We start from the raw sequence: 72089 nt of genomic DNA, 5'->3' as shown, positions 1-72089 counted from the left end.
TTAACAAAAAGGCATCATTTTAGGTTTTCAATTATGACAACTCTTTCAAGTGGACATAGATCATCACCAAGTGAGCAAATTATTACAGCCTATTGAGGGAAAATGTGCGTAACCACACTGAAAGCTACAATCAATATTTCTTATGTTGGTATATTGATTCCACAAAGCGCTGAGCATAAGGCCTCTGAAATTCCAAAGCAAGTTATGTGCATTTTTAAATGAGAGCCTGTGTCTAGTCCCATAGAGGTCAGTGACTGAAAATGGCAGAGAAAGGGGGCTGTGGGGGAATCTGGGCCTCAGGTTCTGGTGGCAACAGCCATTTGTCCTGCCTGCTTCACAAAAGGAAAACACCCTCTTGCCTCGATAACACTGAGGGAAGTGGCAGCTTCTCCCAGCCTTCCCACCAAGTCATCTTCCCAAAGCAAGTGACAACCTGCCATCGCAGGGAAGCGAGCGAGATGTCTGCCTGCGAGATGTCTGCCTGCAGCTATATCATTTTCAATTGTGAATTAATCAAATCTCAGAAGTTGAGCTTAGGTGTTACAGGCTTCTCTGGGGAGCTCAAATTTACCTGATAGAACTCAAAGAGTTTTAAACAGAATTACAGCTACAATTTAGCAAGGAAAAATGTGTATAGCTACACTTCTTATCGCTGGAGTGCTGTAAAATTGAAGCAAATTTCCAATCTGATTAACTCATACAGAATGATTCCTATTGAGTAATTATCTTCAATAAAGTTCTGTCAATACAATTCCTTGCTATTGTCATTTTATGTCAAATATAAATTAGACTGTATAATGAATTCAAGTACACCTAAACTCAAAGTTGGATGAAATCCTTCTATGATAATCAAGAGCAATAATCACACTGAGAAGATAAAAACAGAAGAACTTCACACAAGAACTGTAAAACTCGTCACTGTTTCTGAATTAAGACAGCATGATTGATTTGTCAAAATTGTCTGGAGTATACATCCCAGGTAAGCTCAGTTTAATGAAGCTTTCAGGAACGCTTGCTGGAAAGAAAGAGCTATTATTTTGGCTTCTGTAAAATAGCATAGCTTTAAAATAGATAAAATCATTCAGGTGAAGACATGACAGAGAAACATTGATCTAAGTACCAGTTTTCCTAATGTACTTAGGTAAGTAGTGTCTGGCCAGGAACATTGAAATGGCATAATGCCAGAGGGGTTAGTTTAACAGAATTTATATTTTCAAAGACAAAAAATCCATCAGTGCTTTGGATAGGACATCATCAGCTGGTGCGTGGCATAATACATCTGAGTGAGAATGTGTCACTTCAGCAGCTCCTGAGCACAGACCTGGTATTGGAAAAATAGGCCTAAGTTGGGCCAGAGGTCAAGTCACAGCACCACATCCAAAAGGGCAATGGAGTCATTTTTCCCAGAAGAATTTTTTTCTGCCCTGCTCAATAGCTTGTAGGGAATTGAAACCTAGCAGCAGCAAAAATAGATCTGTAAGCCCAGCCCAGGGAGGGTTGCCTCATGCCTGAACAAAGCAGGTTCCCACAGGAGCTGAGATGTGGTGTGGTTTGGAGGCCATGGACACGTCTACTTGCCTAACCGTTCCAGCACAGTGGGGATGGAGGTCCCATGCCCCATCCTCCTGCACAACTCTGCCATCCCATACTGTCCCCCAACCTAGCATGTGGCGTAGCACAGCAGCAAAAAAATATATTATTTTGACAATCTTTTCAGTTCTGAAAGTAGAGACTGCCCCTAAACAGCAACAGTAGTGCAACAACAACTTTTTGTTTCTTAACTGAAAACTAAGCTGAAGAACACTGCTGTTGTATATATAGTTAATAAATGCAAATCACGGGTGAAGGTGGGGAGAAAGGGGCACATTTTAAAGCTCTATAAAAACCCAGGATCAGATTTGATCATGCATCGCACTAAACAGAAAAAAAAAAAGCAGCAGTTCCAAGCAGCACTCTGCCAGGGTCCCAGAAACCAGCACCCAGCTCCAAAAATACAGGAGAAAAGCTACAGAGAGACCCCTTCCTGATGGTAAAAACCTTGCTTTGCTGGTTTGTTTTTTTCCCCCTTCTAAGTTACTGATACATCTTCTGTTTCAAATCCCTCCTCTAACTGGTGTTCTCCAGCAGCAATACATCTTGCATGCTCTCACCACATACAAAAACTCTGCATGGCACAGGAGGAGTGTCTGACTGGTAAATAAAGCTCTCACCTGTCCAAATGTGGACTCGTAGCAAAGCATTTGGAATGGAATTTTCAGTGCTCAGATCAGTTCTAAAAGCAAGATGGGTGCTGCAAGATGCTGAGAGATCTCACCTCCAAGCATTTCCTTCCTAGATTAGATCTATGTTCAGGCTGTGTTTGGGGATTGTTGAGGTGATGCCAACAAAACCCCTGAGGAACAGGCAAGTCTTTTGTGCAGATCTGCATGGATGCATGCTGTTAGGTTAGCCCCTTAATGTTTTGCAGCTGATATTACAATTTAATTATGCTGCAACTTGCAATTATCTTTCTTCCTGGCTGCTTTAAACCCTTGCTTTCTGGTTACTGTAAATCCCTGCTTTGCCTTAGCATTCCCCTTGGCTTCAGTTGCTCTATTATTAGCGACAGACTTACCAGTGCAGTAAATCAGCTCAGGCAGGGAGACCACAGCGTTACTCCTCTCCTTACCCTCTGTTTGACCAGAGACCAGCAGAAATCACACATTCAGGTGGCTGTTGAAGCTGGTTACCAGCCATGAACAGTATCACCCATACTGCACTATGTACTCCTGCTTTATGTCAAGATAAAACCTATCCCAGTCAAGACAAAAGCCATTATATTTTGAGATATTTCAACATTATGTGCTGCGAGATACCAGAGTGAATACTGATTAAGCCCTATTTTCTTGTTTGCATAAATACATAGAGCAGGGTAGTTGGAATTGCCATTTTGCCACTTCATGAATTTTCTGTCACACTGAGCATTACTTGCTAAATTTCTCCCCTCTCTCATATCAGACAGCAATTTGGGAAGACCCCAGTATCTGAAGCAGTTGAGTCACCATCTATGTGCATAAATACACAGACTTATTTATGTTTCTACAGACTGCAATATAAGGCAACACTATTTTTAACTGTAGGAGAATGAAACAAAGAGATTCCATTAACTTTTAGAGGGGTACAAAGAAGGCTGTGATTCCTGTTACCTTTTATCTGTTTTTATGAAACAGAAATGTATAGTTACTTTGATTGTAATTGAAAGATTTTAAGGAAAAAAAAAACTCTTGAAATTAATTTCCTTGATGTAAATTTTGGAGGTGGTTGAACAGAAGAGAAAAAATGCTAAATTATGTAACAAGGCCCAGTATGCTTTCTGAATAATATATAATCTGGTCAGCACTCTTTTCTGGAGGGGAAGCAGAAGTGATCTGGTAAAAGAAAAGAGTTCAGTATAATAAACAGAACTAGAGCAGTATGAGGTAAACTGAGTGCAATTGGGACATTTCCCTTTCTCAGAAGCGTAGCTTGAAGCAACCCGGTGACCTGGGAGCAGAGATCACAAGAGCACACAACATGGGAGGCTGGGCTCATGGGTACATCTTCATCACTCCTGTGGTCCAGCTGTAGGGCTGCACTGATATTGTGGTCTCTTGTGGACATTTCTCCATCAGCAGATCCCACCGTATCTCCTGCTCCTTCCTGTCCCTCAAAGCCTGACATGACCAATCTGCAGGCCGCCCGTGGCCCAGCCCAGCCTAGCCTGTCCTGCAGCTGCCCCCTGCCCTGCACCATCACGGTGGTGGCTCTGCCCCACCAAGTGGCCCAACCCAGCCCTGGGGTGTGCACCCATTGCTCACAACAACCACACATAAGTGTGTGATTGGCACTGCATGGACTGAAAATGGGACATGGGGAGGGTGCAGGGCAGAGCTGACACTCATGGTGGCAAATACTTGTATGCACTGGCTAAACACAGTATTTGGAGTGGCAAAAAGTACACAATCATGCTTTTTGTCTAGATACGGGAATATGAGAATAGGTTTCAAGACTGACAAAAATATATATATTTTTATATATCTTTAATTATATTTTCAGCTGTCATAAATACATTATTTGCAAATTTTCAAATAGAATGTGTGGAGTTGCAATCAGATTTTCAACTCAAACAAAAGTCTGACCATGTCTCTTCACCAGATTTTTATACGTCTTCTCTTACCAGAGAAATATCATTTGCTTCTTAATGATCCCTTATTCTGCCATCGCTTTTAGTGAGTGTGTATATTTCTGAGCAACTGTTTTCAAGGATGAAGTGTTGAAACAGTAAAATTACATCAAAAACCTCTGACAAACAATCTGAGAGCTCACTGAGAATTGGAAGCCACTTCCATCAAACCAAGCATTAATGCATTAGTTTCCCAAGAATAGAAGTCAAATATCCCAGTAGTTTTATGATTTTTTTTGTTTAATAAAAAAACCTAAAGATTAAAATAAGTTTTGTTACTTAAGTACATTAACCATTTTATATGTTTGATGGAGCTGCTTCAAAAGTAATGTTTCTTGCTTTATTATATTAGCTAGCAAAGTCAGAGGTCAATGTTGGTAGGATAGCAGTAGCAGATGAACCTACACACCAGTATTGCATTACATTTTGTTGCCAGGTGACAGATGGTAGCAGAGGGAAAGTCTGACAAAATGGCATCTAACTTGGAAGTGGGAACGAAGAAAAGGTGTGACATTTAATTCCTCCATACGAAAAAAATGGCAGCCACTGACACTCATCAACACTTGATGAATGTTTATGGAGACCCAACAGTGGATATGAGCATAATGAGGCAGTGGTAGTGCATTTCAGTAGTGGCGACAGCGGGTCACCTCTGCTAGTGCAGATTCTAACTAGCATAGCATGCAGTCTCTTGATCATTGTTGGTGAATATGCATAGCTCGTGGTGGTGACTATGCTGAATAGTAGTGCTTTGTAGCTTAGAATTTGCTCCTCTACTGAGTGTTATTGTGCTCTTTCTAACTGTTGTAGTTACCAGGGAAATAAATAGGAGGCATTATTTTTGATGCATCCTAAAATACATGCAACCCAAGACAATTTCTCTTCACTCAGTGTAGCCCAGGAATGCCAAAAGGTTGGACACTCATGCTGCAAGACTTGTAGAGCAGGGGAGTGGTGCTGCTCCCCATTTGCTCAGGGACTGTGAGTATTTCGTTACTGCCCTGGAAGCCTGCACTGACCCTGGAGACCTGAATAAGCACTGCCAAGAAACCAGTCACTGGATGAGGTGTGGTAGTGTGACTTCTGGCATCTTTCTGTCTTTCTCTGAAACCTGGATACTGAGACATCAACTGAGAAACTGAGAAACTACAAGTTCATTTTTTTCTCCAGGAAAATTGAACACACTTGTACAGTTTACCCTGGGCTGGTAATTGAATAACGGTCCTTGCCCCATGACGACCACTCTACCAGCTTTGTAGACAAAATAGAGAATCATAGAATCATTAAGGTTGGAAAAGATTTCTAAGATCATCTAATCCTACTACCAACCATCCCTGCCATGCTCACTAAACAATGTCCCTCACTGCCACATCCACACATCTCCTCAATACCAATGTCTCTCCCTGTGCAGCCTGTGCCAGTGCCTCACCACTCTTTTCGAGAAGAAATTTTTCTTAGTATCCAACTTGATTCTCTCCTAGCAAAATTTGAGACCCTTCACTGTTTCTGGGAAGAAGAGGATGACCTCCACCGCACTATAACCTTTTTTCAGAGAGTTGTAGAGAGTGATGAGGTAGTTGTAGATCATAGCTCCTTTCTGTCTATAACTCACCTCTGTTTTTCTTAACAAGGTGGGAGAGTGGAAGGCAGGATTGGGTTTAGGTGGTTCTCTGCATACAGCTGAATTATTTAAATGAGATGCAGCCCTCCTAGGACAGACCCAGCGCACGTGGCAGTCAGACAGCCTTCAAGTCAGAAGTCATCCACCTGACCGCAGTGCTTGGCAATCTGCAACGTGCTGCCCTGACCTGAGAGTTGCTGTTTCTCTGGAAAGCCGAGAGCATAAAGCAGGTTTTATTATCATTTACAACAGCTTATCAGGAAAGGAACCACCTCAGAAGTAACAAGAAAGTTGTCTTCTGAAGCTTGAGCAAAACTAGCCCATCCAGAAGATGAGCATATGAGGCTATTACAACACTGTCTGGCACTCCACAAGCAATGATCTCACCTGCTGTGTGTCATGAGAACAAGCATTTATTCTCTTCAGCCTCGGGGTCAGGTGCACAGATTACACTGGAGAGGCTGAAGGTCTGTGATCAATCACTGGCAGAGGCTCCTCACCCCCTCCAGGACCCTTCACAACATCAATACATGCAACGGGTGCCTGTCAAAAGTCCCCAGCTTCACCAACCACTATCTCACTTCCTCGCAGTTTGTGCTTGCAACATGGCAGAAAAGCAGAATTCTTGAAGCAATGGCTTTGCTTCACTGCTGAGATTCCCCTGGTGGGATTTCCCACTGGTCAGAGGTTGAGCATACCCTGTCCTGCATATTGGCAGAGGCCCGGACTGATCTACAATAAGGACACAATTAAGGATACTGAGTTTTTGCCATTTTAAGAAGAATAGAAAGGAAGATCCAGAGAACTACAGTAAACCTCACCCCTGTGCCTGGAAAGGCTGTGGAACAGATCCTCCTGGAAGCTATGCAAACACATGGACAAGAAAGGAAAGTGATCCATGGCAGTCAACATGACTTCACCAGGGACATATTACGTCCAACTAATCTGGTGGCCTTCTACAATGGAGTGACTGCATCAGCTAACACAGGAACACAGATTGAAGTTGTCCACCAGGAATTCTGCAAGGCCTTTGATACAGTCCCACAATATGCCTCTAAATTGGAGAGAGATGGATTTGAAGTGCGGGCTATTCAATGGGCTACCAAGTTCGTTGATGACACCAAGCTGAGTGATGCAGTTGACACAATAGAAGGAAAGGACACCAACCTAAAGGACCTGGACAGGATCAAAAAGCAGCAAGGTGAGAACCTGATGAGGTTCAGTAAGACCACGTGTGAATCATTGAACTTCTGTCAGGACAATCCCAGACATGAGAACAGACTGTGAGAAGAGCACATTAAGAACAATCCTGGGGATAAATACATGAGAGTCTTGATAGATGAGAAGCTGGACATAATCCAGCAGCAGTGTGCATGTGCAGCCTGGAGTGCTAACAGTTTTCTGGGCTACAGTAAAAGTGGAGTGGCCAGCAGGGAGAGGGAGGTGGTTGTCCCCTTCTCCTCTGCCCTCATGAGACCCCATCTGGAGCACTGCATCCATGCCTAGGGCTCCCAGCACAAAAAACACATGGAACTATTACAGTGAGTCCAGAGGATGGTCACAAAGACGATCAGAGAGCTGGAACACCTCTCCTGTGAAGACAGGCAGAGGGAATGCAACTTTTTATGTGATTGGATTCCAGTAGGACAAGGGGAAACAATTTTAAACTGAAAGAGGGGAGATTTAGATTAGATATTAGAAGGAAGTTTTTCCCTCAGAAGGTGGTGAGGCACTGGTACAGGCTGTTCAGAGAAGCTGTGGATGCTGCATACCTGGAAGCATTCAAGGCAGCCTGATCCGGTGAGTGGCAGCCCTGTCTATGGCATGGGGATGAAACTGAATGACCTTTAAGGCCCCTTCTAACAAAAACACTTCAGACCTTCTGTGCCATCGGTCTTGCAGCAAAGCACAATGCTAAAGCAGGACAGGATTTCCCAATAGCCACAATAGCATTTATTTGCTCAGATATTCCTGTACCAGACACGATCCTCCGCCACATGCTGCCAGAGGAGTAACTGTTTGTGGCTGGCCCCTTCAACTTCTCACACCGAGCAATGTGCTAAGTTGGTTATCATATCTTCCATGCCTTTTCAGGCTAATGAAGATGTGAATGTTTGAGCTGTGTCAACAACACACATTGTTGGACCTTGGAGAAAATGAAGACCTCTGGAATCACTGCAAGAGGAAAGCCATTTTTTGCCTCTTAATTAGTAATCCAACCAACCATATAATAGAGAGCAAAAAGATTGCAGAAAGGTAAAGGCAAGGTGCGTAAACTAGTGAAGGCAAAGTGCAACTGGACCAGCCTTCCTAGTGGGCCATTAGTATACATTAGTAAAGCAGTGGCTGAAACACTTGGGAAAAGATGAGACAAATGTAGCTGGTTTTTGGTTTTTTTTCCAAAGAGTTTTTAACAGTCCAATTGGCTTCCCATTTCTCCTCAAAGGCCAGCTTTGATCCTACTAAGCAGCAAGACTTTCTCTATGAGTTTGAAAGGATTAAGAGTACGTTTTCAGACTGATATTTTTGTTTATACTACTCAATTTTGAATTCTTCATTAAAAAGCCATTAAATCTTAAGGAATGCTTTGACTGCTTCACACAGGACGAGGCCTGTGCCAGTTAGCACTTCTCATCTCCACATACATACATTCAAAATAAAAAGATTTGCTCCTGAAAGATGCTTTGACATCTGCATACCCGAATACTGTTCCACACAATATGTTAGCCCACAGATATAGCCTTAGAGTCCTTCTTGCAGTAATTACACCGTCTTATGCTGTGGCCTATGTTTGGGCAGGGATCAGCAACAGGCTCAATGCTGGGGGCCATTCTAGTTTACCAATAGAAAGTAAAGCTTCTCCCTGCCAAATCTGTCATGCGCTCCAGGAAGGGAAGATTGTAAATGTTGGATGTAAACTGCAAATAAAAAACATAAATCCACAGCAGAAGGCGCTTTATTCAAACAGAGCATTAGTCACAGCCCTGCATTCCTTCATAGCCCCAGCGCTGCTATTTATAACACTGCAAGTGTCCGTGGAGATACAGAAAGCCCAGACAGCTCCAAGAGGAGCATTTTCCCACCTGTGAGAACAGAGGACCTGTTTGTGCCATGGTGACTTAGTGGCACACAGGACACCTCCAGCCCCTCTGCCTCCCTGGCCTGCAGAGTGCTCCTGCAAGAGAAACGCTGCAGACATGTGCTAAGCAGTGCTTTCACAAATCCAAATACTTCATCCACAACCTGTAGTTTTAGTTTAAGCACTATGAAATAACCCAGATTGTTCAGGGGGTTTCCATAAAAGGTTGGTTGTGAGAGAGCTTGTGAAACATGTCCAGAAAGCTTTCTGCTCTGCTTGGTGCACAGTCACCTTCTGTCCATATTTGTGATGACAGCTTGTAGGAATTTGCTCTTTTTTACCACATCACCTGCTCTTGCCAAGGGGTTCGTGTGGATACTGACACAAGCCTCAGCCTTTCATTCACAGCAGTAATATCCTAGGTGCTCATGGAATTTGTCAAGCAAATGGCTTTTAGCGCATAAGAACGCTCAAATAGAGCCTAAAAAAGTCTTCTAGCACTCTTCCTCTCAAATCATTCAATTATACCTCTGAACTCCTTCTTTCTAATGTGCCTAGAAGATATCCAGTGCTTAAGAATAAGCCTTATGTGGCTGCTGCAGAAAGTAAAGTTATGGTGGTTGCATGTCTATAACCACGTGACTCATCTTTTTCCCCTCCTGCAAACCAATGTCAGGACTTAGTTTTGCACACGGAGGTTTTGTTTTAAGGAGGAATTATATCTAAGGGAAAACAAAATTCCTGCTTTGCACAAAATGAAAAGTGGAATTTTGCAGATCTGTGTTCCTTGAGAGCATCTTTGTGGGCCAGTGCCTCATTGCCATGTTCCAAAGTCAGTCAGCAGATCCACCTGCCAACAAGGGACAGTGATCTGCAAAACTGAATCACCAGCTGCAGAAACCACAGCCACTAGTTCTCACCTCCTGGAGACAAAGAAGTGAAGAGTGATAGGCGAATATAACATTTCCCTGCCAGCACTGCTCTCAGCCACCAGAAGGCCATTTAACACAGGTCTAAGCAAGCGCTGTTTTCCTACAGTATTTCCTTTGAAGCCTAGTTAGCCACCTACCAAAACCTTAAGATGACCAGCATGCTCACAGGGGCACTGCACATCATAGTAAAGTTCTGCGCCTCATAGCAAAGCTAAGAGGTCTCACAATTAGCCCATAACAACGCCTGTGGTAGCAGACCCTATGAAATACTGCAATAAGAGGTAGCACTCATCCTGCTGAGCACCAGACCCTCCGCAGAGCAATCAAGAAACACAGTTTGGTGAGGAAACCTGTCCCTCAGGACAACTCAGCTCAGCAGCTGAAGAATGTGAAGCAGAGATGAGGTAATGTGAAGCTGTGTTTTCTGTGGCTTTCTTTGGCACAGACACTTCCTCCTACACAACACATTGGCATTTACCAGCTTCTCTGCTCTTGACCCACCCCAGTCCAAAGCTTATTATTCTGAGCACAAAGGGGATGTCTGATGTAAGGGCACTCCAACAGACAGACCTACTTCAGGTTCCCAAATCACAAAAGCTGGTGATGTCCATATGGACTTGTACCACAGGGCTGCTGGCTCCTCTGCCATAAGATTCAGTATTTCTAGTTGGAGCTGTTCCACTCTTTGCAAATAACTGAAAGTGAACAGATCTGTTTTGGTTGCTGTCATGAAGCTCCAGGCAGAATAGCACTAGAAAAGGGTTTTCACAAAAATACTCATGATCCACAGCACGTTGCACTGTGAGGAGAAGTTGTGAATTTCCTCCATGCTGAAAGAAGGAACTGAGGTGGAAATCCCAAACCATGGGCAACCCCTTTCAACCTAACCACAGAATGAAACAGAAAAACATCTATCAGAGGAACCAACACAGCCAGCACTGTGTCACATCAGGAGAGCTAGCCTGGAAATCCTAGAGGCTATTGTGAGGATTGAAGACAACTGAATGATGCAATAAAGACAACATTTCTACTCATTGTATTTGACTTCAGCTCAGCAAGGGTTTCTGGAAAATTCCTTTGCATTTGCAAAGGTTTCTGCAAAATTCCTTGTATGTTCTGAGCATGCATGTCTATCAGCACCCAGTGCCTTACGTGGGGGAAAGCTGTCTTAGATGTTTGAGGTCTGAACATTTTTTTTCAGGGCTGCAAGAGAAGGTTTGAGCAAGAAATCAGGCCATATAGAAATGGTGCTGGTGAGGGGAAGCAGAGGTTTAAGAGCCAGTCCTTCACACACTTGAACCTAATGAAAACTAGCTTCTTGTGGATCTGTGTCTTGTGATTGATTTCAAGCTTCCAGGGAAGCTTTTTAGTTGGGACATCTGTAAACTCTCTCTCTAATGCGGGTACTCAAGCAGTTAGCAACAGACATGATGATGTTGCAGACTTGGCCTGAACTGGGGCACATATTTTGCCTTTTACATTTTGAGGCTCTAATTTTCATGACAGAATGGATTTACCAATATCTCAGACCTTTTTTCCTCCTTTGAAAGACTCTAAAATAACCATAGGATTCTGTCACTGAGGGGTCCAATCCAGACAGTAAACACTTTTGCATAAGACTTGTTTCCTTAGGAAAGCCTTGCCAGAAAGAAAGAAATTTCAAGTAGCCTCTTTTCAAGCCTCTTATTTCTTTAATCCTAGCAAGCCTGTTTACCAGGAGGACTGGAAAATGTTCCAAGCACAGAAGTAAGATGGGTTGTATTGGAAAGGTCCTATACAAGGCCTCTCTCTCAATGTATGGGTGCCCAGTGTTCTACAGCAGTGAAGAAATCAACCTGCTGCCTAGCAAAACCTTCCCTCGTTTGACTGCTTTTTTTGGTGAAAATGTCATGAAAATTCTGTTGACTATTTTCACAGCCTGGTTGAAAAACAGACATTTGTACAGAAATGAGCAGCCTGCTCTGAGATATGCTCTTCCCAGGAAAAAAATTTAAAAAGTGTTGGTTGGCAGTGTTCATCACTGCTTATGGCTGGGGTGAGTAAAAGCTCCTCATTTACAGGCTGGTGCTGCTGCAAAACAGAGGTAGATGGCCAGGCAACAGAGAAGATTTTATTCCATACTTATCACACAATACCCAGAAAATGTGATTCTCTTTTCTCTATAACACTCAGTGTGATTTGCCACAGAAGCACCTATGAGAGGGGGATCACGTTGACTTTCCTGTGGATCACCATCACAGGGTTGTACAATCTAGCTGACATCTGTTACACCATCCAAGGCCATCCCCCTGAGGAGAGTGAGAGCACCCCCACTTCATGGGCAGTGCTGCAAAGAAGAGGCATTGCTGGGAGTTCAGCATAGCCCAAGCTGGCAGCTTGCACCAGCATCCATCCCCAGGTCTGAGAGCAATAACATCTGGGAGGAGGAGGACACGTTAGTGACATGTCTCTCATCATGTGTAGCAGTAACCACAGCAGCCCTTGTGTCAGGGAACTGTATCACAGATATAACTGTGTGAAGCTTCTCCTGTGTACTTGGGACTATACAGCCTTGTAGAGTGCTTTTTCCCTTGGCCAAACCTAGCCCATCATTCCAGCCAGCATCCAGCTTTGCTGTAAGAAGCAACATGTGGCTTGAAAAGCTCATCTAACACCCCATATGTAAGTAATAGGTGCAGTGCAAGCTGCATCATGTTTAACTGAAGGAAAGTAATGGTTTCTATAGATTTATTGCTGACTATGTGCACACTAACATGAAAATACATTTTTGAAAGTCTAAATGCAGTACATGTTTTCTGAATCTGTGTTCTTAAATTGATAAAACACATCTGCTCTGAAGAGCTATTATGGCTTATCACAGAAACTTGAATCTAATTTACTGCCAGCAAAAAGCTTTCTCAAAGCCTCTCTTTCTGTCTCAGAAGCTGTACCATACAACATGATAATTCACATTAAAAATACATTTAAACACTGCTGAAAAGACAACTTGTCCTGAATAAAAGGCAACATCCATTCGGGACAAAGGCCAGTGTAAAATGTAGCTGAGATTGGAAATACAAACTTCGGTGGAGTGCCAAAATCTTGCCTGTGAGTCTTAAATACCCCAAGTGGCCTAGAGCCTGCTGAAGACCATTGCTCCTTGCATTGCCTCCCTTCTGTGCTCTCTAAGCTACCAGATGTTTGAGAAGCCCAGACCTGCCACTTTTCATAAACCCACTCTGCCTTCTCCATGGCTTTGGTACCCACCAGAGACAGGCAAGATCCGCTGTTGTCCTGATTCCTCAGAAGTAAAGGAAAAAAGAAGCAGAGAGCAATACAAATACTAAATATATGCTATCAAACACTGGTAGCAAGCTAAAGATATGTACACTGGTGGATGGTCAGTCCACAGATTCTCTTCTATAAATGCAAAACTTTAATTACCCAGGAATCTCCATAGCAGCAGCATAGGAACAATTTTAAGCATCTTTGTTCGACAGACAGGCAAACCCTGTAGTTTTGGCAATACTTAAGCTTCATTGGGATAACTAGTTCATCCAATTGCCTAGGTAGAAACAAGAGCAATACCAATCCAGCCTACTCAAAGCACTCATTGCCAGACACCCAGCAAAAGTTGGGGATACCTACATTAAAGGTTTTTGAAATGCCAGGTGCAGAGCATACTAGCAAAGACACTGATTCTGGTTGCTATCTGCCATCACAAAAGGGCCCAACATCAACAAATCAAAGGTGCTATGCAGTTAACAGCCTTGTTCACTGCACAGAAGTAAAAAGAACAATAATTGGATTTCATCCCTTTTTCTTGCATTACAGTTGCTTAAATGAAAGATTCTGCTTCAAATTTTTCTTTAGCCATTTTCTTTGTTTTTTTCTCTTATGCTTCCAAATAATAGACATTCAGTTGGGAAATACAGGAGGAAAAAAAAAAAAAAAAGAAAGGTTGTTGAAGGGCAATTGATCTGACAGGTGAAAAACTCCACATTTCATTTCCAGAGAAATGAAACAGAGACAGAGCAGCTTCCTCTGGCAGCTTGAGAAAAAAAAAAAATACATATCCCCCCTTCTGTAAAATACAGGCATCATCGTAAGATTGTTTCATAACAAGAACAATCACAGGGATGATTGGGCCTTTGAATTCCATTTTCAAGCCTTCAATTCTATTGTTTGCCATCCTCATACATATAGGCACTTATGAATACAGTTTTGTGTCTTTGCTACAGGGCTGATTAGAACTGGAGAAGAAAGACTTGCTAGCAATGCTGACATTCATTCATGTGGAAAAAGCATATCTGAAACTACTGCTTGTGTGCCACACAAGACACCAAATTATAATATCCCCCTTTCTGCTAAGTCACTCTACTGCATTGTTCCTTGTTGCTGCCTCTCATACTTCTCCAGCAAAAAAAAAAAAAAAAAAAGATGCCACTGAACTTTCACTGCCCATAAGAGACAGATTCATTTCTTTGTTTTCTTTCATTTTTTTAAGGAGGAGGAAATGGATCATAAACAGAGTTATAGAAGAACTTGGGATGCTGCAATTCCAGATTTCTGGAAAAACATCTCAACAAAACTGAGAACCAAGAACACTCTGCTTTTAGTAGAGTTTTATCTTTTCACCCTGGATTCAACACATTTATTCCAAGTAGTCTGAGGATGACCAAGGCAAAGCATCTGCCCTGCACTCTCTTCAAGCTTACTCCACTGTCTCCATGGCTCTCACCTATTTGTGCAGTACTGCAGACACTGAAGACATTACCAACAGGCATCCATCAATTGCCTTCCTTCCTCATTGCTCATGTCTGGTACAAGCAGGCTCACATCATATCTTCCTTTAATGCAGTCTGCATTGGAAGCATTAGAGGAAATCTAAATGGACAGTATCTAAAGTTGAGAAAAACTTACAGTCAAAATCCTGTTCTTCCTGCATTTGCTTCAGAGTGTGTGAAATTGTAGATAAAGGACAGCTTTTAAAGGAATGAAGTAGATTCTGGCACATTTTCCCATTTTGTGTTCCAAGCTTTGGGATAGAAAAGGCACGTCTGGGGGGTATTATTGCAAGTTTAGTTGTTCTGCTAGACATATTTTATCTTTTTCCCCTGATATTTGCTATTATGAGAAGTTGTAGCCAGAATTATGGAGACATTTACCAATAGAGAAAGCACAACAATTACTGCAGCATGGTCTAAGAGTTCACTTTTCATTGCCCTGAAGTGTTGAAAAGGCTCTGCCATTCTTCACCTCGTTATTATTTTCTATCACCAGGGCTGGAAACTAGCTATGCCAACACTACAAAGAGGGGACCAGGAATGACCCCCAGCCCTGACACAGCTACTACACTTTATGGAGAACCCCCAAAAAGAGCAGCATATCTAGGACAGTGCCAGCAGATGTCCAAAACAGAGCTAGCTGTTAGGCAGCATGAACAAAAACATCGGACAGTATCCCTGAGAGACCAAGCTGAGTCAGGCAGGACAGCAGTGACATGACAAGAATTTGAATTTTTTTTTTTTTTTTTGAACTTGTATCATCTTGAAACACAGAATCACAGGTGTTGGAATGGGTCTGAAGAGATCACTGAGTCCACAACTCTGCTAAAGCAGTTCCCTACAATACGTCTCGTAGCTAGGCATCCAGACGAGTCTTGAATAACTCTACAGAAGAAGACTCCACAGCCTCTCTGGTCAACTATTCCAGTGCTCTATATCCCTTACTGTAAGGAATTTCTTCTGCATGTTAGTATGGAACTTCCTGAGTTCAAGTTTTAGGCCATTACTCCTTGACCTATTGCCATACACCACCAAGAAGAACACCCAATCTCAACTATGTCCAATGGAAGAGATTTCTTGAGGTTCAGCGCCTCATTCAAACAGGATAACCTAGAGCCATTTGCTTAGGACCACGCCTAGACAGCTTCTGAATACCTCCAGGGGTGGAGATCATGACCTAAGCATTCATTTCATTGTGTAAATGCACAAAGTACCTTGTTCTACCCAAGCCATCCTTCTGACAGGAAACAAATCCCATAGGTAATGGATAGGTCCATTGTGTAAGGGAAGATCAAGTAAGCCTGCAGGTACCATCTAGGAGATCGGTGATATTGCACAGTGAGGAATGTCATTTAGTTCTCTCACAAAATAACAACCATACGTTTTACTATACAAGCAAGCAACGAATCTACAAGTTTAAAGGAATTCTTTTTCTTCTTTCCTCTTTCTTTCTGCCCCTTGATACTGATGCTTTCCAATACCCACACCTCACCAGTGACATCGGGCCATAAAATGGGACTATCAAGACTGAGGGACCCTTCTCTTCTGGGATGCCCAAGAACTGCACAGCCAATTTTCTGTTCACCTTATCCCTTCAGAAAGGGCAACAGGGGTGGTGAACTGAACATTTTGCATGGGCCATATCAGTGGTTTTGTGGACAAAGGAACAACTAAGTCAGTTTCACATCATCTACCTTTTGACTCATTCCTTTGGGAAAATACAATGCATCAGAGTGAATTAAGTTAAGAAGGAGTTTAAATACAGGGTTGCCTGAATAGACCTATCCTTAATCTCCAGTATTTACAGATCCTTTCAAGATGTTGATGCATACTTGCTATCATACACTTGTGCAGTTTGGGATACTTTTGTTACCCAGTCAACTTCCCTGGTTGTGGGTTTTTTTCTTTTTGTTTTTTTCTTTTTTAAATTAAAGCATATTAACTTTCAGACAACTTTCCTACATCTAGCAAAGCATCTTCACCAAGTTTCATGCAGCAATGTACTTTTTGAAAGCTATTGCGTATTCCCCAGAACATTTTCATTTTCCTGTCAGGATCAGTTATGCCCCTTTTCCAGCACTAACTGAAATAACGAGGAGAGATCTCTGTGGGCTTCACCAGAATGAGAATGAAACCTCTAATTTCCTGGATGAAACTTTCTGAAGAAGCGCATCACAGTGAGCTGTCCTGTGGTATGAGTGAGTTTTGACTGGGGAAAGTGAAATTGAATGTTTCTTTTGCAGACCAGAAGCATTCTGTTCTCACCTCCTCCAAGAGGCCTACCTCTGATGGAAGCGAAGCCATGTGTGAACTTCTTAAGTGATCTTGTTTTGTGTTACGCCTTTGTTTGACCCATACTTAATCCTTAATTGAAAAGACAGTACAAGCTTAACAGCCCCAAATAAATGTATTTTCTCAATGTGATGACTGAAAACCCTATTAATAAAGAAAAAAAGGTAAGCACAATCAATTTGACTTATGCTATCTTAAGCTTTTCACTTCTTGCACCTTTCTCAAATTGGATAACCAAGCTAATTTCATCATTATTTATGGTTCAGTTTCACTGGTGAGACTTAGTTGCAAAGGCAGAAAAAGGGAGAGGACAGAGCTGTGGATGAAAAACAGCTGCTGACAATGGAACTTCTTAAAAAAAAAATAGGAGGCATTTTCTGCAATTCTTTTCCTATCATTGCCTAATTTGTGGCAAATCAGAAACACATTCCAATGGATGAGGATGATGACAGTGTCAGAAAATTCCCATTGTTCTGGAGGTCACAGGAAGATGATAATGATAGCAATGGGAGGTCCCACTACAAAGGGATTTTTAGTTTGGTGGGATTATTTGTATTATTATTTATTTATTTTAGGATTTGTCCTTAACAAAAACCTTGGGAGAAGTTTAGTTTGATAAAATCTACTTAAAATTAACATTTTGGCAAGTATATCATATATGTTATCATTACTACCATATACATTTGATTGCTGTGTCAGACTGTTTTGAGGGTCTTTCTGCAAATACAAATTGTGCCAAAATAAGTAATTAGCTACACAGCTAATGTGTAAGCAATCCAAGCCCAAAATATAATATTACTCTTTTCCTTAACCCTATAAAATTCATTAGAATTCTGAATTTGTGTGCTTCAAGTTAGATCATGTGCCCTCTGAGTTTGGGCTTTGATATGTTGGTACAAATACAAGATGTTCCTTTCTGTAAGATGCCATCCCACAAAGGGACACAGGCTAACAGAACAATCACCACCTGTAAACAAGAAGGGAATGGCATCAATAGCCAGCTGCAAGCACCACTTTTTCAAGAGGCATCTTCTTGCAGTGGGAGCACCAGACATGACCTGTACCAATCACATCTCAGTAGTGCTAAGATGCTTCCCTTCAAGGCACACCCAGAACTTTTCAATGAGAGAAGATTCCCTCATGAATGTACAACAACAGGCAATGCAGAAAAGCTAAGAACTGCAGACCTCAGAATCGAGCTCAGAAATGAACACTGTTCATAGGAAATTATTGCTTCTATTCCTTTATACCTGTCTCAATTTCATAAGTTCATAAGTTCATAAGGTTGGAAAGGACCTATAAGATCATCTAGTCCAACCATCCTCCTATCACTATCTCTACCCAACTACTAAATTAAATCCTTTAGCACCTCATCTAAACACTTCTTGAACAGCGCTAGGGATGGTGCCTCAACCACCTCCCTAGGCAGGCCATTCCAGTGCCTGACCACTCTTTCAGAAAAAAAAATGCTTCCTCAGGTCTAATCTAAATCTTCCCCAGCGCAACTTGTGGCCATTCCCTCTCGTTCTGTCATTATTTATCAGGGAGAAGAGGCCCACCCCCTCCTCACCACAACCCCCCTTCAGGAAGTGGTAGAGTGCAATAAGGTCTCCTCTGAGCCTCCTCTTCTCCAGACTAAACAATCCCAGCTCCCTCAGCCGCTCCTCATAAGACTTGTGCTCCAGGCCCCTCACCAGTTTTGTTGCCCTTCTCTGAACACGCTCCAGGGCCTCAATGTCCTTCTTGTAGTGAGGGGCCCAAAACTGAACACAGTACTCGAGGTGCGGCCGTACCAGAGCTGAGTACAGGGGGATGATCACCTCCCCGCTCCTGCTGGCTACACTATTTCTAATACAGGCCAGGATGCTGTTGGCCTTCTTGGCCACCTGGGCACACTGCCGGCTCATGTTGAGCCGAGCATCAACCAACACCCCCAGGTCCTTTTCCTCTCTACATTCTTCAAGCCATTCTGCCCCAAGCCTATAGCATTGCATGGGGTTATTGTGGCCAAAGTGCAGGACCCGGCACTTGGTCTTAATGAACCTCATCCCATTGAGCTCAGCCCAGCTGTTCAGCCTATCCAAATCCCTCTGAAGGGCCTCCCTACCCTCAGGCAGTTTGACACATCCTCCCAACTTGGTGTCATCTGCAAACTTACTGAGGGTACACTCAATCCCCTCGTCTAGGTCATCAGTAAAGATATTAAACAAGATGGGCCCCAAAACTGACCCTTGGGGGACACCACTCATTACAGGACGCCTGATGGACTTAACTCCATTAACCACTACCCTCTGGGCACGGCCCTCCAGCCAGTTCTCCACCCAGAGAAGAGTGAACCTGTCCACACCACGGGCTGCCAGTTTCCTCAGGAGAATACTATGGGAGACCGTGTCAAAGGCCTTGCTGAAGTCCAGGTAGACCACATCAACAGCCTTTCCCTCATCTACCTGTCTGGTCACCCAGTCATAGAAGGAGATGAGGTTGGACAAGCACGACCTGCCCCTGGTGAACCCGTGCTGGCTGGGTCTGATCCCTTTATTGCCATGCACGTGTCGTGTGATTTCCCTCAAGATCATCTGCTCCATAACTTTCCCTGATACCGAGGTCAGGCTGACAGGCCTGTAGTTCCCCAGGTCTTCCTTATGGCCTTTCTTGTAGATGGGAGTCACATCAGCAAGCCTCCAATCTTGTGGGACCTCTCCAGATAACCAGGAATTCTGATAGATGGCAGAAAGTGGCTCGGCAATCACCTCTGCTAGCTCCCTCAGCACCCTTGGATGGATCCCATCTGGCCCCATGGACTTGTGGCAGTTCAGATGGAGGAGAAGATCTCTGACCATCTCTGCTTAGATCACAGGGGGTGCATTATGCGCCCCGTCCCGGACTTCCAGGTCAGGGCAAGTACCCTGTGGACAACTGTTCTGTCTATTAAAGACAGATGTGAAGAAGGCATTGAGAACCTCAGCCTTTTCCTTATCATCTGTGGTTACATTCCCTGCCTCGTTGAGTAAAGGAGGGAAATTTTCCTTAGTTTTTCTCCTGCTGTTAATATATTTGTAAAAGGGTTTTTCTGTTCTTCTTTACAGCAGTAGCCAGTCTAAGTTCAAGCTGGGCTTTAGCATTTCTAATTTTCTGCCTGCAGATCTTGGCCAGTTCTCTGTAGTCACCCCAAGTAGCCTGTCCCATCTTCCAGAGGACATAGACTCTCTTTTTCTCTCGGAGTCTCAACAAAAGATCCCGGTTCATCCACACTGGTCTTTTGCTCCTCCGGCTTGACTTACAGGACTCCGGGACAGCCTGCTCCTGTGCCTTTAAGATTTCCATCTTGAGGAGCATCCAGGCTTCCTGGACCCCTTTACCCCTCAGGAGCAAGTCCCAAGGGACCCTTGCAACAAGTGTCCTGAACAGGTCAAAGTCTGCCCTCTGGAAGTCCAAGGTAATAGTTTTGCTAGTCACCCTCTTGACGTCACCCAGAATAGCAAACTCCACCATTTCATGGTCACTCTGGCCAAGACAATCTCCAACCTTCACATCCCCTACTAGTCCTTCCCTGTTAGTGAAAAGTAGGTCAAGCAAGGCATCTCCCCTGGTAGGCTCTTGCACCAGCTGTGTCAGGAAGCAATCATCCACACATTCTAGAAATCTCAAGGACTGCTTCCTCTGCGCAGTATTGTATTTCCAGCATATATCAGGGAAGTTGAAGTCCCCCATGAGAACGAGTGCTGGCCATCGTGCAACATCTACGAGTTGTTTATAGAACACCTCGTCTATTTCTTCATCCTGACTAGGTGGTCTATAACAGACCCCCACCACAATGTCACTCCTAAAGACTATCCCCCTGATCCTTATAATATCCTTATGATAGACACTCTACGTTGTCATTTCCAACCACAAGCTCTTCAACATCAAAACACTCTCTGATATAGAGAGCTATGCCACCACCCTTTCTTCCCTGTCTATCCCTTCTGAAGAGCTTGTAGCCATCAATCCCAGTATTCCAGTCATGAGAGAGGTCCCACCATGTTTCTGTAATAGCCACAATGGCATAGTTAGCCTGCCTCACAATGGCTTCAAGCTCTTATTTATTGCCCAGACTGTCCACCAGCAGATGCCAACTTTTGGATATATGTTGTTGAAATAATCAGATAACTTTCTGCATAATTTGTCATGTAGATCAGTTGTGAACAGACTCCATAAGCATTTAATATTCAAAATTCAGACTGTGCTGATTAGTCCTGATTGAACACAAACCAAGCAGCCTTGCTGTATTTGAATGATTAACTCCAGTTTTTTGGGGAAAAAAATGCTAATGTTTATTACTAATTCAGAATTTGCTTTTTGAGGACTACTGTGTGACATTTCTCTTTCCTTTCTTTAAAAAAAAAATCCACAGTACTCTCACCAGTAAGTCAGTTTGCAGAAAGTAAACAGTATGTGCTGGATGTATTCCAGTAGCTTCTTGCAGAAATTGGAATTTATTTTTTACAAAAGTTTGCAGCAATGCTTGCTCTGACCTCTGGTTCTTCAGACAAGTAATGAATTCATGCTGATGAGCTGTGGGCAATTTGCTGACATGGAAAGTCAAAGTGTTCTGAAGTGAACTTTTTTGGTCTGTCTTGCCTAAGATCAGATCAACAGATGCAAAAAAAACTACAGTCTTCAGGTCTTCCATTTAACCATTTTCAGAAGAATCTCTTGAAGATGTCCTCTCTGTTTCTTAAGATAAAAAGCCTTTTGAACTCCATTGTCACTTCAGTGACAGTAATGAGATCAAAATGAAGGGCTTCTTGCTTGTTATACCTCCAACCAGTGTAAGCCTGGAGGAATATCAGAGACTAACTGATATTCTACATTCTCTTTGTTTTCTCTGGTGGAAAATATCCTCAGACACTGCTGTCCTTGTAAACCCAGAGCCAAGGAAGAATGTTCTAGAAGAGAAACATGCTAGATCGCAAGCAACTGTTTAAATATCCTATCAATAGCCAAATTTGTAGCCAGCACTGTACTGTTACTGCAAAACACACATCAGATTCCACTGGTGTTGAAAGTATCTACTGTAGGAAAATCACCTTGGAGAAAGCATGAGATCCCTTGGAAAATGGCATTTCAGCAAAATCAAAGAAGCACAAAGTTGTGTCAAGAGGTCAACATTTTTTTTTTTTTTTGTAATATAACATCAGAAAGTCAACATTGTCAGTTCCAAGAAGACACCTGACTATATTTTATGGTTTCACTGTACTTGAACAGCATTGGTGTTCTCCCCTCAAAACAACCTCTGGTTCACTTTTCAGTGTTGCAATCCCTATCTACACCCACATGAAAAAGAGTGGGATGGAAATGCTTGGGCCATTTTTGTTATTACCTCGGTCAGTAATTGTGCAATTTGGATATGTTATTCCAAATAAGCAGGAACCATTCAGAGAAACATCCCCAGGAATGTTGGTTGGTACGTGGGAGAGGGATGAGCAAACAGGGCAGCTGTCTCTGGGAAGGGAGACGATGTCTCCTACCTTGACCTCTGCAGGGGTTTCTCCAACAGCTGTTGTACCACTCCTAACAGAGGAAAGGGGACTCAGGGAAAATCTGTTGGCAAGTGAAGCTGGGAAACACAGATCTGCTCTGGTTTCTGCTTCAGATGGGGAAACCAGCTGAAGCTCTTCTGCTCCTGCTCTTCAAGCAACTGTGCTCCATACATGCACACAGTACATATTCTATTTCACGCGTCCAAGAGGAAGTTGGGGAAAGAGGAACATACCTTTTACAGATACACAAAGCCTGTGTGTGCATCCCAAGAAAAGTGAGACAAAGCCAGGCATGGAAAAGAATAACAACAACAACAAAAAAAAACAAAATTGGCAGAGCAGAAGGACAGCACCATGTGAGCACGCACCCACTCACCAAAACACAGCTGGCCAGAGTTATTTTTAGGCGTGTTCTAACAGGGTCCCTTTAAATTTCACTGGCTTTTGTCAGCCTGGACCACAGAGCTGGCATTGTTTAAGGGCGGTGTATTATTTTTGGCCATGAATCACAGTGCTCGCTCAGGAGCCTTTTCACGCAAGCCATCGAGAGGCTCTGTTTTCATGGCAGCAGATTATTGCTGAAAAGGTAATCACCAGGTATGGCCACGGGCTTCAAGATCTGCACATCAGGAGCGAGCTATCAAACAGCTTCCTGGAGCTGTCAGCCGTGCAACCTCACTGCTGTTAATGAGAGTTTATGCAGCTAAATCATCTCTTTCCTATAGGTGTACGTGTACATAAATAAGCACAGTGCAATGCTTTGCATCTGCAGGCTGACGCAGGCTGGGCTGCTTTGCACCACGTGGGGTGTCCCTGGTGGCACAATGCTAAACATGGGCATCCCTGGGGAGCAGCGGCAGTAATCGCGGGCTGCAGCTGGGAGGGAGATGCTGGCAGAGGAGCTGTGGGAGCATCACAAGGGAGGGCGAAGCACCAGGGGACTGCTAAGCAAGAGGGGGGGGAAAAAAAAAATGAAAGGAGAGCAGTTTGTTTTTCAGCTGTATTCCCAAGGACGCCTGATCTCCAAAGACAAATTGCCTCATCCTGAACAGTGGATGGGCTCATCTACAGGGCAGCCCTGGAGCACCACAAGACTGGGAATGAGCACCTTGCAAAACTCGGCATGCTCAGCATCGGCTGAGGGTGGGTTTAGGAGATGATTTGCCATTGCTGCACAAGAGCAGGAACCTCTGCAGGCTCCAGCCCCTTCTGAGCACCTGGGGAGAGGAAGACAAAGCCCCGCGGGAGGAGGGCCTGGCTCTGTGAGACAAAATCTTCTGCTGAGCAGTCCCAGTCTTCTCCAGATTCCTTGTGCACACTCAGAAACGGCCATTGCAGGACCACAGGAATACACAAATCATTACATGTACGTGAAAATGAAACAAATGCAAAGGTTTACTTTTTTAAGTTTTGTTGGATCTGGGGATTCTCCTTTGCTCTAAATAAAAATAGAGAAGTGAAAGGGAAAAAAAAAAAGTACATGGTCTACATTTCTGATATCAGCATAAAGTGACGCATTTATTCATTCTCACAGGGGAACTCCATGCTCTTCCTCTTTCTGCAAGGATCAACCTCAGTGTCACAATACCTCCAGAAACAGCTCCTCTCCATATGCCTTGTGGCCTGACACCACCACACAAACATCCCCAAACCAAAAGTCCCAAGAGATGGGGTAGGAAGGGAGCAGCATGTCCAGCAGCAGCCTCCAGATACCTCAAGTCTAGAAGGGAAACCCAACAGGTGCTTGTGGAGGGCTCAAAGCTAAAGCAGAGAAAGGTCAGATGGTTGTTACTTTCTCTGGAACAAAGATTTCAGTGTTGTTCACCCCCTCGTGACACTTCTTCACTCATTCCAGCATCCTCTCTGTAAAAACATTTCATCTTCTGGGACCTTGGGGTAGCTGACTGACCCACTTAAAAATTTACACTGCATGTAACTACCTCTAACTTAATGAGGAACATTCTCTCCAAAATAAACATGTCAGGCCAGTAAGCTTTGAGGAGCTTCCAAGCAAGGCCCACAGAAACTCAAACAAAGTCAATGTGAAAAAATACGTCTATCTTTTGCTTTCCCCACTTCCTCAGTTCAGGGGAAAAAAAAAAAGGGTTTGTCCTCAGTGGAAGATTCCACCAGAAGAAAGGAGAGATAGGATTACATTTTGGGAACAAAGCCCCATTCATTGCGGGTTACAAAGTGATTTCTATGGAGAGGAAGAGCTTGATTACCATTAACTACTATTCCACCTCAACAGCTGAGCAAGAAGGAGAGTCAGGAGTTTGCCATTGAGGGCTGTGACAAAACTGCAATGACTGAGGAAGAAGGAATAAATGCATTAATGCAAAGCAGGAGCCCCCATGGCAGCTGGAAGGACTGCCTGATTGGGGGAAGGACAGGAGCTGATAGGACAACAATAGTGACTCACACAGCAGTTCTTTATAGCATTTTGTATCCCCAAGAAGCCTAGAGCCCTTCCCCCAGTGCTTCACTCAAATCTTGAGCTTCTGGGCTCTGCCCCCTCTGCTTGTTCACAGCAGACAACCATCACTGTAAACGACTTCTCCTACCCCTAAAAACCTAATGGTGGAAAATAAGCGAGGCAAGAAGAAAAGAGGTCTGCTAATGATCTCCCACTACTTTTTTGACAAGGCCTGCACTGCTGGTGCTTTGTGACTTTCCTTGAAGACCTACCAGTTATAAACACAGGTACTGAGCAGCACACTGGAGATGTGCTGTACATTTCCACTCATTTTGCTTTTGGCAGCGCCCTAATTGAAAAATAAGCAAACTGCAAGTTAATTACAACCTCTGAGCCAGAAGAGTCAGGTACCAGGATGTCATACCAAAGTACAATTCAGAGAATCTCTCTCCTCCACCACAGATCTGCTCTGTTGGAAATGAAGCAACCCAGGTTAAGTCCACCAGCAGGTAGACAAAATAGTATGTATATATACATACATGTATTTAAACATAGGGATTTCACAAGCCAGAATTCCCCTCCCTACTTCACCAAACCAGTCTTTGATTCTAAACCAGCAGCATTCACAGCACATCAAAGGCAACAAGGCACTCATAAACTGCTACTGCTGAGTGCTACCTACTTGCCCAGATCAGGTGCTACATTTGAAAAGCAGGACAGCTGGAAGAATCATACTCCAGCTTCCTGAAAGCTGCGTGCTTTCTCCTCTTTCCATTCCTTTCTGTCTCTTTTCATCTGCAATCTACTTTCTTCCTCTAGGTTGTAGAATATTCTTCATTCCTTGCCTTCATCATTTTTCACCTGCTAAGATTCTCTCCATGGCCTAAATGCAAAGCTAACCAATGAAGCTCACAAAGTGGAAGTGAATTCAGTGAGACCAATTAGAATGGAGTGCTTTGTTTGCCTCCACTACAGAAATACATTCCAAGTACATTTTTAAAAGCCTGCATGTGACCCACATACTGAGGTGGCCAGCCAGATTTGTAACAGCAATCCCCCAAACCATCATTTAAAAATGCCCAGGTCATTGTGCTACTGAAACAGTTCAAAGAGTTCAATTATATCTATATTATCCCACATTTTCACAGTGTTTGACTTTCCCCCCCCCACTTTATATCTGGAACAAGGTGGAAATAAGTAATTAGGATATCCCATTTTCCATGGGCTGTATGCATTCAGAGTAGCCATACACTGAAGCCCAGCACTTGCTGCAGTCCTAAAGAAGGGCTTTTGTTCTCAGAGCTTGCCTGCTGCTTCCCACTGCGCTGGGCTTGCTGATGAGGGCCATTACCTTAAACTAGAGGTGCTGCTGGAATGGCTTCTGCAAATTCAACATCACAGTGAGTATTGTGGACACACTGGCAAGCCACAAAGGTGAGTTTTGAGGAAGAAACAGTAACGGAATATTAACATCACTCAGCTCAGCTTTTTGGTAACAGATTCCTCACAGTGCAGCGACGGAGCACTGGCACAGCTGCACAGAGAGGTGGTGGAGTCTCCTCTGGAGATGTTCAAGACCTGCCTGGACGCCTACCTGTGCAACCTGGGCTAGGGAGCTGCTTTGGCAGAGGGGTTGGACTCAATGATCTCTAGAGGTCCCTCCCAACCCCTACAATGCTGTGATTGCTCCCTACTGATAATGGTCCCAATCAACAACGGCAAAGCCCTTGCATGCCCTAGCTTTTCTGTCCCTTCCTTGCATGAATAACCAAATAGCAAATGCAGTTGTTTTTCATGCATTCCTACAGATGCCTGGGTTCTCCTCTGCTCAGGTCCTGGTTTCACCATGAAGCATGTTCAAAGCAGTGTTTGATTTCATAATGCAGAGCCCTCTCAGCCAACAATGTCGCCTTTTCTTGAAGCCACGGTAGACTGAACGAGGATGCTTCACACTGCAGCGACTGCACATTGAACAGAAAAGCAGCAGCATCTTGATTCACATCTATTCTACGACCTCCACCACAAAGAAGAGGAAGGAAGCAGAGAGGCACACATGAACACCTGCACAAATGAGAGCTGCTGCCACCAAAGCCACGGGAATCATGCCAGACAGAGCCCAAGAGCACAGGCATGCTCCTGGCTTTGAGTATCAGCGCACACCACCTACGTTTTCCACTGCGCTTTCTGTACACATGCTGGGCTGAACTCCAGGGATTAATTTACCACCCACTATGCAGTTTTGCAGGGGAGGAAGGGATCAAAGGCTCATTCAGCAGCATGAGGCTGTCACTAATGACGCAGAAGCCGATATTTCCTCTTGGCAGCCCAGGGTGTAGAGAGAAGTGGCTCTGGTGCCTCATTAGGTGGCACCAGCACTCCTCTCTGTGGGAGCTGGAACTGCCCAGCTTCAGCCTCAGCCAGATCCCAGCTGGGCTCACACAAGACTGGTGCTAATGGTACCCAGCAGCAGTCTCCTCCAGATCTGAGGGCTCATGAATTCGTTGCTTGTTTCCCCCATGCCTCTGTCACCAGCTGTTATGATCACCAGCAAGACACTCACTCACAATCACCTGCAGCACTCACCCACGTGAATATAACAATGCCATTACAGTGAGGCATGGTTTGGCAAGAAAAGACAATTCAAAAAACATTGTCTTTTCACCAATTCCCACCTATTACTTTGGGATTAGAACCCCTGAACAGCTTGTCCAGGAGCTCAGGTTTCCTTCAAAGCAGGAGTCACACTACTTTCCCTTTTTAAAGTGCTTCACAATGTGCAAGCAGAAAGCACTGCTCTGGATCATTCCCAAGTCTAAAATCAAACAACAGAAGAACACTTCTGTGAAAACAAGGAGGAAATTCTGTCCTGCAGGCTGCAGATGAACTCAAACTCACTGCCAGATACAGGAAGTTTTCAGCTGCATGAGTGGTAAACAGTAGAATGAGCTGATAACCAGCATCTTGAATTTGGCAGAGGAGAGTTTCTTGGTTTCTTCTCCAACCCCACTTTCAGGGAGGAAGGAAGAATGCAAGATTTAAAGTGTATGAAACAGGAAGCCAACAGCAAATGCCACTGTTCCCCCCATCAGCTGGTCCAGGAGGCAAAGATCTATAGACAAACTCAGTTTTCATTAAGAACATAAAGCACATGAACCAAGAAATCTCAGGTCCCTCAAAAGCAGTGCAACATTCAGCATTCATGAAATGTGTTTTCAGAGGACAGCAAGAAGGGTTGTATCTCTACAAGAGTTTTGTAGCAAATGTTCCTACCCCATGCTCAGATTCCTCACAGGTACATCTGATTACCTGACCAATAACCAAGTAAAGTGTTGCAAAAGCAGGAGGCATTTTTACTCAGCCCTGAAAATAGCCATAAGGAAAGGAAGCATGCCAGTGTGCTCCAACTAACGAAGCCAACAGCAACAATAACAATAATAAAAAGTTAAGGTGAATTTTATCCTTTATAGGATGAAATACCTATACATATATATTTGATTTGTTTTCCAGCCTTTTCCCTAACCCAAGTGCATTCCTACATGAAATAACCTGAAAAAGTTATAGCAACAGCCTGACTAGTAAGCAGCAACAGCAAGGTGCTCTTTGAGAAGTCACCCCTGCACTGACTCAGTCTGTAGGACTGTGACACAGTGCAAGAAGCAGGCAGTTCTGGGCAAAAAGAGCTAAGTCCAGCTGTTTTCTCCTTCCCAAAGTTTGCAATCAGAGAGAGCAGGACTGAGGAAGGAGACAGTGCACTCTCAGTGTCACCTCAGTCATCTGTAAGAATGGCTAACACCTATTCAGATTGTGGATGGCTGCATATGTCAAAACTTGGTGCTACCTATGACAGCTATTTGTATAATGCAGATTCTGGCAGAATGCTTGGAGGAGGTAGGAAAAGGAACCCAGAGAGGAAGATAAGTGCAAATTAAGAACTCCAGAGAGCAGCTGTATGTACGAGAGAGGAAGCTCAGGAAAGTGACTCAGCCACAGCATCTTTATCCGGGGGTCAATCCTGGAGAACAGGACAACAAGAATCATAGAAGCATCTAGGTTGGAGAGGACCTTCAAGATCATCAAGTCTGATCAGCAGCTTGATCTATGGGTTGTCATCACTAAAACATGCGCACAGGTACAAAACAAAATAAAACAAAATCTTAAAAACCAACCACTAGATTAGGCTGCCCAAGATTCCATCTGACCTGGTCTTGAACTCCTTCAAGGGTGGGTCATCCACAACCTCGCTGGGCAGCCTGTGCCAGTGCCCCACCACCTTCTGAGTAAAAATCTTCTGCTTAATATATCTTTCTCCTACTTGTATTCCTCCTCCTCAATACTGGAAGGCCACAATGAGGTCTCCCTGGAGCCTGCTCTCTGGGCTTCTCTTTTGGGCTGAGCCCAGCTCCCTCAGCCTGTCTTCAAAGGAGAGGTGCTCCAGCCTTCTCATCACCTTTGTGAGCCTCCTCTGGACCTGCTCCAAAAACTCAGTATCTTTCTTGTGCTAGGGTCCCAAGACCTGAATGTAGAACTCCATATGGGGGCCTCACGAGGGCAGAGCAGAGTGGGACAATCACTTCCCTTTCCCTGTTGGCCACTCCACTTTTGATACAGGCCAGGATACTGTTGGCCTTCTGGGTTACAAGCCCACACTGCAGGCTCATATCCAGCTTTTCATCCACCAGAATACTTAAGACCTTCTCTGCAGGGCTGCTTCTCCAAGTCTGTGCTCATATCTGGGATTACACCAACTCAAGTGCAACACCTTGCACTTGGCCTTCAACAGAAGAGATATTAATCCCCTAAATTCTACCTAATGGTTCTGACACATGAAAGGTATAGGAAGCCTGGCTGTCAGTGAAGACTAAGGCAAAGAACTCAGTGAATACCCTCAGTCTTCTCCATATCTGTTGAAGCTAGTTCTCCCTTCTTATCTTCGCTGGAAATATTTCACTGCAATGTCATAATTTTCATTCATTTAACATTGTCACAAGTGTCAAGTTAGTTATTATTATGCAGGAACTTTTGATTCTGTATCACAATGACATTTTGTTGAATAAATGCACAGTTAAAACATCAGCACAACTCACTGTGGGGCACAGACTGAAATCCACACAAACATGGCCACCTGCGGCATCCAGCTTCTGCCAGCACACCAATTGTCACCACAGAACCAAAAAGCCCCTATTCACTTTGACAGCTTAACTTAGAACAAGTTTCTAAAAACTAGTCAGAAGAAGCTTGTCGAGATAAGTCACTTCCCATCTTGGCCTTCAACATTCACATAAGTAAAATCTCCCAGAACATAAGGATGAGAGGCCCATGTAGAAGGTGTCTTTTTTCAACATTTGAACTTCTCTGCTTTCCATGAACAATAAGTAGCAGTTGCAGCACTCACTAAAATACAGAGAGCAAGCAGAGTCTCAGGGTATTTTCTTTGGGCTGTTTATTGGGTGCAGCTATCACTGCCACGCAGCAAGGCAAAGCTCTCGGCCCATGTTAGCAGTTATAGTATTTTTACATTTGTCACTCACACAGCTTTGAGGAAGAGCTGGAAAACTCAAACCCCTAGAAGCTACTAAAACCCAAGACAAATAAAATCAGAAAGAATTAAGTCTCATGAATTACACTAACCGCATGATTTTTGCGAGCTTGCCTCAGGATTTGAGGATGCTTGGAGCAAACTATACCAGGCTTGCAATTTTGTCAATTATGCTTCATTCTGAATGTCAGAACAGTCACAGAATTGTTTCTATAACCGTTATTACAAACGTCCCCAAGGATATAAAGCTCAGGCAGACTACTTCTACATGCTAAAAAGCTTTCTTGGCTAATGTTCATCATACGATGCATCTTTACACAAACCCCTACATTACCAACAGCTACCAGAACTCAGCTAAGATACGCTCTATTAGATCTGGAAACACTCACATAAAATATAGAAGAAGCCATAGAAGGGCAGCCATAGGTCCTGCTTTAGGGGGTGCCACCTTCAACAAAAGCCAGCTTGTGAAAGCAGTAAGTTAACAATGAACAATTTATGATGTTCAAGCCTGGGATAGTAGAACTGCATTAATGATAAAAACAAGCATCAGAAAATTAGAAGAAAAACTGTACTTACCTTACCTTGCTCTTTATGCTTTGTTCATCCAATAAAATCCATCCGATAGAAGCAAATTCCATTTTCACATCACTCTCAGATTCTTAGAACATGCTTAGGAAAGAAGCTAGGCACAAAGACCCCAATTGGCTTTCACACCCTCCAAAACCTTTCTTGCGTGGCTTGCTTGGCTTTGAGTCCTTCCCTCCCACCTGCCCTTAGTGGCAGCCACCTGCTGGCAATTTCCTGCTTAGCCCCATTCTGGGGAAGCAACACTGGAAGCAACACTGGCAGAAGGCAAAACTTGCCAGCATAAAGTATAAGAGAATAGTGGATAGGCACCTCATCAATCACTGCTAGCCCATGCAAAAGCAGGAATATTTGTTACTATCAGCAGAGGCAGCTTCCAAGTCTTTGGACAGAGCCCTTCCTTTGCATTACACCTTGCACTCCATTTGAGTACATAATCACACATGCATGCATCATGGGGATAAGGGCTCATCACTCCCTTTTTCACTCTCATTAGAGACAAGCTGAGGTGTGAACCAAGCACTGCATGGTAATGCTCAATAATGGTTGGGAGCCTGGAGGTATTCTGCCAACCATTGGAGACACTGTTGCATCTCAAACAGACACACCGATCTATGATTGTACCATCACTGTACCTGAACCATACTAATCGTAGAATCACAGAATTGTTTGGGTAGGAAGGGACCTTAAAGCCCACCCAGTTCCAATCCCCTGCTAAGGTTAGGGCAGCCACCCAGCAGATCAGGCCACCCAGGGCCTCATCCAACCTGGCCTTGAAAACCTCTGGGGATGAGGCATCTGCAGCTTCTCTAGACAGCCTGTGCCAGAGCCTCACTGCCCTCTGAGTAAAAAATTTCTAATGAGTGATTGAAGGCCATTTCACAGCAAAGCCAGGTAAACTGGCTTAACTCTCTCCTCTAGAAGAGAATATAATCAGAGAACGTTTCGCATACGTAAGGTGTTTTGCAGCTTTGGATAGACATTACTGTCCTTCAGTTGAACCACATTAATGCAGCAAGTGGGAGCCTCCAGTTTCCTTCAGCAAAAACTCAGCTGTCACTGCTCAAACCAGATGAGCCCCTGCAGCAAACTGGGAACATTAATACATTCACGTAGCTCAGCTGCACGCATGAGCTGGGATGTGGAACCAAGCAGATGGATAATGGGATATCCTCTGCCCATTCTGTTTGCTCTGCAGCAGTGCTAGATCTGCCTACATCCTGATGTGCTCCCTCTTTCCCCTTTCTCTTTTACCCTTGCAAAAAAAAAAAAAAAAAACACACAAAAAAAACCAGGATTGAATTTTCTGTTCCATTGAACTTTGAATAGATGTATATCCCAATGGGGACAAGGCAAAACCATAACATGGTTATATAATGTACTGTTTTGCCAGTGTATTTCCTCCCTGCACTGTACTGGCAGCACAAGGACTCTGAATCACGGTGTGTGAGACTTCAGACGTACCTGGCACTCGTCCTTCCTTTGTGGTTTTTCTACATCTGAACTACATTCCCTAGCTAGGCTGAAGGATACGTGTACTGCTTCCCGTAGATGGGAAAACAAAGCAGATGGTCTCAGTCTGTAGGACAGGTGTCCACATCAAAAAACTGTCACCATACTTGACACCTTCTCAGCCCTACTGGCCACGATTCTCCAGAAGAGAAAAACATACCTTGCCATTTTGCATATATTTACATTTATTTGCATGAATTCAGGAACCTGCTGAGCAAAAGCAGACATCTTCCTGTTTTTAAAGTTGTGCTGTAGCAAATCCATCAAAAAGACTGGTGCGAATATAACTTCTTAAGTGATGAATGCCAGGTGCCTTTGATATGCAAATCAATAATAAAAAGGGCCTTTCCATACCATACTCCTATTCTGCTCCTGCCTTTTGTTGTAAGGATGAGTCTTAATATGTCTTAATGAGCTGCAGAGGAAGTAACTCATGAATCATAAAATCATTAAGTTGGAAGAGACCACTGAGATTATCAAATCCAAACACCAGCCCGTCTGCATCGTGCCTACTAACCATGTCCCTCAGTGCCACATCCACACAGTTCTTGGACACTTCCAGGGCCAGTGGCTTCACCACCTCCCCTGGGCAGCTGTGTCAGTGCCTCACCACTCTTCTGAAAATAATTTCTTTCCTAATATCCAACCTGAGGGATGCAACTTGAGGCTGTTACCTCTCATCCCACACTGCCCTTCACCAGAATGTGAAGGCAACTGAACACTGTTTTCTGCTGGGTTTCCTTGGGAAAGGCCAGTGGCCTTGTCAGTGTCCAAAAACATATTCTGTTTTTTTTTCCTTCTCTATTTGTTTTCTGTTTTTCTCCTCCAACCTCAAACAGCCACAGAAGCATTTACATCTACATCTTCCTAAATGAGTCAGAAATATCTCATTTGGGCTGGAATGCTTAGGGTACTGGGATGTGGGTAGTCTGAACTAGGGGAGAAGCCAATGAAGTCTTACTGAGAGAGCTGTTTCCCAAAATACATGCAAATTGCTGCCTGAGTTCACAGCAAATCAACCCACATGGAGTCTTATGTCCAGTATCAGAGGGGAAAAATAAATGCAAGGGAAAAATACAAACCAACTCAAAGCACAGCAGATTCTCATTGTTCCCTCTAGGACAATTGGAAGTACAAAAAGACATCATCTTATACAGTGTGCTTGACCAAAGCCAAGCCCTGTCCAAGAAAAACCTTTGCATGGGCAAGAGGAGCACCCCACTGCCACATCCTGCAGGTCTTGAATGTGGTAAAACACCCAGGGGGCAATTACTGCTAGTGGCACTGCGATTATGGGGGCCCAGATACAAACTGTTTGGTGTAATGTCCAGTGCTAGCCAGGGCATTTTGGCAAGGTGGGAGGGGAGGAAAAAATGAGCATTTCCATGGGAGCTTCACTCTGTGGCCATGGTGTGAGTGCCAGTTCTGTTCCCCTTTGCTGCAGCTGGTCACACTATGGAAGAGGTTGTCTGGAGATGGATGGCAGCAGATAGGGGAGCAGATGAGTGAGGAGTTCTGCTCAGTGCTCTGGCGTTGTCACCCACGCTCTTGCCCCATGTCTCCATCCCCACCAGGGTTTCGTTTGTGAAGGGCTGCAGCTGCACACAGCAGTGTGAAAGAGGCTGAGCCATTTCCCATAAAAAATGTCAACACTCAGTGTTTTTCAACTCAGAGAACTTTTGCCTACTAATCCTCTCGGCTTCCCTCCCACCTCCCCAGCCTATTAACAACTCGGTTTCTCTTTCACTGAGCACTGTGTTTCCCTTTGGCACAAGGAAAAGCAGTCACAAAGGCTGCTCAAAATGAGCCAAAGATGTGCCTGCACCTGGAGCAACAAGCAGGCAGAATGATCCTTATTTTCACTCACTCGTTTGCACCACAGTCGGTTACAGAAAATCAGCAGGAAAGCTCCCCCCTGACTTTTGCATTAAAAAAAAAAACACATCACCAAAAAAAACTTATGTAACTCTGCAACTAATCTTTGCTAATCTTGAGCAAGGCATTTAAATCCAGGGAGTAAGCCTATTCTTCCTCTCGCCCCGTCCACCTCCAGCCTCTCTTTGCAGTAAAAAGGGGAAAAACAGAAGCAAGGTTTACAGCGTTGTGAATATTCCTACCAACGTGATAAAGTGGCACAGGGGCCTGAGTCTGCTCAGAAGGAACAATCCTTCCCACCCTTCTGCCTCCCATGCACAGCCACTGAGGGCCTTAAAAGAAAAGCTGCTTTCAGACCGATTACCACTTGCTTTTTGCTAAAGCATGGAAATCTCTACTCTCGCAGCGTACCATTGCCTTCTTCTTGCCTGGTATTTTTTTGTCCTCTATTCGCTCGCGCATCTAAGAACAGAAGAACGGCCATCTGAAGTGTTCCTTTACGGTGGGCAGTGGAAATATTTGACAGTCCTCAATCTGGTAAGCAAATTGTGTTGTACAGTGATACCAATATGTCTATTTGTTTGTCTGCCGTCTGTGCCTCCAGACATATGCAGCTGGTGGATTTGCTGCTGTTAAACTGCTTCCTTTAACAGTTTATAGCCCAAAGGGAGCTCAGTGAGTGCCCGTGTTCATGAAGTGAAATGTAGTCACAGGTTTTTATGCAGAAAGAGCACTGGCTGGCAAGCTGCTTGGCTTCTGAAGAGTAAGTATTCCACAGTAAGCTTTGTGAAAGATGAGCTACCAGAGAGAAGGTGGGCACAGAGTATGTCCAGCCAGGACATGCAGGACTGATGCATGCAATCAGACTCTTAACTAACAGTTAAGCAACAGCAATGCACTTTATCATGCTGCTTGCAGTTTGGCTTTCACTCTTTAATAGGTTGCATTTCCTGTAATTTCAAGAAAGGGTGAAACAAAGCATGGCATAGTGTTAATTTCAGCATTCAGAGTTTGAAAATCAGTTTAGAACATAAGGGGAAGAAATTCCAGCCTACAGAGAGATGCTTGTGACACTATTACATGTGTTTTAATGGTGCTACCAACTGTTTGCTGCATTTCCTAAAACGATGCTGAAAAATGTAGACCATAATGTGTTCTGGTTCTCCTAACATTATATGAAGTAGACATAAAATGAAAGTGCATGAGATATGTTGAGGTTGAGCACTTGTTCACAGTCCAAGAGGTTCATCAGTGGCTTGCAGTGATGGCAGGAGTGGTGTGGAAAAGCTGAGCACAGGGAGAGGATTCCTGCAGGTGACAGATTTCAATTAACCTTAAGGTGACAGAGGATGGACATCCCATTGGTCTTTTGTTCATTCTATGTGACCATCAGAGTTAAATATCAGGGGAAAGCCTAGCTCTGAGTGTATTTATATTTAATTTTACTCTTCAGAAGGAGATACCTCACTGCAGAGATCATTGGAAGCCTAAGGTGTCCCCAGCTCCAAGCAGGGCCTTTGGACACCCTCAAGGATTTGGGAAATATAGTTCCCTTCCAGACTCACCCTTTCTGTTATTCAAGGAAATATTTGCAACCAAATGAGTGGCTGACAACCAGCTTGGGGTTCAAGGAGCCGCAGAATCCTTGTCAGTGAGCAAGCACCAAGTGGAAGGGTGAAGGCATACGTATTGCTTCAGTCAGAATGATATATGTGTGGCTTGTTGCTGACTTATCTTCATATCACTACACTTAGGCTTTTTGTGAAATTTTCTATTTTATTTTATTTTATTTTATTTTATTTTATTTTATTTTATTTTATTTTATTTTATTTTTGTTTTTTTTTCTGAAATGACAACAATGAAAATGGTCAGGATTCAACCACTTTGTGGATATTCAGTACCTCATCCTGGGACATCTGTCAGTAGACTAGAACATCTATAATCAACCTGGACAAGCTGCTCCATGTGTGCCCAGCTCCTGTCCTTTGTGGTTTTTGGGGCTTTTGTTTTTTTTTTTTGGAGTAAAGCCGTCCCCAGTAAAGCACCAGACATGCCCTCAGTCAGAACAGCACTTCCATCCTGCATCCCCAGGCACAGTTATAATGAGATCTACCACCTAGTATGCCACAAAGCCCTAAAGCAGCAGGCTGAGAGCAGAACACAAGTGCACATCTCCCAGCATTTTAGGAAGTAGAAATATCCATTGGAATGAGTATTTAGCTTCTCTTGAACTTAGTATCCAGCAGTTGATCAGGGAAAGGCTATGTGCACAAAGGCAAGGCTATGTGTAGGTGTAAAATGATCTTTCCAGAGTTCTGCCCTCTCAGCTTGCATTCCAGTGGCATCCAGATTTACCCATCTGGAAGGTAAACCCAGGCTGAGATAGTACTTATTCAAAGCCTACTTTTCATTTCTATAAACAAAGTTCATACCTGTTTATACTTCTGGTTCCTTCCATGTCCCATGGCAATGAGTTCCACAATACAACAGCGCCTTGTGTGAAAGAGAATTCATTTTGAAAGAGCTTTTCATTTTCACCATGAATTGGGTGCCCATTTACTGCTGTGTTACAATTTAATTGTCCATCCTTGTTCGCTTTCTCTTTGCTGCTCATTACAAACCTCTACAAGATTTCCCCCCCTGGTTATTCTTTTCTTCAAGCTGAAAGTCTCAGTCTTTTTCATCTCTCTTCACAAAGGGCTGCTTCTTTCATTAAAGCTTCCTTGTTGCCCTTCTCCTTATGCTTTCTAGTTTCAGGAAAGGGTAAGTAGGACAGACTGCAGTGATCGAGCTCTGAGCACATCACATGTATTTAAATAGTGGCCTAAAGGTGTTTCCCAGTCTGTTTGTTTCTTAAAAAGTCTTAACTTTCTGATTCTTTTTTTCTGATGACCACTGAGCAAGGAGCCAACAGTGTGAGGCAGCTGTCTACACTGAGCCCCAGATTTCTTCCCTGAACAGCCATAGCTAATTTAGGGCCCACCATTTCAAAACATATAACTGAAGATTCTTTTGTCCTGAAATGCTCTGCTCTGCATTTACCAACACTGATTTTTGCCTTTCTATTTGATCTCTCAGGCACTCAGTGCCATGAGATTCTTTGACAATTTCACAGTCAGGCTTAGTTCCCACAGGAAAAAAAAAAAAAAAGACTTACAAAGCTTTGCTACCTTTACATTCACTCTCTTCCCCAGCTCGTTTATGAATCTGCTGAGCAGCTCAGGTCCCATTAAAACTCTGTGAGCAGGGGCTCTTGCTCCACTTCTTCAGTCTTTCATCTCCTGTCTTTAACCATGCATTGATCTGGTAGCAACTCTACAATGGAGCTGTCAGCCAGTGGGGAGGTAGTGAAGAGCTGCCTTGCTGTTATGCAGAAAAGGTGACAATAGTGCAGGGAGTGCAAAATTCCTCTTCCATGATTGGCAGCCCTTCTGCCTCAGAGAAGTTGCCTGACACCCCAACTCTGCTGCGTGGGATGGAGCCTGCCCCTAAGGTGCGTGTCCCCAGCACTGCATTTCCTTGCATCCCCTGAAACTCAATGGTGGCTCACAGAGCTCCTTCCATACACCAGTGCCCACAAACAACCACTGTGCTGTGCTTCTTCACAACTGGGAATAGACCCAGGAGTGCCTCAGGTTGCCAGGAAGTACAGTGCCATGGAAGACTTGAGAGGCTCCCAGCACACTGATGCAGAGGAGCTGCCACTCTGAGCTGTGCCCTTGAAGCTTTCCCCAGAGCCATGCAGAACTCTGCTTCAGCTCTTCTGTCTCATTCCTGCCAGGCCATGATTGCCCGGCTTCTGACATCACTTGGAAACTTTCCACAAAAAAATTCCTCCTAGCAGTTTGGAAGTGTGTTTTAAAAAGGCAAAAAATTCAATCCAGCAGAAAGCTGTTGTGGCCAGCTTGCTCCAATCTGAAATGGAAATACAGGAAAACATGATGATTTCCAGGAGATGGGAATGCAGTTTGACTCCCAGCTCTGCTTGATGGTCGCTGGCAAAATTTCTTCTAGATACAGTCCTCTTTGGGCACTGCACACAATGCCTTGCCAGACATGTGGTGCTCCCAGGTGAGCTGCAGCTCTGATGTACCTTCACTTTCATTTATCTATTTAGTGATCATAGCAATCAAGATTCAGAAAGGAAACAACATTTTTGTAGAAATAAAAAAAATGAAAAGTGGATTTTGTACCAAAGGACTTAATTGACTGACTCCTGAACAAGCAGAAATATTATATAAAAGCAGTTCTGCATTTATTTGTCTGTGATGCAGAAGAATACAAACAGAATCATTCACTGCCTGAAATAGCTGACCTCATGAAAATCTGCTCTTTGCCATAAATCTATTAGTAAAACATTGAACAGTGAGCATACTACACCTTTAAAAACTATTAATTGCATTCCTACCCTATTTTATTCCTTGTGCTTTTGTCTCATATAGATGAAATATTTTCAGTTCTTCTGAAAGTTGTTTTTTTTACATATTTCCAAACAGACCTTGCATTTACTACGCCTATTTTTCAGATTGTTATCCTGTGAAGGTGTGTGTGTCTGCTCTAAGTGTTGACTGTTATATCTAATAGGTCACCCCAAATTATTAGATTTATTCCCCCTTCTGGGCAGAGTTTGGAGCCCAGTTTATTTCTACAAGTTTGAGAATTCAATAGGTACATATGACTGCTCTTACATGTGAAAGTGAATTTTGTCAGGTCACTTAAACAGAAACAGCCCTTTGATAAGTGAAGCAGATAAAAATTATAGTTTTCCTTTGTCACAATGACTCTTAGTTTGGAAAATGGATCTGGCAAATGAAGGGTTTCTATAGCACCTAGAACCATGGAGTTGTGCAGGGTCTGCAGAGGAAAGCAACATCTCTCCAAAAGAGATAGTCATATCTGTACACTCCCCTTTGGGTAAATTGTTAGCTTTTTGAATGCTTCCAATCTTTGGGAAATTCACGGGACATCAGGAATAATTTCATGTTTTCATGTCCTCTTTTTTTTTTTTCTTTTTTAACCTAAACATTTTCCCAACATCTCTTTACATTTATAGAATCATTTGAGCGGGAAGGGACCTTTAGAGGTCATCTAGTCCATTAGTGAAGGACTGCATGATTTAGATACACCTTTTTCTTACAGGAATAAGACCAAGTATGGAAGACTGCAAGTTGGGAGCTCTAATTGAAGTTAAAGTTGGCCCACCCTGTCATAGGGATGGTTCTTGCTAGGTTCAATTTCCTGCTCTGAAAATTATTCATATGTCTTAAAGTCCATTGCTTCTGAAAATACAGGGTGACCACAAAGTAGCCAATAACTCTTTGTATCCACACCAATGGAAAGAGATTGAGTTATGAGCAGTACATAAAATGAGCTGCTGAGATGGAATTCAGACTTCTTCAGGAGATGCTCTTAGTGCTCAGCTAGAGAAAAGGATCAGATTACATATTTGGATAAGTACTTTCCATTCAGAAGATAACATTCTTCTCCTCTAAATAAGACAGAACACTTAACAGACTGACATGGCTGTTTGGAACTCTCTGTTTCTTTTCAGACATGTTTGTTTTAATTAATTCTGAAGGGTCACGGGGAGGGAGAAGCCTATCTCTGTCCCATGACTAATATAAGGCTGAACATGAACAAGATAATAATAGTCCCATCCTCTGGGAACCATGCCTTTCCCTAACAGCTTTATTGGTCATTAGTCACTATGTGTCACCAGCCTGTCACCACCCTCATGCTCATTTTTCAGGCTTTTTACAGAAAGTTACTGCTGGCCCTACAGGCTTTTACAAGAGCTTCTGTTTATTGCCAGGTTTTTCTTAGCTCTTCAAGGACTTGGTTTTGTTGTCTTGGTGAGGCCAAGCACTTGGGCATGTGTTTGGGTTGAGCGTGTGTGTGGCTCTAAGCACACCGTGCTCTGGCACATAATTCTATGAACCAGAACCATGACCTGGAGGGCTAAATCCCCAAGTGGATTCAGATTCATGCCTGGAGAAGTTGTGGATGCCTCATCTCTGGAAACATTTGGATGGGCCAGATTGGATGGGGCCCTGGCTGACACTGAGTGGCAATCCTGTCTATGGTAGGGGATTGGAACTGGATGATCTCTGAGGTTCCTTCCAACCCACAAGCCATTCTATGAAGTTGTGCTCGGAACCACAGAGGCTAACTGTAGTAGTGATGGAGAGAGTGGGAAAGAGAAATTCACATTTAAAGAGCTGGTTTGGACACCTTGGAGTTGAATAAAACTATGTATGTATTTTTATATAAAAATGCAGCTGTTCATCTCATGCACTTCAGAAGAAATGTGAGGTTTTGCAGCTGAACCAGGTGATGTGTGACCTCATCCTGAATGACCGCCTTGGTCTCTAAAATGTTCTATCAAAGCTTGCAGAAGTACTAGTGTGAAGATGGGTGTGTTGAAATCAGTGCTTCCTTCCCTCAGTCCTTTTCGTAACAGGGATTTTGGAAGGAGAAGTGTTGCACTAATTTTGTCCCCTCCCAAGCACCACCCTTCTTAGCTCTTTCACAAACTAATGAAGTAATCAGCAACAACTTCAGATGCTTTTCTTGAAATAAACATTGATTCAGAATAAGATCATGGCAAAAGAGATCTCATCCTGAAAGCAACAGTACAGCATCTGAGCATCAGTAGCTGGTCCAGAATTTGCAGTAGGCTGATTTCCCCATGTTGCATCACCTTGGTCCACTCTACTCTTAAAGAAGAGGTCACCCCATAAATTAACAGAACCAAACTAGACTCAGCTGTCTGAACACCAGATAGCAGGAGAAGATTTTTTCTGCTAGGCTTCGGGTATCTGACATATCTGGTTCAGCATGAGCTGCTGTGTAGCACTGTGAAAGAAAACGAAGTAATCAGAAAAAACACTATTGGCTTAAACCACAATATTCTGACAATTTAATACACAATTTTACACACAATTTCACTTGCAATTTGCAGAATTCTGTTTTGTCACATTACACTTACCTGACGTTTACAAAATCCTCCTACCACCCTACAGCCCTACACCCATAACATGCATATGATTTATAAGAAAAACCTCACACACTCTCCAAAATTCATTAGTTATAAATTATTTAATGTACTCAGTGTTAGTTAGTAAAGTCTGGATTTCCACTTCCAAGCACTTGAAATCCTTCCCTGAATCCCCATGAGTCAAGAAATAGAGGTTCTGGTTCGGTAACTTCTGCAGCTGATTTTTATATTGTGGAGCATTCTGAACTCGCCTTATACAGCCCTGGGGTCAGCTGCACTGTGAGTCCCCAGAGAGAAGGCTCTGCCTTTGACTAAACCATGGGAGAAGCTATCAAGCAATAGCTTTACAGGAAACACCTCCTGGCATATTGCAAATTTTGTTTACTTCTGCTCCTCCTCAGATACACTGAACATAACAGTTAACATATAAGGTGCGATGGAGCTGCTTTCAACATGTTCTTCCATTCCTCGATCCGAATCACATGACACATCTCTGTTTAGTCTGTTAAACGAGATACTGTTAAAGTTATCTCCCAAACTACTTTATTTAATCACTTGCAGTTAGTAAAAAAGATTTTGCCCAAAGCTATTTCCCTCACGCGGGCTTGCAGCTCGCGAACAAAACAGCTCCCTGAAGAGCAAGAATGGAGTTCAGTGAGGAACATGCTAATTAAAGCTGGATGAGTTTCCCTCATTAGATGTAATTACTTTAGTTTTTGCAGGCTGTCTTCTATGGGGTGTCCTTCCTGGCTGATGTCTTGAGGCTAATTAAGGAACTGCGATGTGCTAAGTGCGTAATTTCCAGCAGAGACCTTCTCTTCAGTGTCCTGGCTTTCCCAGTGTCCACAGTAAGTAACCTCTGTACATAAAAATAACATTTGCATAGATGTGAATAGCAAAACATGCACGTATGTTAAATAAATAAGGATGTAGACCTTCTTTTACCATTTGAAAACAGATTTGGACCATCTAGAAGAGTTGATGGTGTTCAGATCTTTGTGTAATCCTTTAGCATCCATGATTGAATACAAAGCCTCTTGCAAAAACTTTAGGGTTGCTGTCCCCGAATGAACAGAGATTGACCCCAAAGGGTAAAGTAGAACTCCCCTGTTAATCTTATGTTCCAAATAGCTTTGGAGTGATCCACTTAGGGCATTTCTCAAAAGGGCAGCACAGGCCAGAAGGACATGAGAGGGTGCCTGGGAGACAACAGTGCCTCACACCTCCTGCTCTAACTCCAGCATGACTTTAAAGTAGCACTGAAGAGGTACAGCTTCACAGGACATAACTGTAGTCATAGCCTACATCAGATTGACCACGGACCACCTAGTCCCTCACAGACAGTACTGTTTATCTGGTGCTGGGTGTTGGAACCCATGGGTTACTTTAACATGTGAGTACCACTGTGTGCGAGTGAAGCCTGCAATCACCGCTGAATCTCACTGGGCTGAGAAACATTTTTAAATCTTGTCCCCAAGTACTTCAGCCAGCTGTCTCGCTGAAGAAAATCTGCCAAGGATGGAGACGGTGGCATGAGCTTATTTATCTTCCCTGCACAGCAATATTCACCGTGTGCAGTCCTATCCCCCATGCACCTTCACCAGGACAGAGGTACAAAGTAGTCGCATTCTCCCAGCTTATTTTCAGGAGGCACAAGGTATGCTCAAATAAAAAGTCAGGCCAAGAAACTGCAAATCAGCTTCCAGCTATCGGTAGCTGACAGCAGAGTTTGTTTCCTCCTTCTCAGTTCTCCCACTGTAAATCCTCCTCTATTGGAAAAGATGGGTGTCCACCATGTTGCTTGCATCTGAAAATTAGAAATTGGGCTTATAAATTGTGAAGGTAGACCAAGTTTTAAGTGAACTGCCTTAGCGAGGTCTGGTTATACTTCATTACCAAGCAGCGTGGCTTGACAGCCAGTCCCTCAAAGAGAACTTTTGGACCATCAAAAAATCCCATCTGCGCAGGGAAAGAACATTTAAAGTTAATCATGCATTCCACAGAAATGTCAGTGCTGTCAGTTTATGAAAGGAGTTTTCTCACACTATCAGCACAGAACAGTGAACCTCAATGTAAATTCTTTATGCTGTAACATGCGAGATACGTGAGATTATCTGGCAATATCACCATGGGAGATATTTTACCTTCTCAAAAACGAAAGCACTACCCGAATCCCATCAATTCCATTTCTCCCATTTTGAAATGTCTTTCCTTTTGCGTTTCGTTTCCAGTTTGTTTCTATATCGTTTTGGATCCTGTATACCTACAACCGAGAGCTCGTTTACCCCAGAAGCCTTGATGGAGTCATTCCATCCTGGTTAAATCACACCATGGTGAGTAACAGACACCCCTGCCTCTTGCACAGCAGAGAGCCTTGGCAGTGTGTGTCCCACCATTGCGTTGGGCAGCTTTCCAGAAAAGTTTTACAGCTTCTTCTTTCTCACCTCCTCCTTCCTGCTTATCTGACGTTGATGTTGAGCTGTACACAACAAACAGATGCATGTGCTTGAAGTTGCCTTAAGAAGCCTTTTAGCACACCAGGAATGTCAGTGAATCATTGCTTGTCAAACCTCTGAAGCCAATGAAATGATGTGCAGTCACAGGGAAGAAAAACCTTCTCTATTTATTGTAGCTCGAAAAAGAAATTGTTTCTGCAAACAGAAGTCTATGAAATACAAAATGGCTGGGACTATAACGAAGAGTTTCTTAATTTTATTTTAAAAAGGTGAAAGAACCAAGAACATCTGACAGCTCAACAGCTAATAAGCTAATGTGTGCACAGCTTTGAATAGCTGAATTGAAATGATTGTTTACAGATTTCTAAAAATACTTTCCAGATTTCTCCTTCATTTGCTCTGGCTGTTTTTATGATGTGTTAAATAATCACATATTTCTCATCAGTCAAGTGTAAGGAGGATGACAGTAACGTGGAAACCGTGGGTGGATTGTAAGGTCAGGGAGGCCTCATGGGGCTCATGGGAAGGGGGAGAGAAGGGAGAGGTTCAGAGCTAGACTGAATCGGAGAAGCCAGGAAGTATGAAATAAGCACACACAAGTCTCAGCTTCACTTCTCTCCAGACTTCATTTCTTAAGTGCAACCCTTTTCAACCCACTGCAGCAGCCCACGCTGTGTTTTTAAGGTAAATTAGTTAAGAGTTTTGAATAGCCCTTTGGTTGAGGTACGTGTTTTTGAATGTATGTGAATGGAATCCAAACACATGTAGGCATGTCCGCACTGCTGATATCTGACTGATAAACAGCAGCCATCGTGCACTTTTAACCTTATCACCTGCTCTGCCCACAAAACTGTCTCCACTGGGGCTCTTAGGCAGCAGTGCAAACCCCTGAATAAATGGAGAAAGGCACCATTCCTTTTAAACCCAGAAAAGATTCCTTTTGTTCCCAATATCATAATGGCTTCAGGTCCAGGATTGGTATTGGTGACTGGCTGAATTATAAAATCTTCACAGTAGAAGTACTGAGGAGGGGGGTGGCACAGAATGGTGGTGAGGGGAGACAGGCTCTGCTTCTTGTTTTAATCTCTGCACACAGCTGAGAATTTGCCCTTTCCATTTCCACATTTGTTTATGACACGGAAGGTTAGGAGCTGCAAGAACTTACTGTTTTATTTCATGAGGTAGAACTATCTGCAGGAACTCCTAAAATGTATTCGTTATAACATTTTCCTTACCCTACCTACATCTACATTTCATAACAGAGTCATTTTGACAACAACAAAAAGCTTTTCCATTTCAGAAATGTCAAAAACGAGTGTTAAAAAAGGAAAACAATTCTTCCTCAAAATTATTTTGACGAGAGAAACTTCACATAAAGCAAGCCTCTATCACAACCTAGTATTTTATTTCTAAAGCTCTTAATACACTGCAGACATCTTGTGCTTGACAGTTTCTGGGTGGTAAATTTTCTTTCCCTTAGCTATTGAGTGTAAGACACCTGCCATGAGTGCAAAATGATCCCTGCAATTGATAATCCATGCGTTTTGGGACACTTCTATCATGGGGCCTCATAGAAGTCATTTGTACACCAATAACCAGAGCACACTGTGCACTGCACTGCATTGTCCAGCTTGGAACTAATCTGGTAAGCCCTCCAAACAGAAGCGTTTGGTAGAACGACCACTTCTTCGTCGCTGTGGAAGCAGTTGAGGTGTGTAGCAAAGTTCTTTTTGCTGAAGGCAAAGATTCTTCTAATGCCGTGATAAAGATTTGGAAATAAATCCTCAGTGCCCTTTAGAAAGAAGCTCTCTTTCAGTCTTACAAAAAGCTTAATTTCCAGCCCACCAACATTCAGGTCTTCAGTCTTAGCTGAGGTATTTCTTTCTTCCAGTTCAAAATACTCACTGGGGAGATCTGAGGAGCTGCCAACATTTTAAGGGGCAATCTCCCGAGTACTGATTGCCCAACAGAGCTTTTTCTTTGGGCTCACTTTCTTGCACATTGCTACTCTTTATGGCTCTGAGATTACAGACAGTTCACAGCAGATTGAGGCAGCATCTATCCGGCTTTGGTGGAAAAAGACATCAGTGTATCAGCAATGTACGTCAGTGTTGTATCATTTGCAGTGGGAGTTTATCTCAGACTATTTTAACATGGTAAACAGGGAAAGCATATGTTGTTATGTAACTAAAGAATGAGCCTAAAAAACAAGCATACAAAATCACTTCAGGAATATGAAGTTTCCTGAGTCCACAGTGATACTTCAACACTTTCCCTGCAAAAATGAACTAGCCACTTATTTTTCTCACATTCCTTGCTCTCAGAGTGGGAAGGTGTCAGCGCCTTCCCACCAGGTAGCCAGAATCATCCAAAGCTTCCATTTTAGGCATGTTTTAGCAGACTCAGTTGAAACATTTCCTATTCTGCAGAAAAGATGGCTAATGCAGAAAAGAATCTTACTAATAACTGAGAGAAGCTCAATACTTCAAGCTACGTGGGGTTCTCTTATAGCCTTTCTACTGAGTTTACCCCAAAGGCTCTGCCTCAGTTCCATCTTCTGTTTGGCTGGGATAACAATGCTGCTTTTGTACAAAGCTTTGAGATTCACAGAAGAAGAAAAAAACACTACTTTTGTCTCCAAGAAAATAATTGTATTTTTACAAGATTTTGTACTAGAGTGAGATGTCTGGGACAAAAGATACGCTGGTCTATTCATCAAGAAAAACTGTTTATATCTTTCCAGTTATCTCTTTTCAAGCAATATCTGGATACTCTCCAGAAGACCACTAACTGCTGGAGACAGCTTGGATTAAATCATATGCATGTATTATTCAACTTAATGGTAGTTTAGGGGAATACCACGTTTTGAAGGGGCTGATGGAATTGAATGCTAAACAAAAAAGGGCAATGGTGGGTCAGAAGAGATCACTCAAAAATACTTCAACGTTGACCAGATGCATTTCCAAAAATGGAAATACTATAGTTGTCTTTCCATAAAGGAGTTTTTATTTTATTTTATTATTATTATTATTGTTTTATTTTTGTCTACATGTCCCAATTCCTGTAGAACTTATTTTCTTAAAAAAAAAAAAGCATTTTCCTTTCCTGAAAAAAAAAAATAGCATCTAAGTATCCTAGGCATTCTAATGACACGTAGTTATGAATAGTTCTTGTTTTCTGAAGACCTTGTAAGCTTAATAGCTAGGAATTAAAAAGGAGCAATGATAAATTGAGGCACAGAAAAAAAATCACTTAACTGGCAGACTCTCAGCAAAGTGGACAACAGAAGTCATATCATCTGAGCCTTTCAAGCATGTTTGAACTTTGCTCTGATGAAGCTAAATTGACAAGCAGAACCTGAGAGCAAAAAGTAAATGCAGAGAAGTCAAAAAACAACTTAGGTTCCTGACAGTAAGAAGTGGTAGCAAGACTTGACATTCTTCTTCTAATCTGGGAGCTTCTTGGTGTCTACAAGCTGCTTGTTATTCAGTTAAACCATTGCCTTCCATATGTGGACACAGATAAACCAATAGAAATGTGTTGGAACAGTATGGTTTACCTCCATCTGGAAAAGAAAATGAGGTATCTGAATACAATTCACTCTTACTCATGTATGAGGGTATCTATGTGGATGATTTCATACTTCTGTACTCAAGGAAGCTACTGTGACACTGACCAGTCTAGGGAATGCAAAACCACTGTGTAGAGCAAAACCTGCTTGTCCAGACCACTCCAATTTCACTCCTGCTCCAGGCGTGTACAAAAGAACAGTTTCATTTTGTGGCCATCCCAAACAGTTATTCTTGCAATTAGTATTTAACGTTTAATAATTCTTGTTACTTACACAGGAGACAAACATTTCAATTTGTTTGCATTTCACAGTATCTCAATTGTAAGCTGTCTGGCAACTATGGACATTCGTAGGCTTCCAATTACTTTCAGCTTTTGGCAAAGAAGAAGAAAGTGTGCATGAGGAATATGGCACATTCAATTAATCACCCCACACAATTTAAGTGCAAAGATGCTTCGCTTTCCCCAGCACTACATTTTTTTTTCTTTGAAGTTTCCCTTTTTGTTGACATAAACTCATTTCCTCAGGGAGAAAGTATATGTTTCACAGACACACGTTATGGCAGGGAATCCTCCCTGGCTGCTGCTACTCTGGCATGCACAGGTGCAGTCCCTATGTCCCACCCTGAGAAGGAACATCTGGATAGAAGTATTCTACAATGAAGGATGTCATCTCAGTCCCATGTCAGCTTCCAGCTGCAGTGCAACATCAGCTCCTAGACTATGCATCTAATGCCAGGCAGAAATGCAATTAAAATTCTGTCTTTGACACTGATACAAAACGTTTGTTAGTAAGTATTCAGATATTCAGCCAGGACCTTGTTTGCAAAAATGCCTACAGGAAATGTCACCTCTGATGCTGCTTTACCTTTGATCATACAGTTGGTCTGATGTTTCATCCATTTTCCCAAACGTGCTCCCCAACTACCTACATGTCTTTGAAAACATGGAAAAAAATAAGGCCTTTAAGACAAGCATGAGTAGGCTCGGGAAAGGCAGACACAGAGAGTAGCTGAAGTTCAGTGCAGAGTGCTGCTGGACTTAAATTGAACAGTAGCTTCCCAGCTAATTTGGTACCACATCTGCTTATGATAGATCCTTGTACTTCCTACTCTATCTATACAAGTTTGAATAGTTTGAGACATCCTGAGCATTCACTGATGGCTAGGATTGTAACAGACAGCTGACAACTTTGAGAGGAAATCAGTTATGTAGCTAAATATCTTAATGAATATCTTACTAAACTATGCTGCTTAAATCTTTCCCACTCCAAAAAAAAAGAAAACCAAAACCAAAAAAATAACCCCCCCCAAAAAAAAAAAAAAAGAAAAAAAAAAGGTTTGAAGAAGAATTAAAAATGGATGAGGACAAACAATAAAATAAAATTTTAATGGAGGCATTTGAATGAAGAGAGTATCGTAGCAAAATAAATCCGAAGAGGGAATTTATCTCAAGATGAAGCCAAGAAAGGAGAGGACATGCTGGGATCCAGAAAGTTATGAGGAGTATAAAACTAAATAGTGTTGATGGTGACAGGAAGCCATTTAGTTTTATTATGAGAAGATACAAACGGGTATCTACCATGAAGCGTTCTCAGCAGACAAGCACTGTTGGGAATTTGCCTGAAAAAATAGATGGGCAGTTCTTCAAATGCACTTAATGGTGTCCAACTGAGCCCAATTAAATTTAGTTTGGCCAGTGGTAAATGTTTTTAAAAATCCCCTGCTAAAGTCTCCCATATTAATGGAAAGCAGACAGAGAGGGTATGTAAATCCAGACAAATGAGGAACAAACATCTATGGTCAGCCGTGGCATCATTTCCTTGACTCTGGAGTCAAATAGGGTCAAACTGAGTCAAACTGAAATGCACGCATTAGGCGTATGAGTGATCTCAGCAGCTCTTGGGAGAATATTCATGGACTTAAAGCTCAGCAAAGCTGGAACCTGCAGCTGAACTACAGCTCTAACCAACCCTGTCTTCTTAGCCCTAGGAAACTTGCTTTTACTTATATTCTCAACAGCACAGTAAATATATAATGTTGAATAAAGAAACACAAATTACACAAAATATCATGTATTGGAAGTGAAAATTCCATGTGGTCTTACCCAACAGTGGAAATAACATCCAGTGAGGACTGTTTATCTCAGTTTAAACTCATGAACCTGAAATGTATCCTAGGAAACAACTGACAACATAGGGCAGGAAACAAAAGAAGAGAGAAACAGGAAAATGTTATAATTTCATCGTTCTCTGTAGGAGACAAGCTAACATGCCAATATTTCAGACAAAGTTCAACATATGTTTAAGAAGCCTTTCTCCCTGTAGTCATATGCCAAAGTTCATGAGCAAAAAGAAGAATTTACAGTTTTATAATTAGGTCTGATTCACCTTAGTTTGTCAGAATAAGAGCAAAGAAATCAAATCCAAGCTGAATATCCTAAAAGACATAAAGAGCCATGGGTGACTTTTCAGTCAAATGATTGGAAAAAGAATTCAGAAAAATAAATGTGTTTTGTTAATAAAATGATGATTTTGGAAGTCCCATTACATTCATCTTTCCACGCTAAAAATAAAATAATTACCACTCAAAATGCTTCTATCCTTACTAAACTTGTAAGCTTTGAGCTTTCCTCAACAGAGATTGTTAGACAAGTAAATTAATACTTCAAAGAACAGAAAAATAAGTACTAACAGTTTTCCTACCAAGATAAAAAATGTCTCTGTGATTCAGTTTGGTTCACTGACAGCCAGACCAGTACACACTGTTGTTGTTATACCCAGTTTTCCATCCCTTGCAGTAAAATAGTTCATTCTCCAGTATAATTATTTTTGACAGTTTCATTGCTTATACGTGAAACTGAGAAGCTGTTAATTGAAATAAAAAAAATGAGTCACTGTTTCCTACAGATTTCGACAATATTTTGATCCGTGTCAATCTGACCTTAATTATTAAGTTTTATTTAAAGAAAGAAGCAAAACTTTGTCTTTGAATTTGGCCCCATACAAATGCTCTACTCTTTAGAAAAAGCATACCTAAACAGGGTTGAAAGTTTGCTTAATGAACTGTGGACTAGAGACCAGTGGTAAAAATAATGAGAGAGAAAAAATACATCTTTTTTGAGGAGGATGTGAAAGGACTTTAAAACCTTTCAGCAGACATGATTAGCTATGATACACAGCCTATTGCTAATGATGCTGCCAGAGTCGGCGTCTATCAGCTATGAGTGGGAAGTCATCTGGAAAGCTAACGGAGTGTCATAGGCAAAGGGCATGCTCTGCATTCTGTAGCAAGCTACACGTTCCTCTGGTATGTGCTATATAAATATGTATTGTGAGGAACTCATCTGGTCTTGTAAACATGCTCTGTTATTCAGTAGAAATTCCACTGTGATTTTACCACTCATGGACAAACTGGCCTTGGCAGAAACATGTGAAGTCACCAGCAGATTCTAGGATGGCAGAGACACAAGGAAAGATTTTACTACATGTTTTCCAAGCCAGCAATTGGTTTCTAGATTGTATGTGTAAAGAGAAGAGAAACTTCATATCCAAAACCAAAAGATTAAACATTATAATTCTGAATGTGCATGAAATAACCCAGAACTATCTGTCTTGAGAAGTTATCTGCACAACAATTTTAAATGGCCCTTGGCAGAGTATCTAGTTAGCACACACAACGATCTCCTAGCTAGGAAAAGCTAAAAATACATTGTTATGTAAAACTGGGTTAATGTATGGCAAAATATGTTTAGAAATCTACAATGATTTGTATAGAAAACACGGCGCGTGCATTAATAAATTCTCTACGAGTGTCATTATTAGATTTGGGAGGAAAAAAGCCTTTCCATGCTACAACAGACTTCTTTCTTTTTGTTTTTATCATTTTTTCTACTTTTTTCTCTTTCCCCTTTTTCCTCTTCCAAATCAGGATAGATCCATTAGCTGAGAGAAACTGTTCACAAAACAAGAGGCAGGCAGCCCTACTCACAATTTTCCTGCTCTTGGTTGCAGCAGTACCCTTCCAGCAAGAGGGAATCTCAGCTTCAAACACTTATAAATCAGTCAGAGCAGAAATATAAACTTGTTCCTACTTCTAAACTCTTGTTTATTTCCAAAAGTACCTATATTTTCAGCTTTGCTAGTGACTTTCAAACTTCTTTTGATCCACAGGATTCTGAGTATTTTCTCTAACTTCTCCAATAGGGGAGGACCTACCAAAAAATGACTAGTTCAGCAAATCAGCATTTTCTAAATCAACATGCAATAAAAAGGAGAGCTCCCAGCTGCCTCTCACAACTACTACTGGTTTCCTAAACTTCCCCATTGTCAACATGTTAGTGTAGTGGGCTTGCCTTTACTCCCAGTGAGTATATTGGAGAGCACTGCTCTGCTGCCTTGTGAGGTCAAAGTGCTGCAGCAGGATGTCTTGAGCCATCATCTGATTGAAGCAGATGAGAGAAATTGAGAAATTGTAAATGAGGTGCAAGACTGCCTTTCTCTCTTCTTCCCCTTGGTTAAGCAAGTAGAAGTGCTGGTAGTCTTAGTCATGATTGCATTCTCTCCAGAAAAGGAGACACCCTGTTTCTCCTAGCTTTCATCCTCTCCTTCTGCATGCTTTTCAGAATGGTTCAGTTTATTAAGTCAGAAGAAAACTGAGGCTTGGCAGAAACACTCTCAAGTTTTTGTCTTAGCTTCTTCTGTAGAGCAGTTGTTCAGCTGCCCTAGGTCCTTGCTTCTCTGCTTGTCCTTACGAGATGTTTCCCAGAATAAAACCTCTCTTGAGGGAAACTGAGCCAATCATTCTTGGTCCTACCTGTGATGGATGCAGAGAACTCAGTCATGACAGTCATTACTGTATCAACATCTCAAGTCTTTAAAATTCTCTCTCGTTTTCCTTTTCTCTCAAGATTCAGTAATGGATTTCTGCTTGTCTTTGGACTGCTTTCCCATTCTGGTGTTCTCTTGTCATTTGTGCTGTTCTTTCTCTAGGTGTGTTCCAAATTATTTGCCCCTGTCAAAGTGGGGTGTCCTTGATCAGAGGCAGAATGCAAGCCAAAATATCATCTGTGTCAAATAGAGTAGAACAGTAACTTCCCAGATTACATGCAAGATTCCTGTTAATATTGTGCCAGAGCATCACATGCATTTTCTATTAAAGCAGCATCATACCGGTGAATTGTGCTTGTTTAGCATTCACCCTGAGAACAAAAAGCCTCAAACTAAGGAAATAAGTGTATAAAATAAACCCTACCTGAAAACTGTTTGCTTCAACAATGGATTATTTCACCAGGTCACTAGTACTAAATTCTTCTTAGTACAGCAGAAATACAGCTGGAGCAACCAGCTTATAGCTGTTAAAACTGTTTAAATTAATTAAAGTACTAGCAATGGCATTTCTTGTTACCCGAAGGAATTTTGTAGGCTGTTATATGTCAGATGAAAACCAGGACTTATATCCACTTTGCATAATGGACAAATCCACTGTGAAGGCTAAACCCTAATTGTGAGAACAAAGAAGTTTTCTATCATTGCCGTCTTCCATGGACATCTCATTTTTGTTTGAAGACAATCAGCTGCCCACTCATAGGAAAAACAAAACAAAACTAACCACCACTATGATGGCGGTATGCATCCTAATGCATAGATTTTTGAGTGAAAGATTGTAACAGGGATTATATATGAAAAGAAAGCGTATGCACTGGAGACATTTTTCTGGTTAAATGAGTGAGGGAATCATTTGTAATGATACAACTAGACCTATCCCATCACCCATCAGGGTCACAGAGCTGAAGAATACCTTTGTGAAGCAGAACAGAAGAAAATACTGGTGCCAATAAGTGAGAGAAACTGGAACATCAAGTAAATCGTTTCTCTCTGTTTTCTCTGAGAAATAATAACTGAGACAGATGGGTTGTTTTGGTAGTGCGACAGCCAGGTATGAATAGCAACTCCCGCGGGTACACTGAGGGTCTTGAGGGAGTGTGTACTGTCAGCTGTTACTTGGCAGCAACAGACAAAAATGGATGTCTGCCTCTTAAAGAAACAGATATAGAATGTTTTCATCCATGCTATGCACATGCACATTTAGAGATCAGTGTGCATCTAAGGAATTTAATGTGTATTTGAGGTATCTCATACTACATACAGCAATAAATCTTTCGATACCATACCTTTTACTTAGAACAGTTTCTCACAAATATATACACTGAAGGTAATAGAACCACTTCCTTTGGACAAGAGGAAATGTCCTACTGCACATCCAGCAAGTTGTGACTTTACAGGAGAAACAAAAAATTATTACTTCAGTGTTGGTTTATTTTCTTCTTTTTTTTTTTTCTTCTATTTTTTAAATCTGTGCATCTTTCTCTGCTGTCCTGTTCACATTCTCCCATCATCTATCACTGAGACCATTTATTTAGTTACTAGGATTTTAATTGACTAGCTGGCAACAAACTTTGCAATAGTGTTCCCCATTGTACCTCATTGACTGCTTTTGTTGTGTTGTTCCCCAGTGTTATTTGCAATTTCTGTGGTAGGCACTGAGATTTAGAACTGTTGTTTGCTAGTACAGAGAAAAGATGTGAAAGGAAAGATCATCTTTTTCAAAGTAACACAGACCTTCCTACAGGTGGACCTCATTATAAAATTTTACAACATACTGGCAAGAAAATGACAGTGCTTGTTACTGTAGAGGTGCTTCTTCACTATGAAAAATGATGTGTGTTTGTATGCAATTACATCCAGCACTGTTAAACAGCCCTCTGCCCATATGCTGGCTCTACAGCCTTGTGAGCAGCAACTCAACTACTCTGTGACACACTCTTTTTTTTCTCCATAGCACACAGCTGTTTTGCCTCTTGCTCTCCTGGAAATCCTTGCCACACCGCATCGCTACCCAGCAAAGAAGAAGGGACTGTTCCTATTAGGATGCGCCTCTTTTCTCTATGTCAGTTGGTAAGAATAATGTACTTTAAAACATATACTTCAAGTGACCTGCTTTGTAAAACAAGGCCACACTCTACACATATGCTAAGCTCCCTCGCAGACAACAGTCTGGTCTGTGGATAAGCCATTTAAACACCAGGTGAGACTCATGAAGACAATTTCCAGATGCAGGCAGAGAAGGTTTCTTCCGACTCAGTACATCTCCTGAGGCCACACCTGGTACCCCTTGCTCTTCCACCGCCTCTTTAAAAAACGGTCCTACATTATGAGAAATGCTGGGGCACTTTGAGTTATTTCTGCTGGGCTGAATTTCCCCTTTTATTTCCATCAGTACCACCACATTTACCCCTGCTTTCTGTCTTGACTACTGCCAAAACGCTAACTTTCAAAGTCCAGGAGCCAGGGGAGCAGTAAGGAAGAAGAACTCAGTTTGATGTTTCACAGGGGCACAAGTCTGGATTTAGAAACTTGAGTTAGGAAGTGATAATCAGAGTCAGGTGCAAAGTGACAGGTACCGAGAAAGCATCTGCCCCACTTCCACCTCCATCTCCACTGCTGGACACCACCTACATTTCCAGCAGTGTGCCCAATTTTATCACCACCTTGTCTGAGAGGGATCCTGAGAGGATAAAGGCCATAAAGTAAGGCCTTGCCCTATCTGTAGCCCTCCACCCACCTCCTCTATGTGCCGCACACCTCTGGAGCTGGGATTTGCATCCATTCCTGCTCATAGCATCCAGGTTATGGGTAGCAGCCAACATTTCAGATCACTCTGAGACTCAGTTCTGGAGTGGACGTGCATAGTTTCAGGGTATGCTCACCCTGAGCTTTCTGAGAAGCAGCTGTAACCACGCAGGGATCCAGCTTTCCCACTTCCACCCACTCGTTAGATGAGAGTACTCTCAGCCCACTGAATGAAACACAGGAAAAGAAAATAAGTGGCACAGATGAAACACTCCTGTGATGCGAGACCTGCAGGAGCAGCTTTGGAAGCAGCAGACTTTAGCTCTACATTATGCAACCCAGTTCAGAGCCATTTATCCTAATCCAGCCCGCAGCCTAATACTATTACAACTGTGAGAGATGTGTTTCCCTGCCAAGTCCTTTCCAGTCAGTCCCGACTGATGCCCATGAGGAAGTCTGAAGCACACAGAACCACTCCCCAGCTCCCCAGTGAGCACCCTGCCTCGGCACTGTAGGTCACAGGTGGATACAGAAGCAACCTGCCATGTGCTGTGACCACAGGACAACATCTTCTGCCCCTGATTTCCAGCCAATGTTAACAATGAATGGGGAATGTTAACAGTGGAGGCAGCTCTCGCAGATCCTGTTCAGTCAGAAATTGATCAGACTGCCTGTTTGTGTCCTTCCTGTATCTTCTCTGAACTGGCCTTGCATGGTGCTGGGCTCTTTGTTGTTCTTGTCCCCTGTGTCCCAGGGCCCGGGTACCTGGAATAAAGGCTTCTTAGGAGTACAGTGCTGCCACTTTCTCTCCTGAGATAATGAGTAACCTCCCATCTGCCATCCTTGCACCTGAAGCCAGAGACAAAAGATTCCAACTAACAGAAAAGGTTTTCAGTCTATGCACTGAAATCTTAACACGTGCACATATTTCACTGTTGGTGCTGCAACCTGCTGAATAAATAGCCCTATTTGGTTGCCTATGTTTCACAAGCAACACAGAGTGCTCCCTAAAAGCCTCTTTTTGAGTTGCCACTGTTGTCATCACACTGTCCCTCTTCTAGCATCGATGGGCTGAGAGCTGCCAGGTCTCTGCAAGGCAGTGAGAAATCAAGCAGTTGGTGACTTCTTGCACCAGATACTTGCCTCTAATAGCTTTGAATATCCATAGGATTAAAAAAGAAAAGTTAATTTTCAGCTATATGACATCAAGGCAAAGAGAACTGCTCGGCCTGTTAATTCTTGCATGGATGGATCTCGCATCTCCTGCCTTACTCCTGGAGCCATCACATTGAAAGCATTGAGCCATTCTGTGGTCAGAATGAATAAACTCATGAACCTGAAGGTATGTCCCATGACAAAAACCTAGCTATGCACAACTTCCACCAGGTCAGAAAGCTGAAAGTGCTTTAGTGCTGCTGAACAGTCAAGTAATTTTTTTTAAGTTCAAAATTACCAGTTGAAGTGCTTCCTAGCAGGAACTCCAGCCAGCTAAATTAAATCAAGATAATCTATTTCCATATTATATAAAGGCATTTTTTGCACAGTTTTATTGGTTGAGATGTATTAAGAAGCAGCCCCAGTACAGTGAAGAAAGCATGAGGATGTTTGCACTGCACAAGCTCCAGTTAGCACCTGATCTTCAGTATTTCTACTCATCTTTCCCTGGCCTTTGCACAGGCCTTTTTCTCATTATGGCTGAGTTGCAGCCCAGATTGTTTGATGATAGAACCTCTCCTGAATCTGGACAATGATAGAATCATAGAATCATTTGAGTTGTAAGGGACCCTTAAAGGTCACCTAGTCCAACGCTTTGAACATCTCCAGATATGGAGCATCTACCACCTCTTTGGGCAAATGAATCCATATACTTCAGGTCTTCATGCGCAGACAGCTCCATCACTAACCCTCTTCATCTCTCTCATCTACCTCTTCCTTTTCTACTTGGAGAAACAAGAAGCCATCCTTTCAGCCATGTTTTATTCCTCAGCACTCTCTCACTTCTTAGTTTTGTGACATGCTGGTTGGACAGTCTGTTCCCATTTCTCTCTCTGAGGCATGATGCCTCCAGCAAGGCAGGACACCTTCAGAGAGAGCCATGGCATTTCCATGTCAACACTGGTGGTAGGAAGTACTCAATAGGTGTGTTCTCTAGCCAATAATTAAATCTTTCAGGACTGTTTTGTCCCAGATGATAATTTTAGGTAAGTTCTGTCCTACTCTACAAGGCCATAGCCTCACAGATATCACTGGGGACCTGCTGTATATTTTATATTCTTTACGTATTCCATTTAAATATATATAATATCATCTACAGAAATACAGTTTTCTATAGTTTGTATCTATATACAATTTTTATGTTCTTAAATCTAGGCACTTGCTGCCATCTGCTCTATGAGCTGTAAGTAATAGAATAAATAGTATCTGAACTGGCAGCAGCCACAGGTCTCCTCTTCAGAGAAGAAAAAGGCGGAAAGAAAGGCCGTACCTCAGACATAGTCATCCTCTTCTTTTTCATTCTTTCTCTCTTCCAAACCTATTGCAATTGGTTATAGAACAAAAAGAGCAAAGTGGGTACATCTATTACTTACCCACTTGTTAATCCTCTTCTAATTTTGGACTAAAAGAAAAGGTGCAAGAGAATAACTTCCATGCCCTGTCATCTCGCTTTCCAAAACAGCATTCAACAATCAGCAGGACAGAGAGAAAGAGAGAGAGAGAGAGAGAGAAACAGCACCTCTGTCACCACAGGCCCTCAGATTCTCAATAGGAACCAAAAAGCCACAGGAGCTAAAGAGCAAGCATCTATGTGAGCTCACGTGAACAAGCTCCACTTCTACAGCAAAATGCACACCTGTATTTCTGAGCATTTTACTATTTCAATGTTGTTTTACTGCTGTGATAGCCAATGCCACCAAGGTGACAGTAGAGCATTGTGTGCATTTCAAGCTGCACCAAATTCTGCCTAATTTAGTAGTGATTCAAGTGTGCTTCACAGCAAATAGCCCAAATGTCAAGGAGATACATCAACAGCTGAGCTAATTTTCTCAGTATCAATACTGTTTTGATAACATGGCCCTTTAGAAGCTAGACATTAACAAGTGGTTCTTCTAACTAAACGGTCCTAACCAAATGTTGTTTCCCCTCTCATTCAGGGTCCTGTGGATTTATTTTGTAACAGGAGAATGGGTATACCCTCTCTTTGCTTCATTCAGCCCAGCTGGCCTAGGAGCCTTTTTCGTCAGTAGCCTTGTCGTCGTTGTCTGTTTCTACAACTTCGGAGAGTTTCTCAACCGTATGATATGGGGTCAGTCTTTTTTTTTTTTTTTTTTTTTTTACTTTCTATCCATATGAAGAAAAAAAAAATACATTTAAAATGAATTCCTGTAATTACCAAGGCAGGTAGGGAGAGGGAAACTCGTACACTGCCGCTGGCATTTGGATATTGACAGGTCCTAAGTACTTAGTAACAAACAGGATAAACCAGGGGAAGGTTGCTAGCCCTACCAAACAAAAACAAATGTCTGGGCCAATTTTCTCCAATGTGGCTTGAGAAGAGCCTCTCACCAGCATAATCTCTAGATTTTGAATTCTTTCTCAAACAATGGATCAGAGAAGGAAAATAGCTCTGGCTAAAACTCTTTTATCTGTATCGTGTGGTGTTCACCAGACTCCAGAATGGTTTACTAACAATTTATAGGAAGGCATTAGTCTATCCAAGTGAAAGCTCTGTGAGTGCAGGAGCACTCTGGAAAGGTTTAATGGGCTGTTGAAACATCTCCCTTTGGCTTCAGTAGTGGCATGATCAGTAATGCTTTAAAGAAAATGAAAGTCAACCTTACTTGGATGGATAAATGAGCAGCTAGGAGAAACGATGTCTCTTAGAAGGGCAGCAGCTGGAGGAGGAAAGAGAACTGATGAAGCTGGAGTGTCTGGTGTGGGACTTTATTATTATTAATTATTTTCCCTTCTGGTTGCCTCTTTCTTTTTTCATTCCAGATTAAGTTTTTAAGGATGAAAGCATTTCTGTCAAGAAAACGTGTGTATTTTATTTAGGACAAATGTGTGAACGTTTGCAATTTCTTAAACTAGATTTCTGATGAAAGAAAAAGCCCTGCAAAAACACCTCTGAAAGTAAATAAGACAACCTCCCTCTGTTCTCAGGGAGCACTTGATGCCTGATCCATTTTGTGAAGTCTCACATGCCTGTCAAGCCGAAGTGGAGTGTCTGTAGCTAGTCTCTCACCAGCCATACCCAGCTATCTCAGAGCAGCAGATTGAATTACAAATGTGCTGAATAACCAAGTTCAGTGGTTCATACCTTTGCAAACAAGACACTTGCTCTACATACCAAGTTTGGAAATTTTGGCTGAATTCTATTCTTACATAAATACGATGCATGATGAGGATTCTGAGTAACTGAAATCAGATCTGCAGGCGCTCAGCAATAGCTCTGGTTAAATAGGCGTCACATAAATAGCAACCATTACTACGAGTAATTTCTGACTTCTCTGTTTAATCAAAGACCACAATACAACCACCACAAGGTAGCTTAAATCTTGCACTAGATATCGGGTCTTACATTAGTTAAGAATTGGATTTTTTCATCAGTGAGTAGTTAGTAGTAATTTCAGGTCTAGAGTATGTTTTAATGTAACAGCAGAGAATGTATACAAGCACAGCATACACAATATTCTCTGTTGATGTTTGATGTGCTCTCACTATCCATGGAGGCCCTGTCTGAGTGCTGTCTGAGTGCTGGGTCTGCCTCTTCATCTATGATTTGCATTTTTTCTTTATTTCTTCAAATATATCCTCAGTTGTTTACCTCGAGGACTTATGGCATTCCCTAGATTTGCCACATACTGATACAAAAAGCTGCAAACTATACCCCAAAAGCTGATCCTTCTGTGGTATCTGAGCTTGCAGTATGATTATGTGGGGGCTTTGGGAGCGATAACATCTCAATGAGCTCCTGCCCACCACTTCCAACTATTTCCTACTCCACCGCGTCTGTTTCTTGTGAGCAGGGGTCGTTTTTAGCTCAGATCATTCTGTTGATACACTTCCCAGCTGTGTCCGCCCAAGAGAAAGGCAGGACTTCCCTAAGCTGGTATTGATAACAAGATCCCAATAGTGCTGAAACACAGCCAGAGGGAAGGTATTCCAAATTACAGTGTGCCAGAATCTTAATGTATTCCTGACTGAAACAAATCATCTGTTAACGCTGCCAGAGTAAAAACAGCTGCAAATAGAATGAAGATGCAATTCAAACATACCTAACTCCTTGCAACAAAAATGCCTTCACGTATTTTTTCTTTCACCCTACCCTTTTCCTTCTCACCTTCTCACCACAGTAAGAGATGGTGCAGTTAAAATAAGTGGAAAGAAACAGCACACACCTGAAACAAACAAACAAACCAACTCAAACCAACAAAGCAAAGCAATTTGCAGTGGGAACGGACAAAACCTGTCTGGGCTGCTGCAGGCTGAGACTGTGCCTAGAGCAATGGAGATAAGCTGTGCTTATTCCAAGCAGCAAGAAGTGATTAGCGAATAGCTCAGCAAGAGAATCACACCTGGTTTCCTAGTGGACTCGCATCCTGTAGAGAACTGTAGGTTGCAAGTGAAGCTTGTGTCACAGTGCTCCATAAGGATTCTGCCATGTTCCTTCATAGCTCCAGGCCACCACCACTTCTGCCAAAACAAAGAGCATCAGCTACATAAATGTTTACTGTTTTTTCCACCCATAAATGTATATTTAGCTCCAAATTATTCCAAAGTCCAAGGATAATGACTTTCAGCTTCGAGCATGTCATTTCAAAGCTATGCCCTGTGCTCCACCAAAAAGATGCAGCATCATTTCTGCGAGCTAAAAATGCAGCCTGTTTAATAATACAACTTTGTTTTTTTCCTTTTCAGAGCAGCCAAAAGATGCCAGATCCTAAATTTGTTTTATTATTTATAGACAAACTGTTTCATATAGTATTAGAGGCTTTAAAAATGTATTATTTCTCACTTGCCTTTCCCTCCAGTCGCACAGTTGGATTCATGGTAACTAAGGCAACCCAGCTGCACAGGCCGAGAGGCACAGAAAATAGTACCAAGTAATGACTTTTTTTTTGTTTTAAATCCCAGAGTTTCTGGAGTACTAGACAATGTTGAGCAATACAGAAACTCCAAAGAGGATAAATGGAAACAATGGGCTGATTCTTTCACTGCCATAAATTTACCTCGGCCCAAGAATTTGGTTGCAGGGTTTGGGTGCCAAAGATGAACCGTGTGATAGCTTCTCTCATTCCCAATGGGTAGGAAACATCACGCCGGCAACTCTGACCTGCAAAACTAGAACCCTGAACAGAAAAGCCAAGCAACCTTCCCCCAGGTTTTGCTCCAGCTGAGACAAACAGATCCTCAGGATCAAAGTTCCCCAATTCAGAAAGAGCAGCGTTTCAGGTGAGGTCTCTGGCACCAGTGTTTGAAGATGTGAAGGATTCATTTGCCTTTTGTCTAGCAGGTCTGATAAAATGTTCAGCAGCTGTTTCATTTTCATGTTGTGAAGTGCAGGTGAAAAGGAGCAATAGGTGAGCAACTAGCAACAGCCTTAGGCATAGATGGATGTGCTCTCACAGAACCCAAAGGAGAAAGGAGCTCCCGAATGCTTGGGAAAGTGTTAGCTGAAATACATTCACCCAAGGCTAAAGTTGGAGGGCAATCTTCTCTTTAACATATTTTCCTTCTTTTTGAATTACCTTTGTGCAAAATGTATTTTACAGAACCATAAAACTTGTTTTAGGTGCTGGGTTGTTTTCCCTGGCTTTTATTTATTTATTTGTTTTCTTATGTGCTTGTGAAGCCAAGCTCCCTAAATACCAAGTGTTCAGCTATTGGGTTACCCAGCCCGCACGATGGCAGAGGAATCTGTACAGTACAAAGTAAATCTCCATACAATCAGAGCTCCGATGCTCACATCAAGAGCAGCTACTGTGTTGAGATTACAGAAACCCAAATGGCAAATGAAGGGGTGCAGAGGATAGCTGTGTGGGGTGAGAAGTCATCCTACTGTTGTGCTGGCACAGGCTGATGGACAGCAGCTTTTGTATGAACCCTAAAATGCTGATGCTCTGTGACTAATTGTCAGTACAGAGGTAGAACCCACCCTTCAATATGACAGTCCTCTTGCCTCTGTAGGGTCCAGGAGGGATTTTTAAACACAGCCTCTTTTCTAGAATATATCTTCATTTGTTCTTTATCAAGAACATTTGCTCTATCAAGCCTTTAAGAATGAAGAATAACAGTCCAAGGTATATCCATTTATTTCAGTGATCAGATAATGTTTTTGTCTACAGTCTCATAGTACTGCCAGTGATGAATGGGACTCCCATTTAAGAGGGTTTAACAGGCCAGAGTTTGCAAACTGCATATGAATACTCACTTTTGCCTCATTCATTCGTCCTAGTTATGCCACATACTTGTGATGGCATATTTATATCCATCATACTTGCCACTCCCCTGAGCTGCAGATTACCCCTCGGTACAGGAGTTTAGCTGTTTAAAGGGAACCCACACCATCTGTCACATGCCCTGGTGGTGCTGACAGGTTTATCTGATGATCCACTGGGGAGAGAGGGGCACGCAGTCGGAAGCTCTGGCAACCCAGGGCTTATGATTTCATCACTGGAGGGCAGATAGGAACAGGTGTTTGCTAATATGCTGTCTCTGGCCCCATAGGCTAGAGTCTGTTATTCCCCACCAACTTTGTACTGGTCAGCACTTCATGCTCACAGGACTGTTTAGGAAGGAAGGAATGCCAGGACTTTGTTCCTTATCAGGACAATCGCCACAAGCTGTGCAGGCTGGAGATAAATAAAACACAGCAATTACAGTGTTTCAGAGCCTCTGAGCTCTACAGACAAATGCAGCACCTTTAAAAGGGGTCTCCCTGTGAACAGGTGATCATCAACACAGGAGAGCAGAAGCTGAGATGGTGCTCCAGTTGATAAATGTACCCCAGCATATTTGGTTATTGCCACATTAGGTGCCCCTGGTAGCACAGCTGCTCTCAAAAAGCTGTGGTTCAGTAGTAAGTCCTGTGCCATCCTACAGATATCTCAGTTGCTTGGATTCATATCTGCTGCCTTTTCAGCGGAGCTTTGTTTTGAAAGCTTCTCACATATTAGTGCAGTGAACCAGGCTGCTTGGTGGCAGACACTTTTTCTGCTTATGAAGTGCCACTATTCTCAACCAAGGATGTGGTCCTCGGCAGATTGCAAGTGCCTCTGGCAGAAACTGAGCAATCCCTTACTTGCCAGGGACATCCCAGGCTCCTTTGACTTCTACAGGCAGCTGGTCCAAAGCATTTTGCTCCTGATCCCCACCGAGCTCACTTCATGCTGGCAGGCTGGGGACAGCTTCACAGCAGTGTGCCTGATTTATCTGAGGACTTCTCTCTCCAATCTGCCTTTCTTTTTTTTTAACATCCTTTTTTATCTCTGCTTTGGAACAGGAGATTCAATAGTAATACTGGACTACAAACGTAAAGGCAAGTGAACCCTCCTCTTCAAGCCAAACAATCTCTCCATGAATGCTGAAGCCATGAAGTAGAGGAAAATAAATGCAGCTGTGATAAATCCTTTCTCCAACGCGTTGCAGCTTCTGGTGAAGCCATTATGTCGTCAGACATATGGAAAACTGGTGGAAAATGTGATACGTTTGCCTCTTCTATGATAACTCCGCAACTGCTATGAATCAGAAAATTGTGTTTACACAGATTTCTCATCTCTTGCACAACGTACGTCAGGATGCGTCCACGGTTAAAACTTGTCACTGGTAAATGAACTCCCTCACAACTTGGCATTGCTCCCTGAAGGACCCACACACGCAAGCCAGCTCTTGTTTGGATTGCCTTTCATCAAGTCTGGAAGAAATTAAGACGAGGGATAATTTTAACACTGCTGTGACTTCCAAGCTAGATAGATAACAAATTGGGCTAACAAGGACTGCAATTAGGAATGTTTGCTCAGAAAGTTCTCCACGAAGCCAAATTCTTCTAATGAGAAACATTCTGGAATATTAATGTGCAAAATATCTCCCCCTCCACATTAATACGAAATCTGAATGTGACTTTTTTTTTTCCTTTTTCTTGGTTTCAGTTAATCTTGTAGCAAAAGTAACCTAATTATACTGACTGTATGATTGCTTTGACAGAAAGCACGTTAATTTAAAGCACTGTTTAACATAAAGCTGCCTGCCATATAATTACACTCCATTCACATGTTTACTAAACTCGCTCAATATAGTTGATTTCTGTTATTAGCCCCAACATCTTGTTAACATCTAAAACACTGGAGATGTGCTTTGTAAACTCCAATAAACAGACAAAACTGGCAGTGGTGTAAGCACTCCTTCATGGTCAATGTGAAATGGAGAGATCTCTGTTATTAGTGTTGTGTTTAAATGAGGGTTTGAAACCAGCTGCAATACTTCTGTCTTCACTGCCCAAACCCATAGCTCAGAGTTACTGTGCACACAGTTCACCAGGGTGTTACTGTCTGAGGATCTGAAGGGCAGTTTGGGCTCCTACTGTGGCTTCTGAGGCTGAAGACTTTCCTACTGGACTGCAAAAGCACAAGCAGGATCTCTTGCATTTGTTACTTGTTTTGGTGAGGATTCAGGGAAGCCTCTGCACTCTGCCACATTCTGCATGCTGACTGGAGGAGGGAGAGGCTGGGTCTGGGTTATGTGCCTTGCAGGGGAGATCAGGAATACTCATCTCCAAAACAGAAACACCAGGATCTCAACTTTGCTTTGCTCCTTCCTCTGTAATGCACACACAAAGCTGAGTATGGAAGAAAGTGTGTACTGTTGAAAACAAACATCTTCCCTATGATTTCAGGAGGGCTTCACTGGGGAACACTGGTCTTAATGACATTTACACACTAGATTTTTCTTCCAGTCTCTTTCTCTCTCACACACACATTTTGTTTTGAGTAAGCACGCAAAGTCAGTCAGAACTATTTATTTATAGCAGCAGATTTTCATGGCTGTATAAATTAGAAATTATTACTGAATGAGATGCCCGCCTACTCACACAGTGCAGCCGTACAGGAATCCTTTCATGCTGCTCAACAGTACACAGTCTGGAACGGGAGGAAAATGACCTGCTCCCAGGTAAATGAAGGGGCTGCTGCATAAAGCCTTGGGCAAAAACACAGCAATTAATATTTCCCCAGCACTATGTGCAGTCTGACAACCACAATTACCTAATACTCCTTAGACCTGCCACTTTTGTTTGGCAGAGAGAAAATGAAGGTTTAAATTCACCAGAGGAAAAATACATAAAAAAACGAAACACAACCTACCACCATAACCTATCACTGGACTTAACTTTTTACAGAATTAAGTTTTTGTTTTTCTGTTTTCTTTTGAGGAGAAAGCATTGGTAAACTTAAAAAGGACTGTTGTTCGTGGCAGAACAGCACCACATGGACCTATCCCATACACTCACCCCAGGCTATTTTCAGCAGCAGCAGCTGGGAGACAAGCTCCACCACGCTGAGTAGCTTCCATCCCAACTCACACCTTTGTCACAGTTTACTTCTGCAAAAAGCACAGATACGCTTATTTATTCCCTCCTCATTTTCCCACACAGATTTCTTGGTTTGGGTCCCTGCCAGGGTTTTAAGGTCAAAATTCAACCTCAGCAACAGAACTGAGTGCTGTTCATACCATAGAATAGAGCTGTTTGAATAGGAAGGGACCCTTGAAGGTCACCTATAGCCCAAATCCTCTGTAGTGAAAGGGGACAGTTTCATCAGGGTGCTCAGAGCCCTGTCCAGACTGACCTTGAATGCCTCTGGATATGAGGCTTCCACCAACTCTCTGGGCAACCTGTTCCAACACCTCACCATGCTTATTGTTAAAAACCATCCTCCTTCTAGCCAATCTGAATCTCTCCTCTTTTCGTTTGAAATCAGAGTCATCCACGAGAGCCAAACAAACCCCCATTTCCCCAGAAGGTATTCAATAACTATTGGAATAAAACCATTGTATTCACATACGGGCTCATAATCCTTCTTGTTGGTGTTTATCCTTGCTGATTAACCACCCATCCCATAGGAATACGCTAGTGACTGCCCGGTTCTTGAGCTGAAGCCGCCTCTCACTGAAACAAGAGCGCACACGACAGCTCCTCACTCGCCACCCCAGCAAGAGCAACTCGAGCTGAGCCCCCTTGGCTTCACGGTAGAACGCGACGCTGTGATTTTCGGGGGGATTTTCCCATTTCCAGACGCCGAGGCGGACGGAGGGCAGGAGCTGCCCGCCCGCGGCCGCGAGGCGCCACAGCGCCACCTGGCGGTCGGCCGCGGAGCAGCGCCGCGCTGGGAGCGGTTGAGCTCGGCTTCCTCACCCTCATCCAGCGTTCCCCACCGCCACTGCATACCTTAAAACGAATCACAGCCTTCTGAGGAACAGTCCCCCCTCGTCCAGGCTCTAAACTGCCACCTCGCTAAAGCAGCCTCCCTGTTGCTAGCTGCCAAACAACACCCATTGTTCCCGGAGTATCTCGCCAAAAATAATACAGAACGCAACCGCGTTCCCACTTCTGTCTTTGCAAATACACTTTTTTTCCTGAGTTGACTATGGATGGTGCGCAGCACAAATAAATCAGAAAGGAGCAGAACAACTTGAAACACATGCAGAAACATCAGGAGTGGGTGGAGAAGGAATAAGAAAGTAGCAAGGGACGCAAGAGGGAAAAATACAGTGAGGAACAGTTCGCATTAAAAACTTGCAGAGTTTTAAGGGGCTGCCTTGCATTGTTGCCTCCTATAGATGAGAGCAAAACACAAATATTTATGTACCACATCCATGTCCTTACATCTCTCAGAATTTTATGTTATTCTTGAACATTATACACTTACACAATTCTACTTTAATGCCACTCTAATTTTAGAGAGAAAATTAATTTCAAAGAGGGAAAGACATAAAGAAAGCTGAGGTCATTTTTTCCTTCAGTTTTTTTTTTCCTTTAACTTTTCATATGAAAAGCTTTTATAAAAAAACTTTTGCCAGTGTTAGTTCTCAAGACACAAATTTGAATGACTGTGAGGGACCATAACATGGAGAGCAGTCCAGGCTGGGGAAAGATGCTATTTGAAGGTAAGATATCTGGAAACGATAGGCATCACAAACTCTCTTCTTTGGTAACTGAATTTATTTCCTATGTGTAGCTCAAAAAGTGAAGGATCATCTTACCTTTTCTGCTGTCAACAGCCCAAGTCATGGCTGAGGTAGGTTGGTCATTCAGGAGAACTTCATATTGTTGTTTTCTGCATATTTCTGGATATAAAATAAAGGTGACAGTGTCTATGCCGGAGACTGCGTTACTCACTCTCAGAAGTTTTACATTTATCTTGCTGATAACACTCTGAAAAAAACATGAAAAATCCATAGACATACAGTTCGTGGTGTGAAAACGTGACTTTCAAGTTTTCATTCATGTCTTCTCATCAGGCCTCTCTGTCATCCAAAGTCTGAGTTCTGGACTCTGATCAAATAGAGTCCTGAACTTTAACTTAAGTTCTGAATCATAAGTGTAGAAAACCATAATGGGCCAAAAATATCACCTTAGCTATCTCAGATGACAGCAATTCTTTAGTTTTCATTTTTAAAGTACAACTTGAGTATCTGGCAAACACTGAAGCTAATGTCCATGTAATGCTATCCAATTACATGGTATTTACTAACCACAGCATATTTGTTGCTGGCAAAACGCTCTGTATGCTTGCTGTAATGGGCCTCTGTTTGGCCATTGCTGAGTATTTGATGAATGATCTGTGCCAATCCAAGGTCACAGAAGAATAGCAGAGAAACGCTGAAGAACAAAAAATAGAAAAAAAAGGAGAAAACAGTCAGGCCCCAAGAGGCAAGAGTGATTCAGTTATGCCCTCTTTAAATGTGAACATACCTTATAAGGAAGAAATATATCAGCACATTTAAAGCACTGTAGGCAAGGCCTGTGCCATTCAGCAGCCCTGTCCCCTTCAGAGCAGCCCTAGACAATTCCTCTTGACACAATGCAGCCCAGGCAAGCCCAAAGGTTGGACACTCAAGCCTCAAATCTTGCAGAGTGAACTGCATGAAGAGGAATTGTCTAGGGCCTCATATACAAAGGTTGCTCTGAAAGTAATACCTCCTAATTATTTGCATTGAAATGACAAAGGATACAAAGAGAATACAATAATACTAATTAATAGAGCAAATTCCCAGCTACAAAACACTATTTTTCAATATAGTCACCACAATTAGCTATGCATTTTTGCCAACAAAGTGATATGGTGCAGTTGTGAAGCAAGGGATATTTCTCAGGTCAGAGAGGCCTTATGGAAGACTGGTAAAGAGACATGATCAGATTTTTGTTTGAGTTGAATATTTGACTGTAACTCTATAGATTCCATTTGAAAATTGACATGTAACATATTTACACTGACTGAAAATGGAGTCACAAATTAGCCAAAAAGTTGATTGGCAGCCTTGAAACCTATTCTCATGTTACGGTTTCGAATAGTGGCGAGGCCAGACTCTTTTCAGCAGTGTGTGGAGACAGGACAAGGGGAAACGGCCAGAAACTGCAGCACAGGAGGTTCTGCACAGATGTGCGCAAGATCTTCTTTACAGTGAGAGTGACGGAGCAGTGGCACAGCTGCACAGGGGGGTTGTGAAGTCTCCTTCTCTGGAGATATTCAAGACCCGCCTGGATGCCTACCTGCGTGACCTGGTTTAGGGAACCTGCTTTGGCAGGGGGGTTGGACTCGATGATCTCTTAAGGTCCCTTCCAACCCCTATGATTCTATGAAATAGAAAGCACATCTACATATTTATCACTGTTCACAGGACCATGCTTAGCCAGTGTACCAAAACACATACAATTATTTGTCATCACTTGAGTCAGCACTGCACTGTGCCCTCTCCGTGTCCCGGTTTCAACCTGTACAGTATCAATCACACACCGATGTGTGGTTGCTGTGAGCAATGGGTGCACGCCTGTGGCTAGGCCACAATGCTTGGTGGGGCAGAGCCATCACCATTCTGGCAGGGGATGGCTGCAGGACAGGGTGGACCAGGCCACAGATTGGACATGCCTACCCCAGGCAATACATGTAGGCTCATCACTAAAGTATGTTCCACACACGGGAGCAGCAACATCCTCACTAGTAGCTCAGCACCCGCGCACATGGGAAACAAGTTCGTGGGCTCAGGTCTAGTCAGCTGAGGACCTCCTTCCAGAGCTGGGGGAAGGGAAATGACCTGCAGGAGAGTGCAGGAAATAGCTGCACAAGTGCACTGCTGTCAGCAGCCGGGGAGGAGAAAAAAGAAAGAAAAACAATCACAACAGGAATGAGCTTGAAATGGTGAATACACTGACAGAAAAAAAAGTGCATTTCCTTTTAATGGTTGAGGTGGTGCCATTTAGGAGTTTTGGGTTTGTTTTGTTTAGCTATTGAAGTTTGGAGTTTTCTAGTCATCACAGTATTCACAAAGTACTCCCGCGTTTTTTGCCTGCATATGTAAGTGCTGTCTCCTGTCCCCAGAGGATAAAGAAATTTGTAACTAATTGATAAGGCAGAATTTTCCCACACAGTTGCTATCGGGCAATCAAAGCACTCCATGGCATGTCAGAAACAAAAAAAAAAATGTGCTCATGCTCTTTTCAGCTTGCACTTGCCTACACGTTCCTCCTCCTTGTCATCTCAGGGTCAGAGCAAGATAGGCAAACATCTCCAAGAGCACATCTTCCAGCACACTACAACTGAGGGCAGGCAGCCACCACTGCCGGCTCAAGGACCCTGCTTCCTGCCATTGTTATCACAACAGCTCTGGAATTTCATCCAAGTGGATCTGACCCCTCTGCTAAGCAGCCAGCACATATTTCCCTGATTAGGGTATTCCTGCGTGAGGAGGGGGGGCTGTGAGGAGAGCAGCTTGTTCCGCTTGTGCCAAAGAGACACGAGTGTGCTGTTATGTGCTGAACTCCTCACCCAGTGCAGTGCCTTCTGAGGAACAGCAGCTCAGCCGGTGATGTGGATCTGTGCAGTCAGGGTGTGTTTCTGCACAGAGAGGTGGTAGAATCTCCTAATCTGGAGATGTTCAAGACCCACCTAGATGCCTACCTGTGTAACCTGGGCTAGGGAGCTGCTTTGGCAGGGGGCTTGGACTCGACCTCTGGAGGTCCCTTCTAACCTCTACAATTCTGTGGTCCCAGGAGTCTTTGCCTCGTGAACTGATGGCTGTAGCCATCCCAAAGACAGCTGCTGTTTTTATCTGTTTCTAAGCCTTAGAAACAGCTCTGTCCTATTTTTCAAGCATCTCTTCCCCCCCCACACACACACATACATTTGTTCCAGAATTCACTCAACTATAGTTCCCTTTGCCATACGTCTAACTAGGCCTCAAAATATGGCAGCAGTTTGTAAAACCTAGAAAAACTACCAATTAGTATGACAACCTGCCTCCAGCTGCCCCATTAGTTGCTTTCCATTCCGTTCTCCCAGCTTTCCTACAAGAGAAACTTCCCAGTTTCTTTCTTGACAAGATTGCACTTACCCGAAAAAGTAATTGTCATGATCTCAACCTCTATTATACAAGCCATCCCTTTGCTGATTCTTGAAAGTATTTCTAAGAGCTAAATATTGAAGAATGCATTTAAATTTGAATCAAAGCTTTGCCTTTTGTAGCTTCTCAATTTCTCCTTCAGGACATACTGTTGTTCCCTAGAGGAGCTGCAAACATTATGACCACCTCTCTTCTCTCCCATCATTCAAACTTTCTGCATTAACCTTAAACAGATTATTTTGAGTTAACAGAAAGCCTCCTTTTTTTTCTCTCCTTTCCTCCTCCTCCCAGACTTGTTTCCCCAGCAGGTGCCAATCACCACTCTCTACAAAGAATCATTTTCCTTCTCAAAGATTCCCTCCTCCTTTCCCTCAGGACCTCACTGAAACATTGAACCTCCTTACTCTCTGCTTCTAAACTTCTCCTCTGAGGCAGATGTGGTAATATCACAAAACATTCTTAAATCTTAGCTAATGAAGAGCTTTTCAGGGAAGGTTTGTAGTTTGCTAGTTATTAATAGAGTTTTTGATAACTCAGAGCAATGATTTCCTTGCTGCTTTAACTGTGACTGAATGACAGGTGATAATGGTCATAAATTCTGGTTCAGCAGATTGACCTTCCTCCTTAAGAGCACATAAAATGCTTTGTTTGAATAGATTTGCAGGTACTTTGGGTAGGATCTTCAGTTGGTTGTCAGCACAGCTCTATTGGAAATTAGTGGCAGCAAATGAGTCCACATTTAGAGTCACTGACATGGCATAATGTTTCTTTCACTTAAAATTATCAAAATACCCTCAAAATATTAATTAAACCCTTAAGATCTTTAAGAAGACTTTATGTATCACGTTTGCAATCAGGGAAATGGTCTTGAGAATACAAGGCCTAGGAATTTGATGATATCTCCTGTTTCTGGATGGAAGCATATGAAAATACATCTAGGCTGAAATTAGAGTACAGCTCGGCACAGCAAGCAGAAAGGGAAATGGTTGTCTTACAGCACGATTGATGGCCATGCCATAGGGGTCTTACACTGCCTGTATTACTCTGCATTAGAAAAGCACGTAAACCAAAAGCAGCTTCCACACTTAGCACACTTCCACAAGCTAGGAGGTCTCCCCAGAATGCTGCAGGCTTAACAGAATAGACCTTCTAGCTCCCAGCACAAGATCACTATTTTATTCCCTCTGTTTTTACAGCTCTTTAGGTCAGTGTTGGCAAAACCGTTTCTTCTGTATCAGATTTTAACTTTGGCCATCCACTCAACAACGCATTCTCATATGATTACATGCTATTATTGTGGTTTTAATTAGCAACTGTTACAAAACTTGACCTATTGTTTCAGATAAGTTTTGGCCACAGAGTTGACGTGGTCATACTAAAATGAAAAGCAAAGCTATCAAGTAATCATGCTAAGTTCTTTTATCACAACTATAGCTCTATATTTGTTTTGTTCAGACACACTCACCTCCCCCTCTGCCAGCATA

General features: G+C 42.8%; 1 protein-coding gene and 1 long non-coding RNA gene across 2 annotated transcripts; one reads left to right on the top strand and one right to left on the bottom strand.

The window, feature by feature from the left end:
* Positions 1–34679: 34679 nt before the first annotated feature.
* On the top strand, positions 34680–63576 carry ADTRP (androgen dependent TFPI regulating protein). Its single transcript, XM_065752338.1, has 6 exons — positions 34680–34877; positions 42051–42185; positions 43569–43670; positions 54203–54318; positions 58146–58297; positions 63497–63576. Exons 1-6 carry the CDS (start codon positions 34725–34727, stop codon positions 63538–63540), a joined length of 702 nt encoding a protein of 233 aa, XP_065608410.1. The 5' UTR covers positions 34680–34724; the 3' UTR covers positions 63541–63576.
* On the bottom strand, positions 63453–67325 carry LOC136058690 (uncharacterized). Its single transcript, XR_010623156.1, has 2 exons — positions 67249–67325; positions 63453–63907 (listed from the first exon to the last, which is right to left on the bottom strand). It is a non-coding gene; the product is annotated as an uncharacterized LOC136058690 (long non-coding RNA).
* Positions 67326–72089: the final 4764 nt, after the last annotated feature.

The sequence above is a fragment of the Cyrtonyx montezumae genome, unplaced genomic scaffold, assembly GCF_038088225.1.
Source record: "Cyrtonyx montezumae isolate F1298 unplaced genomic scaffold, pur_monq_1.0 scaffold_8, whole genome shotgun sequence".
Taxonomy (NCBI): domain Eukaryota; kingdom Metazoa; phylum Chordata; class Aves; order Galliformes; family Odontophoridae; genus Cyrtonyx; species Cyrtonyx montezumae.
This window is presented reverse-complemented; position numbering and strand designations above follow the sequence as displayed.

Excerpts from the sequence above, each read along its gene's own strand:
- ADTRP (XM_065752338.1), top strand. The coding sequence starts at position 34,725 with ATGGAAATCTCTACTCTCGCAGCGTACCATTGCCTTCTTCTTGCCTGG. Across the intron at positions 42,186-43,568 it reads TGGCTTTCCCAGTGTCCACA|TTTGTTTCTATATCGTTTTG; the intron begins GTAAGTAACCTC and ends TTTCGTTTCCAG. Across the intron at positions 43,671-54,202 it reads CCTGGTTAAATCACACCATG|CACACAGCTGTTTTGCCTCT; the intron begins GTGAGTAACAGA and ends TTTTCTCCATAG.